The sequence below is a fragment of the Ursus americanus genome, chromosome 13 (genome assembly GCF_024610735.1).
Source record: "Ursus americanus isolate L20-20 chromosome 13, mUrsAme1.1.p, whole genome shotgun sequence".
Lineage (NCBI taxonomy): Eukaryota > Metazoa > Chordata > Mammalia > Carnivora > Ursidae > Ursus > Ursus americanus.
In genome coordinates, this window is record NC_142139.1 from 66,573,289 (window position 1) to 66,645,377 (window position 72,089).

Consider the following 72,089-nt stretch of genomic DNA (forward strand, 5'->3'; position numbering starts at 1 on the left):
ACCCTCTGGGGTTTCCAAATGGCCCATGAGGGCAAGCTGGGACCCAGGTAGACAATGTAAGGGCAGAGGGGAGTAGTTAGGGGTTCCTCCAGCCTGGGGCGGGTAGGGGAGGGCCTGACACTCCTGCCGAGGGCCCCAGCGGGACTTGGCTGGCTTGGCGGCATTCCTTTTGTCTTTTCTCCAAAAGATGCTCCTGGGAGCCAACCAGAAAGCTTTCTGTGCTCATTTTGTATCTGGGGAGCAAACACACAGCTTTGGCAAGGGAACATCAGACCTATAATAATAATTCAGATCTCTGACATTAAAGTGCAAAAAACATTTTCCATGACAGCTTAAAATTAATCACCACCACTTGCTGCTAGAGATCCCTCTCCTTTATACAGTGCCAGCTTTGGGACAACTGTTAAGACAGCCACATGGCTTCCAGGGAAAGAGCGTGAAGTCTGCGCAGACAATCGGCAAGCTGATTTTCTCCATTCTCTCTTTTGTCCTGGGGACGATGTGTTTTCCGCTAAGAGGGTAAGACGGGGCTGGTAATTGATCACAGAGAACAAGCCACAATTGACTCTTATGGGTGGGATTATAAATGCATCTGGAGCTCTTAGTGACATTGATAAACCACCAGAGACGCAAGCTTTGCAACCAAATGTTCCGGAAATTGTTCCTATGGTCTTTGAACTCATGTCAGGGGAAAAGAAAGGAGTCTCTGTGTATCACCTCTTTTATCCTGCTGATGAGAATTAATAATCAAACAAATTCTACCCAGACAAGGTCAAAGTAGAATTGTTCAACAGACTCTTGTTTACTATTTAAAAAAAATCTAAATTAGTTTCTGCTGATGGTAAAAACTTGAAATTGTTTTGGAGCGTAAACAGTGAGCATGAAAAATAGTTCTCTTTCTCCTAATTCCTTAGTCCCATTCTGTAGAGGTTACCGCTGTAAACAGTTTCCTCTCTATCCTTCAGGAAACTGTTCTCGTGCAAACAAGCCTATGTGTGTATGTGTGTATATATTTGCCCTATAGAGAAGCTTTTTTCATTTAATGATATACGTTGGACACCTTTTCCCACCAATGCCTAGAGATCTACACAGTTTTTAATGTTACATAGTGTTTCTTGGCGTGCTCGTGCATTATTTATTTAATTGGCCCTCTGATTCTGGACGTTTGAGGTGCTTTTTGTTTCTTTGTCTGTTTTCTTGGTTTGTTACTATGAACAGTACCACAAACCTCATTTTTGGAGATTAATGTGTTTACATCTGTGCAAGTTTGTTTGTTAAATAAATTCCTAGAAGTGGACTATTTAGGTCAAAAGGTACATGCATTTAATTTGTGAAAGATTGTGAAGTTGCTCTCTAACCAGCTGAGAACCGTACACCGAAAGCTCTCCCCACGCTCAGCATTGTGCCGGGTGCTAGGGATAAAAGGTCACAGTCCTTTTCCTTGACAAGCTCACAAGAGACACACAGCCAATAAATTATTATAATGTAATGTGGTAAGCACCCTAATCAGGGTTTTATGACGCTCATCACTTTCCCGTGCTAGCCACTCGTTTTATTCCCTCCCTGTGAATTCTAGAAGAGATTTTTGAAGTGTTTTTCATTCCAAAGTGAAATTTTGGACTGTGGTACGTTTCCCAGGTTAAAAAAAGAAAACACAAAAACAAAAAGTCAAGGTGGGATTGGCAGGGACTTCACTGATGAGGTCCAATCAATATTTGAGAGGCCCCCAGGCCTAAACCCTCCTGTGCGTGTTACACCATTTTAATCCTTGTGACATTATGATTATTCCTGTTTTACTGATGAGGAAGCTGTGGCCAGAGGTTAGGGAAGGAATTTGCTCAAAGCCGTACTATGAATGAATGGCATAGTTTGGTTTGAAATCTGGGCGCCTTTGATGGCGAACCCAGGGCCCTTTCTACAGAGCAGCTTGGCCACGCCACAGTGAGTCATACCGTCCCTGAGGATTCATACCATGGCCTTCGCAACAACCTTGAGTTTACTGAGCAGAGGCAGATTGCCAAGAATGGAGAAAAACAAGTAAGAGGAAGACCCACTACTTGCTCTTGGAAAGCAGAATGCTTAATGGGGAAGCAGGTCTCCATCTAAATATACATGAACCGTATGCCAGTCATCCTGACTGATGTCATTCCAGACCAATGCTGTGGCCCATAGGAGAGGTTGATTCTCTCAAGTTAAGAAGATAGCTTGTTTGTAGGAGCAGAGGGTGACTTGGGAGGAGAGGGGGAGCATGGAGCTGACGGAACAGCATGGGCAAGACATGGGGAAGGCCAGTGTGGTTAGGTGGCTAGAGCTTGAAGGGCACGGGGCTTATGTAGGAGATAGGCCCCGAGGCGAGGCTGTGAGCATATTACAAAGATTTTCAAGGCCACATCCACAAGTTTGAACTTTCTTTGTTAAGTATGAAAGTATTTCTGAACAGGAAAACTAATCTGTGTTGGAAAAGTGTGAAAGTCAACAGTATGCAGGAAAAATTGGACTAGGGCACATTTGGATATGGAGAAATCAGTTTGGGGGCCACTGTGGCAGTCTGTGCAAAAGTTTGCCTGGCTGGGGGAGATGGCCACAGAGAATGGATGGACCTGGAAGGGTTTGAGCTATGGTGGAGCTAGACCCTCCATGATTTGATTGAATAGGTTTGTTGAAAGGAGGAGGAAGAAAATGAGAGATTTCTAGCCCAGACTGAGTGGTTAGGCTATTAACGGAGATAGGTGGCACAAGAGAAGAGCTTTCAGTGGGTGAAGATTAGGAGTTCAGCTTTGGTGTGCAGAGCTTGAAACCAGGTGGGACATGCATGTGGAATGTCTAAAAGACAGTTGGAAAATACAGTCTGGAGTTTGGGAGAATACCAAAGCTGGAGATGCAGATTTAAATCATCTCTAGAGATATAGTTAATGCTAAGGAAGATTGTTTGGAAGAAGAGGACCAAGAGGCAGATCAATGGAGAGGCCTAAATTTAAGCAATAATTAGGGATAGAAACTAGAGAAGACAACTAGGGAAGAAATACGAGAGGTAGGCGAGGATGCAGGTAGTATGGAAACCAAGGAAAAGAGTTTTAAAAGACCGTGGTCAAAAGTTGGTGTATTATAGAAAATTTGAGAAGACGTGAGTTGAATGTCACTAATTAATATGTTGAGTGTCATACTTAGGAAACTTTTGAGATAATGGGTCTACTGGACTGGAAAGTGAAGTACATTGGAAGCAAATTTGCAAGTGTGAGGAAGAAGGAGGGAGAGGAGACTTAGGATATCTCTTTCCTAAGGGACAGTGGGAAATGGAGCAGAGCTGAAGTTGTCTAAACCACTTCTGCCCCGTCGTTATGACTGGCTCTGAAATTAGGGCAGGAATGGAATATATGGTTGGCGATGTCTGAGGATTTAGCTCCAATGACCTGAGTCCAAGGTACAGAGCTCAAAGCATATGGGCATGCTTCCCCTTCACTCCAACAGTGTTTCAAAGCATTTCTAACAGGAGGCAACTGAGTCATCATCTAGCAAGCCAAGTACAACTTGAGGGGAGAGTCTGGGGGATCTGGTTCTCAGAGTCCAGCAGGGGAGGTCACGATCATCCTGGACCAACACACATTTCTGTAAGAGAGTGGACCCACCATCATGCTGGGGTTATAAGTGAACACTCAAGGCTCTGGAAAAAAAACCCATCAAGAACAAGATAGAGAGCAGGGACAAAACAGAAGCCTCCTTTGCAGGAACTGGGCCAGGGATGTGGGAGAGATGAGGATAGTGGAGAGCTTGACTGTGGGTCCAGTTGGCAGCAAAAGAGCCTTTAGGGACACACAAGAACATCCTGACCTGGAGAAAGTACGGGCTCACGATCCATAACCACAGAGGAAGATTTACATTCAAGCCAATGAATCTGAAGCCTTGGGCCCCTCTCACTTGATTAGTCCCCTTCCAAGACCCTGTTGGGGGGCCTGGCAATGCGTTGACATGGAATTACATATTAATAAAACTTTCAGAATTAAGACATTTTAGCTCTAGTTCACTAAGGCTGCTGTCCATGGCCTTGGTCTTGCTCTCTGTCACATTTCCCTTATGATGGTGGTATTGGGATGACTGTGGGCATTTTGGGGATCCAGTTAAGGGAAAATTGATGTGTGAGTTTAATCTGGGCTTAATGGGATAGATTTATGTGGTTCGCAGTCATTTCCACTTCTACTCTGTTATTGCTGGCCGTCAGGTGTGGTGACACAAAGGTGCAGGGTTAGAAGGCTTATTGGGGTACAGATGTATCCTACCATACCCAGCCCCAGAAGCAGAAGGAGTGTGGAAGAGAAACAAGCCTTGAAATGTGGAGTCCAAGTTAAGTCTGTGGAAAATTCTTCCAAATTCTACAGCTCATATGAAAGGAATCTGATAAAGGACTTTTTAAACTTAACGACAGCTCTAGAAATTAGAACTATCAATAGTAAAAAAACAAATTTCAAAGACACATATTAGAAAAAAAGAGGGCTTTAACTTTCTCTTCTCTCTATAAGTTATATCACAAAATCATTTTTGGATTAAGAAATGATCGAAGATAATGCGGTAAAAAATACAGGAAAAATATATTTTAGAGGGATGTTAGGTAGCAAGTTGAGAAAAACATCCTATTATTCTCTCCGGATTTTTTAAGTCAGCTTTTCTAGATGTATCAGCTTTTAATAACTGCTGTTTGTTGTGATTTATTTTCTCATTTTTATTGAATTTTTGTTTTCATATCTAGCTTTAATTTTAACCTCTTTCAGTGAAAGTAGGCCCCCTAATTTGCACAAGCTTTAGACTTTATAAAACCTGGATTTGCCCTGTTTAGATCTTGCTTATTTATGGTACCAAAAGTATTATTGGATGTGAAAGGATCTTTGTGTGTCTAAATAAGGAAGAAAATCTGAATATTCAAACATGTGGTCTCTATTCTACCGTAACCTCTTTACTCGATACCACAGAGAGAGGCAGCTCTATGAGTCATCCTGCATAGTAATGAAGCCGACTGAGAATGAATTCTAAACATTTTAATAGGCAAATTTTTTGGAGGAAAGGTGTACTTAGCACAAGTGCACGATAAATATTTGCTGATTTGAGGAAGGATGGTATGTAAATATACAGTCTCTCCTGTAAAAAGATAGAACTTTTTTTTATCTAAGGGAAGCTAGGAGCTGGTAAATATAATCATCAGAGTTCCTAGTGACCTTCTCCTTCTTTCTCATCATCTAGCCCCTTCTCTAATTAGCCAGTACCCTCTAGGGTAAAATGTGGGCCCAGACAATGGGGCAGAAGAGATTACAACCTGCATCCATTCATCACACTTTTATTGAATATCTACTGAAGCTAGCATGGTCTCGTCAGCAGTTCGGGTGTGCAAATATGATCACATCTCTTCTATTTTTCCAATTAATCATGCAAGATCCCATATGCCTAACTTCATAGGAAGTACATCTTCTTCCTCTTGAAGTATCTCTGATTTGTCCAAGAGCATCAGATCCGTCCAAAATGCTAGGCTAGTCCTGGTTCTGCCAGCAGGGAGAACAGTAGTTAAATCATTGCTAACATGGCTTATGTTACTGCCTAACTGGTCCCGCTCATACCTGTGGACGCTCACCCATTATGTTGATGATGCATTGCTTGTCCAGCCCCCCATCAGTGGTAGTGGTGCCTTGACTTTGGACTCCAAGTTTAGAACTCTTTTAATTAACACTTACATACTTAGGCATTATTCCAAAGCAGGACCCTGTTACCAAGGAGGTTAACTTCATAGCATTAGCCACCCTTCTAGGAAGCTCTCCCCCAGCCCAGAATCCCCTCTCTGTGGCAGTCCAACTCTGAGAGTTTCCCTGCTAGCATCAACTTTATTAGACAGTTTCTAATAATGTTGAACTCCAGTAAGAAAAGCATTGGGGTCTCAATCCATTGGCTTGCTCCTTAAATGCTTTGTGGATTTATTCATTTCATCTCCTCTTAACCCCCTCCAAACAAGAGCAACCACCAAACAGCTTTGCAGACTGAGGGGCATTGAGTGGAGCTGAGTCTGCTCAGCCAACTGATTAGCAGCCTGTCACATACATAAAAACACTAGGCTCTGAATCCTGGGCACCCCATTACATCTACTATAGCTTAGGCTTTAGAGTTGAAGATAAAAGACACAATCTGACCTTCAGGGAGCACACAGACTATAAATAAATAGTTTTGATGAAGTGTAATACATGAATACGCAGCTTGCAAAGCGTACGTGGGGTGCTAGGGAACCACAAAGGAGGGGCGCTTAAGTTAACTGGGACAAGCAACAATCTGAGTGACAGACAGACGGACAGCCACTGCCTATCCTGAGCTCTCAAATGTTCCCCTTCCCTAAGGCTATCCCATTATCTTTGAACAAATACATGTACCTCTCTGCTCATTTCCTGGATGTTTTCTAGCAGTAGAGGGGTCTCCCCAGGGCTGGGACTAAGATGAAGCAAATTTTGAGGGGTCTACCAAAGCTTCAGTAATTGAGATTGATATATTTTTAAGATAATGAGATATTATGGCCTATAGGCCAGCTGCTTGGTTTTATAAATAGAGTTTTATCCAAACCAACATCAGGATTAGGGTAAGGTGAGTGAAGCAGGATCACAGAAGTACAGGTTTGGATCTTGTTTTCATTTAAAATTGTGATATTTTATCCATCATGGATTTTTGCATTAATTTTGACTTTTTACCATCTTAGAACGTTATTTATCTTGACTTCTGAGGTTTTGGTGCTCCTATAAATTACGTGCCCTGATGGAGGGGGTTGGGTGGGGGATGGGCTAGATGGGTGATGGGTGTTAAGGAGCACACTTGTTGTGATGAGCACTAGGTGTTGTATGTAAGTGATGAATCACTAAATTTTACTCCTGAAACCAATATTACACTACATGTTAACTAACTAGAATTTAAGTAAAAATTTGAAAAAAAAAAAAAAGAAAGAAAAACCACATGAACTAAATGCCCTTCAGTGAGTGAATGGATAAACACACTATGGTCCATCCATACAATGGAATAGTATTTAGAAATACAAAGGAACAAACTCTTGATATACCAAAAAAGTATGTGCCCAAGGCGAATGCCTCACTTGCCTCACCTTGTCTTGGCCCTGGGTCCATTCCCACCAGCCTTTCAGATGGATTTTGTCATGTCTGCATCATCAGTTAAACATAGCTGAGATAGCTATAGAATTAGGAGGTATGGTAGGTTCTACAAATGAAAAGAACAGCTTCCTAGGAGAGAAAATATTAGGTGACTTCTTTCGATTTGATAATTTGGAAAGACCTCTCCGAAGAAAGCATTTGAAAGAATCTCAAATTATAAGAAAAATTATGAGAATGGCACAAAACTCTACGATACCCTTTACCCAGATTTGATAACTTCTTCTGTGTATATATTTTAACAAAATGCTTATTTTAATAGTTGGTTTGTCAGCTTTGAGAAATGTTCTTTTTTTGTTTATTTTTTATTTTTTTTAGTAATCTCTGTGCTCATTGTGGGGCTTGAACTTAAGACCCCAAGATCAAGAGTCACATGCGCTTCCGACTGAGCCAGCCAGGTGACCCAAGGAATGTGTTTTGACTCTGCATTATTACAGATGTAGAAATCACTGAACTTATTCTACCTCTCAACCACTTTCTCTTTTCCTTTCCCAACTTTTGTTAATTACATAGTTAGTGTATCAACAGGACACATAATTTTACATCCTTTCCAATTATTCTAATGTGTAGAATTATTTTATTTTATTTATTTATATTTTTAATATGTTTTTAAGATTTTGTTTATTTATTTGAGAAAGGGAAAGAGAGCACAAGCAGGGGGAAGGGTAGAGGGAGAATCAGGCTCCCCACTGAGCAGGGAGCCTGACGCCTGATCCCAGGACCCTAAGATCACGACCTGAGCTGAAGGCAGCCGCTTAACCTACTGAGCCACCCAGGCCCCCTAGAATTATTTTAATCTAAGATGTGTTTACGTTGCTGCCGATCTTTTTTTTTTTCCCTCCACAATTTCCCCGATTATCTCTTAGTTGATCATCTTTTGGTAGTTTTCGCAAGAACAGGCTGCATATAAAATCTTTGGGTAACACTTTTTCCCCCTGGAAGATCTTTTAAATATTGCACCATAGTCTTCTGGCATTGACTACTGATGTAGGGAACTCTGAGACCAGCCTGATTTCTCTCCCTTACAAGTGACTCGATCATTTTTTTAAAAAGATTAAAAGATTTTATTTATTTATTTGACAGAGAGAGAGGGAGAGAGAGCACAAGCAGGCAGAGTGGCAGGCAGAGGGAGAGGGAGAAGCAGGCTCCCCATTGAGCAGAGAGCCCTACCTGGGGCTCAATCCCAGGACCCTAGGATCATGACCTGAGCTGAAGGCAGATGCTCAACCGACTGAGACACCCAGGAGCCCCATGACTTGATTTTTTTTTTTTTTACACATATTCACCAACTTTAAACATATTGACACATGTGCTTTCTCTCTTTCTATTCTTCCCTTCCTCCCTGGAAGATTAAGGAAAGAGAGGTGATAAACACTGGTTTGGAGTCTGTGAAAAAATGAGAGAAGTTGGGATTAAAGACCTACTTGGAGAAATTGGGTTCTGGGAGAAGGGACTCTACAAGAAGAGAGAAAAAAATGGATGTAATAGCAGGTAGGAATGTGGAGTTAGTCTTGGAAAAATGAGGAAAGTTTAGTTTGGTGACTTAAATGCTCTAAATTAGGAGTAGGGCAAGGCTAGTGCTATGAACTGATTGCTTGTGTCCCCCAGTCCAAATTCCCAAATTTGAAATGTAACCACCACTGTGGCAGTTTTTGGAGGTGGAGCCTTTGGGAGATAATTAGGTCATGAAGGCGGAGCTCTCATCAGGAGATTGGTGTCCTTAGAGGAAGAGACGTGAGAGTTTGCTTCCTCTCTCTTTCTCCACGATGTGAGGAGACAGCCAAGAGGCAGTGGTCTACAAACCAGAAAAAGGGCTCTCACCAGACACAGAACCTGCCAGTGCCTTGGCCTTAGACCTCCAGCTTCCAGAACTGTGAGAAATAAATGCCTGTTGTTTAAGTCAACCAGACTATGGTATTTTTGCTACTGCAGCCTGAACGAAGATAATTACCAGCTGAGGGTGAAGAACAGGAGATATGAAATTGTTTCTGTGGTGAGGAGGGTAAAACTCACATCAGAAAAGCATCGTAACCTGGTTGAGTGGATCCTGAAGGCCCATTCGATGTCAGTGATCAAGAATTTAAAGGATCACCGATGTGCCAAGTTGGGTGACTTTTCTCTCACCAGGCTCAAGGCACCAGTGTAAGTTGAAACAAAACAAATTGCTGGACTTGCCCAGGGTTGGAGTGTGACAGGAGAAGGACAGTGCTGGGGAGGTGAGAGGATTTGATTTGAGAGAGTGAATGTCACGCCCAATGGGACATGGTGTCCGAATGGGACATTTCCTCTACCCCCGCTAGATTTCTTCTGCTGGACCACCTGATATTCTGAACCACTGATTAGAGGCCAGATTAACCACAGTCTGGAGCAGGAATTCCTTTTGCAAATTTATGGTCTGGAGGAGGAGTACTCTGAGAGAAAAAGGCTTTCCTGACTACAGAAGTATTTAATAGGGATTTCTCTCCCTTTTGAGTTTTTCGAGGATGTTTATATTCATATCTGGAATAAAAATAAGATGATTCCATTTCTCATAAGCATATAATTGTTTATGTCTGTCTTTAAAAAAAGCTTGGAATAGTTCCCAAAGATGATATTGTTCATCTTTATCTACTAATGAGTGAAGAATGTGAGTTGGTAATTTTAAAGTGGGGAAATTGAGCATTGAGATAACTTGCCTGATGTTACCAAGCAAGCAGTTACAGAGATGGAAAAAGAACACAGACGTTCGGCTTTCTAGTTTCTATTTACCAGCTTGTGTTTCCATGGAGAAAAATCCGGAGAACTCCAATCAAACAGATGCTGAGCCCACATTTTATTCCTAAAGATACATGTGGACCATGTTCATCAAGGCTTGCAAAGCTTTCGGAGAGCTAGGAATGATTTTAGTGGGGGCGTGAAAGACAAGATAATTTTAGTTCGATTTTGGAAAGCATCCCATCCCACCTTGTGAGAAACTGAATTGGGTGTCCGTTTGGTGCTCACTCAATGCAGGTTTCCCTAACACCACGTCAGCCCAATGGGCATGCCTTGCTCCTGCAATCACCCCTTTTTACTCACTCTGCCCTCTCTTTCTTCTCCCTTACACAAACTTGACCTAGTTCCTCCCTTAAGAGGCCCTCTTCCAAAGAGCTCTTCCCTGAAACTTTGCTGTAGTGCTCTATCCCTGTAAGTGTTGCACTGAATTGCCCCCATGTTTACACTTATTATTAAGGGGCACGCACCTGCTCTTCTCCTGGGACGTAGGGTCCACTCAGTGGGATGCTAAGAAATGCTTAACAGTCAGCTCTTGTTTATTTATTTATTTTTGATAAAAAGCCCTGATCTGTGCAGTTCGCCAGTTTCCATGGTGTAAATACTCTCATCACGACGGATTGCAAGCTACCGCCATGACGACACTGAACACTGAGTTGGGAAGGAATGTGCATGATTGGTTCGAGCAACCTGGCACAAGCTGGCTTTGGCATATCACACTATTCAGATTTTCTTGGACTCCCTCATCTCTCAGACCCACAATTGCTCTCTCCACCTTAGCTGCCACCACCGTCTCAACTATGGGCTCTGTGGGCTTATCCGCTGAAGTGGGCAAGATGCCTACCCTGAGCACCCTATTTGAAACTGATAATCGTAGTTCACTCTACATTCCCTTTCCCCGTGCTCCCTTCTAGTTTTTCCATAGCATCCTCTTCTATATTGTATATTCACTAGATTTATTGGTTTTTATCTGCCTCTTCCAAATAGAATGTTCTCAGGAGGGCAGGAATTTTTTTTTCCTAAGCCTTTTTTTTTTTTTAAATGATGTACTCCAAATCCTTCAAACAGAGGTGGTATTCAGTAAATATTTGTCGAGTGAGTGAATGAGAGGCTATGGATTCTACACCCCCACTCCCTACCAAGCTCCTAGGATGGGACAGATCGCTTGGACTAAAGAAATCCTTGTGGCTTGACTGACTTCTGAGAAGTTGAAGAGCTAGTCCTTGACAGCAAAAGTGGAAACAGACAGTTTTTATCAGACCCTGAAACTGCTCTCACTGAACAAGCACACAATTCTTCAGTGGGGGAAATCCAGTGCCTTCTCCGAATCGGAGAGCTTGGCAAACAGTTCTTATTCACAGTGTGATTAAAGCATTATCTGAACCCTCCCCCTCCCCCAGGAACAGGGGAAAGAATTCATTAAGGTCTTATCAATTTAAATTTGTTTTCAGGAAGCAAAAATCAATCTGTCATCCTTAAAACTCACTTGGGCTTGCACACCGAACGGTTCAATCCTGCAGAACTCACTGGCTGCTGAACGGATTAGATGCGGTCGTGGGGAATGTTGAATTTGGTTCACACAGCCCCCGCAGAATATCTGAGGGCAGGCCTGGCTTGAAACAGGAGGGCCTTGCTTCCTGTGGATGAGAGGCATGGAAGCTGACGGATGCCCTCAGAACGGACGAATGATTTTTGTTGTCAGGTTGTGATACTTGTTCTGTTGCAACATTTATTGGAGATCTCCCGTTTGCTTAGTGGCTCAACATGCCTGTGGGGGGAAAAAAGATGATAATTCCAGTTTTACAGACGAGGAAACCAAGACTCAAATTGAAGCTCTACAGTGCTCGTATCTACATAATAACCGCAGTGTGAATCAGAGGGTTCAAACAACAACAGCTTTTTTTACTTCGCCGTTGCTTATCAGCAATTTCTGCCGGGCCCAGATGAGCGGCTCTTCTGTTCTCACCTGGAGTCTCTCACGCATCTTTGGTCAGCTGCAGGTGTTCTGGTCCCTGGCTGGGTTGATGCGGACAACTGGACTACGTGTTTGTCATTATCCAACAGGCTAGCACAGGCTTGTTCAGGTGGCAGCAAGAGGGTTCTAAGAGTGTGGGTCTGGAGCACCCGGGTGGCTCCATCAGTTAAGCATCTGCCTTGGGCTCAGGTCATGATCCCAGGGTCTGGGTATCAAGTCCCACGTCGGGCTCCTTGCTCAGTGGGGAGCCTGCTTCTCCATCTGCCTGCCCGTCCCCCTACTTGTGTGCACTCTCTCTCTCTCTCTCTCAAATAAATAAATAAATAAATCTTAAAAAATAAATAAGAGAATCGGTCTCTTGAAGTCTAGGCTCAGAACTGGCACAAAGTCACTCCTGCTTCCCTCTTTTTTTTTTTTTTTTTTTTTAAAGATTTTATTTATTTATTTGACAGAGATAGAGACAGCCAGCGAGAGAGGGAACACAAGCAGGGGGAGTGGGAGAGGAAGAAGCAGGCTCATAGCAGAGGAGCCTGATGTGGGGCTCGATCCCGGAACGCCAGGATCATGCCCTGAGCCGAAGGCAGGCGCTTAACCGCTGTGCCACCCAGGCGCCCCGTGCTTCCCTCTTTTGGTCAAAGGAGGTCACCAGTGAAGTCCAGATTTGAGAGGTGGGGAAACAGTTTGTATTTCTTGCTGGGCGTTGCTGCGAAGGTATGTGACAAGGCAGTTCACTCCAGAAGGAATGAAGAATTGACAAATTTGACCTGATGCTCGTCCAGCTGAAGGCTTTTGTGGTTATGCTGTCTTATATGAACTCCGCTTTTCTGAATTTCCAATGTATTTATGGTCTTGGATACCCCATTTGGTAGGTGGCATTGCGAGTCATACAGCAATGAATGAATGAGTTGCCGGCCACTGTCTCAGCGTTAGGCCACACTGGAAGACCCTTCTTTGTCTTCTTCTTTTTACCTGTCTACCCCCATCTTCTCACTGCGGGCTACCAGCTTCCTTGCTTCTTAGACACTACGTCACTATTTCTAAGAATAACGGAGTTATGGGGAGTAGCTATTGTTACAGAGAGCTGGTGATCTGTTCTCAGGCTTCCAGCTTCTTGGTGTGAGTTTGCTATAGCCCTTAGTCATCCAGCAGTTTAAGTAGGATATTTCTGTAGTGTATTCAAATTACGTAGGATTGGGATGGTTTAGGGCATGCAATAGAAGGAGGGAAAGTAGTTCTGAATTGCTGGCAAGGAGAAATTTAAGAGCAAATGAATGAAATACTTTTTTCTATTATAGAAAGCTCGGGAGAGAACTATGAACTAGATTTGAATTCACAATTTGCCTACCGCTTATTCTTGGGAAAGTTATTTAACTTCTCTGAAACATAGTTTCCCCATCTCTAAGAAGAGGGAAATAATAAGTTTCTCCACAGTTGTTGTAAAGAGTAAATGAAATAAAAACATGGAATGCTCCTGGCATCTATTAAATGTTTAAAAGCACTTATTTTGTTTTGCCTCAAACTGTTGTATTTACCTTAACAGAAATCCCCAAATTCCTAACTTTGTCATCATAAATGCTCCATTAGTTGTTGGGGAAGAACTAAACTCCGAGAAGGGAAAGGTCCTGTAGAGATCTCTGAATGATAATGATGTAGTGTGTTTATAATTGAGAAGCAATGTGCCACTCTAGGAATTCTATGTGCAATTTTTCCAGCACCTAAAGTGTGAGGGACACCGAGGCCTCCAGTGAAGAAGTGATGAGACAATGCTATTCAAGGAGTCAAAGGAGCTCCAACTCTGTGTCTTGACTGACCAGTTCTATGCTCTTCCATTCTTGCCCTCAATGGTTGGTAACTCTCTGACCCTGGGTATTCTGAGAACTACTGTCAGCAAGTTTTGGGCACCTCTTGTAGGAATGAGAAGGAGAGGGGAAAAAAAGAGAGAGTGAGCCTGAGGCAGGAAAGAGAGCAAACCAAGAGCCCCAAAAAGGAAAGAGTTGAAATTGGTACCATGTGGCAATCTGGAGTTTGCACGACACTTGCATATACATTACTTAAGCTTCCCAAGAATCCAGGAGAAAGGTATTATTGTCCCCATTTTTAAGATGCAGAAGATCTTTACCAAGGTCTTATAGTTAGTAAATGGCAGATGGGACTTAAACTCAGCTCTCCAATTTCCCACATGGACCCTCCATCGTACCTATGTTGTTATGGAGAGGTTGGAACGGGCCACCCACACTGGGGTGAGAGTCATCAACAGTGTCACAGGCCATTCAGGATAAAGGGCAGGTCTTCATTTCTTTTTTTTTTTTTTTTTAAGATTTTATTTTATTTATTTGACATAGAGACAGCCAGCGAGAGAGGGAACACAGGCAGGGGGAGTGCGAGAGGAAGAAGCAGGCTCCCAGCGGAGGAGCCTGATGTGGGGCTCGATCCCAGAACGCCGGGATCACGCCCTGAGCCGAAGGCAGATGCTTAACGACTGCGCCACCCAGGCGCCTCGGGTCTTCATTTCTTGCCCGTGTATGCATTCAACCATTATGTGATGATCTTTGTGATATAAATTGGGGAGAAAATAAACAGCTAGTTACAACAATATGATCACCGTAATTTTGGAGAGTCTACAGGATTCTAGGAGAGTAAATTGGGGGCTATACCTCATCTAGTTTGGGGACAGTCAGCTAAACTTCCTGGGGGAGATGTCCTCCAAGTCAAGAGCTAAAGGACCAGCACGAGGGGGTCGGCAAGGTGAGGAGGTTTTGGAAGAATATGCCAGAGGCTAGAGAAAGCAGAGAAGCTGCAAGTAGTGTGAGCTTGAGAGTTCGCTCTAGAAAAGAAATGAAAATTCATACAATAACTGGCTTTGTAATCCAATTAAGAGCATTGGACTTTAGCCTGAGGGCAATGCAAAGGCCTCAGGGAAATTACAAGATTCGATGCACATCTTGGATGGATTGCTCTGGCTGCAGTGTGAAGAATGGATTGGCCAGGGGCAGGTCTGGAGGCAGAGAGACCAGGTGGGAGGATTTGTGGTAATCCAGGGAAGTGACACTGTGGCATGCAACCAGGGATGGAAGGAGTGACTGATTAGAAAGAGAGTAATAAACTAGAATAGCCAGAACTTGGTGATTGCTTGGATACGGGGAGCAGGGGTGTGGGAGATAAAGGCCCCATTTGCTGAGTGACGGAATCCTGGAGGAGGAGCAGACTTGTCTGAGGGAGGCAGGGAGGCCCAGGGAGATTCACTCAGGTTGAGATGAAATCATACCAGATAATGCTTAGTCCACACTTACCATGGGCCATGTGCTGTACGTGTATTGTCTTATTTAATCCTCATAGCGTTCACATTTCTGAGCCGTATTATTACCACATACCAGGCACCATGCAAAAAACTTTACGTGAATTGACTTATTCACAGTGACCCTATGAGGTGAGCTATTATTATCCTCTATTTTACAGTTGAGGAGACTGAGGTTCAGAGAGATTGAGTAATTTATTCCAAACCTCACACTCACGAAGTGCCATAGTTAACACCGGAACCAGTTTATGGCAGAGCCCTTGCTTGTAATCACGTATTATATTGCTTACATGTGGAGTGTTTGGGGTCTATGAGGTGTCCAAGAGATTATGTCTTGTGGGTAGTTGGAGTCCCAAAATTGAAGCCCAGGCAAGAAATATGAGTTGGGAATATGGACTTGTGATTTATCAGCCTATCGATGGTATTTAAAGCCATGGAGTGAATAGCTGTGCAGGTTAAAAAGAAAAAAAGGGCTGTGGGCAAAACTCTGAGGAACCCCAACGTTCACAGGTCATGGAAATGGAGCCTGCCTGCAGTGGCTGGAAAATAGGAAGACATGGAAATCTAGGGAGGGGAGCCTTTTGAGGGCGGTATGGTCGCATGTGTCAATGCTGTGACAACCTTGAAGAAGATGAGGAGTGAGCAAATGATGTCAGCACCATGGAGGTGACCTTAGCAAAAGCCATTTTAGTGGATGGCTGAGTGTGTTCCAGAAGTGAGAAGTAAGGAATGGAGAGGGTAAGCTTAAATCACTCTGTCCCCCTTTGAACAATTCGAAGAAGTATGAAGAGAAACAGCATGTTAACTTGAGGAGGGTTGGGCTAGAAGGGGAACCTTTTTCTGTAAGATGGGGAGATTTGAGCCGTGTAATGCTGGCGGGGAGTCTAGACAGGGAAGTTGAAGACATAGGAGGACAGAAGATTAGAGGAGCCATGAGGTTTCTGAGCTGTGAGTGGTTTCTGACCCAAAGTTCATGTCCTTCTCTTTTTAAAGACATATCCCTTGAGTGTCTACTCCATAGAGGGTTGGGTCTCATAGGTAACTCTTTATCACTCCCACTGTGACTGAGGGGGAAGAGGGCTGTGCGGGGAGGATAAGGAGCACTGTTCAGAGTCTGGGGAGGAGGGAAGATGATGAACCTGATTCATGGTGTTGAGGGAAGTTTGGGGGAATGGGAAAGGAAGGAAATAGCTGCTCTGGTGACTGGGGAACAGAAGAGCTGTGTTGTGTTGAGGCCCTGCTGAACGCGGGACGCCATGGAGTAGCTCCAGTCGCTCATGTATGGTGATAACCTCCAGGGGCACCCAACCGTCTGGGGATGGCGTCAGGTGGACGCTTGGTGGAAGCAATAGAAGGATGACAGGTCAAAAGAATGAGGATATTGGCGAGAAACTTGATGAACTGATGGACCAAATGGGATCTAGAATATAAGTGGAAGCAAGTGAAATGGAATGGGCCTGAGAAACTAGAATCTACAAATTGTTTGGCACTCCCTTCAAAGGGCAGATCCTAATTCCCCTCTCCTTGAGCATGGCCTGGGCCTAATGCTTCCCATCTAACATACAGGAAAAAACAGAAGATGCTAGGTTATAAGAGGCACTGTGTGGGTCACCTGGGTGGCTCAGTCAGTTAAGTGTCTGCCTTCAGGTCAGGTCATGATCTTGAGGTCCTGAGATCGAGCCCCACGTTGGACTCCCTGCTCAGTGGGGAGTCTGCTTTTCCTTCTGCCTCTGCCCCCCCCACTCGTGTGCACATGTGCATGCTCTGTCTCAAATAAATAAATAAATAAATAAAATCCTTTTAAAAAAGGGACCGTGTGGGGTGCCTGGGTGGCTCAGTCTGTTAAGCGTCTGCATTTGGCTCAGGTCATGATCCCAGGGTCCTGGTATTGAGCCCCACATCGGGACTCTCGGCTCAGCAGGGAGTCTGCTTCTCTCTCTCCCTCTGCCTGCTGCTCCCCCTGCTTGTACTCTCTCTCTCTCTGTGTCAAATAAATAAATTCTTTTTTTTTTTTTAAAGATTTATTTATTTATTTATTTGACAGAGATAGAGACAGCCAGCGAGAGAGGGAACACAAGCGGGGGAGTGGGAGAGGAAGAAGCAGGCCCATAGCGGAGGAGCCTGATGTGGGGCTTGATCCCATAACGCCGGGATCACGCCCTGACCCGAAGGCAGACGCTTTAACCGCTGTGCCACCCAGGCGCCCCCAAATAAATAAATTCTTAAAAAAAAAAAAAAAAGAAAAGAAAAGAAAAGGCACTGTGGCTTCCTGCTAGCTCTCTCTCGGATGGCTTGCTCTGGGGAACTTAGCTGGCATGTCTTGAGTCCCCATGGTGAGGAACTGAGGCCTCTGGCAACAACCAACATGAACTTGCTGGGTGTGTGAGTGAACGACCTTGGAAGGAAGCGCATGCCTCCAGCTCTGCGGGGTATCTTGGCCACAACCTCCCAAGAGACCTTGAGCCAGAACCCCCCAGCTAAGCTGCTCCTGGATTCCTGACGCTCAGAAACAGGGTGAATCAATAAAGTTTTATTGTTTCAAGCAGCTCAGTTTTGCCACAGTAAGTAATAATACGGGCCCTGAAAAATACCGGAATGGGAAAGGATGGTAGAATATTAGAATTCCAGATTTCAGAGGTTGAACGGTGGTGGGTTCATGGCAAGGGCTGTCTGAGGTTGGGCAGGGAGTGATGGACACTGACTACAAATTTCAAGAAACTAAGATGTTGGTCAGGTTATGTCAATAGGCAGTGAAATTATCCAAATAGAGGCAGAAGTCTGGTTTAAAGAAGAAGCCTATGAGCTGCGGGCTAGGTCTTGAATGAACAGGGAATTAGGCTCTGCCCTTTGAAGGGACGTGGGCACATGATGTCAGTGAGGCGGCAGATGGCACAAACAGGAATTTTACACAGGAGAGAAGAAATAAGGATTTGAAAGCAACACAAGCTAGCGAGAGGGACCGCGGTCTGTCCCCGGATTCCAGGTCCTCATGGTGCAGGTTGAGCAGCCGCACTTGGACTAATCTGGAGATGGCTAAGTTTTACTTGAAGCCGGAAGCTGGAAATCCACTCAGACAAGAGGCTAAGAGTGGAAATGTAGGAAAACTTGTTAACGGTGAAGTGGGGATGCTCACTGGTATAATGAATGGTTTGGAAAGAAAGGGAGTGGAGGGGTGTGTGTGTGTGTGTGTGTGTGCGTGTGTGTGTGTGTGTGTGTGTGTGTGTGTGTGTGCAGGACTGGGGGAGGAAGTGTGGTAGTAAATTAAAGCGGAAGCACATCAAAGAGGATCCAGGCGAGGTTAATTGACTGGCCTGTGCGTTTTCCAGGCTACCCTTCCAGTCCCTGTCAGCAGCACTAATTCAATTTAGCAGGAGCGCATGCCTGTAATATGCGCATTACTGGAGTCTCTCAAACACAGACGCCCTGCGTGCTGGACACGGCATTCAGGTCACACGCGTTCGAGACGCTGAGATTATTTTCTTAGCTAAGTTTAAACTAGAAGTTTATTTTGCTCATAGAAAATATTGCTCTTGGAAAAGTACAATTTATCCTTTCCATTGTTTGAAAGAATATAGCTAGAAAAAGACCTCTAAACGCATTTTCCCCCCAATTCTAGATAGGTAGGTATTGAATATTGGTTGCTGCGTGGTGGGTGTCTTTTTTGTTGTTGTGGGTTGAAGAGATTATTTTTTTAATTTCTTGTTGCAAAAAATGAAAAAAAAACCATATTTCCTATGCCTGAGGGTATCCTATAGAAAATAATTCAGTGTTTGGGACTTACTCAGGTTTTGTAGAACAAGTAAATATTGCTTAAATATGCAAATGGATAGCTATGTAACAGAAATATTCTGAGTTGGAGTTACAAAGATGGTAACTTGAAGTCCTATAAAGGTTGGAGATGGTTATATGCACATACAATATAGAAAAATACATATTATTTGAGGACAGAAAGAAATATAAACTCGCAAAAGTTTTCCTAGGTTTCAAGTGACAGTTCTGAAAATGGGTAAAAAGATACGCGTTGAGGAGGGGAGGTTACTTACTGTTCACTTAATATGTAAAAACAGCTAGAACTAAAGAATCCATTGAGTGTTTTCTGCAACAGAACAATGTAGCATTCTAGACGCTGTGACATCATTTTTTAAAAATAGCTGCTTTCACCAACAGATAGCAGTTTATAATGAAAACGTTTTTTCATTTCTTTTGGGAAGAGGGAGAGGAGAGTCGGGGGAAAGGGGGACTAGTGACTAAGTGAGATAAATGTGCTAATTGTCCCTGGTCTCCATGTAAATAGCAATGTAACTGGCACCGGGTCACGTGCACGTTCTCTCATGAAAATATGAAACCAATAGTTCATTCGATTGTTTGGTTTTATGACTAGTAAGCTGTTAACGTAATGCATTTTATTATTAGCCTACTTTTAACAGATTAGAAGCAATCCACAGTAACAAGAATCTCCACGGATGCCTCCATGATGACTCTGACGAGGATGCTGAAGCTGTGACCCCCAGAGATGTGACTGGGGCTAGGGCTGTGGTGTGCGGGGGCACAGAGGGCTGGCACCAACTCCCCCCCCCCCCCCGCCCCGGGGTCAGCCTCAGCCTGGGCAGATGGTGACTCTGCTTTCAGGGTCCCTCTGCACCTCACACACTCCGTGTCACTTGGTATGTCAGATTTCATTGCGTTCTGAGTCACAGAGAAATCTTGTTGCCAGTGGTGTGCTGGGAATGTTGGCTCTTGAGAAAGGTTTGGTGATATGAATGCTTGCCTGCCAAGGCCAGTGTCAAGCTTCCCAACTTGGAATGAGGATAATTGGCTCTTGGGAGCCAGGGTGAGCAGGCTTCCGCTGCACCACCAGACAGCCCCTTCCTGCCATATGCTGTTAATAGTCCACCATCAATAAGCTGGGACTCCCTTCAAGATAGAGATCTCTCTAGAAAGGCTGGGGTGTGGGAGTTCCTCCTTCTCCCTTCTAGGTCCTTCCTTCCTCCTCTGTCTTCTCCTCCTTCTCCTCCTTCTCTTTACTTCCCCTCCTCCAACCCTCTTCTTCTTCCTCTTCCCTTTCAGAATTTACCAATGGCAACTCCATGTTGGACATGGTGCCAGACACTGGGCTGCAAAGACGGGTCAGTATTTACCTCTGATGGTAGGAACTTACAGTCTAGCTGGTGGAGACCCACTAGGAAGGTAGCAGACATTTCCATATTCGTCGCTGGAGGACTGCATGGGGGCACAAGTGGACTCAGAGGAGAGTGGTTAATTCTGTGCAACACAGGAGTAAGTACATAGGAAGGGTTTCAGGAATGTGCTCGTGCTTAAGCTGAATCATCAGAAGTGTCCCTCTTTGGACTTGTGTTTAAGATTGAATTCATGTCAAGTGAAAGCTGAACAGTGAGAATAAAAACAGTAGCAGCAAGCGTTTACTGAATACATCCTGTGCGCTAGGTGCTCTTCTGAGCCCGCGTATTATCTCATGTACCCTGACAGCAACTTTATGAAGATTATACTCTCAATGTCCCTATTTTATTTTTTAATTTTTAATTTTTTTTAGAGAGATTGGGTGGGGGGAGGAGAGGGAAAGAAAGAATCTTAAGCAGGTGCCATGCTCAGCACGGAGTCCAAAACACCCGATATGGGGCTTGATCCCCTGACCCTGAGATCATGACCCGAGCCACGATCAAGAGTCTGATGCTCGAGTGCCTGGGTGGTTCAGTCAGATAAGTGTCCAGGGTCTTAGGATCGAGTCCTGCCTCTGGCTCAGCTCCCGGCTCAGCAGGGAGTCTGCTTCTCCCTCTGCCCTCCCTCCAACACCTCCCCCACTCATGTGATCATGCTCTCTCTCTCTCTCAAAAATAAATAAATAAAATCTTAAAAAAAAATCAAAAAAAGAGTCGGATGCTCGAGCAACTGAACCACTCAGTTACCTCCTTAGTGCCCCTATTTTAGATGAGAAGATCGAGGCGCAGGGAGGTTAGGAACCTGCCAAAGACCCCGGAGCTAGTAAAATACAGAGCCAGGGATGAACTCAGGCACTTTGACTCTGGGGCTGCAACCTCAACCAGTTAGGATATACTGCTTCAAATAACGTCACAGTATAGAATATAACCTGAAGTTTTTCAGGAGTTCAAAGAGAACAAATAGGAATGGTTTAAACCGCCACACATGCCCTCAAAAGCCCTGGGCCAGGACATCAGTCCCATATCAGCAGAGCAATCAGACGTTCTGCGTGGAGCCCATCACCGAGCACGCCAGCTTGGCAACAGTTCATTATCTGTAAGTGTCGTGGTAAATGTACCATGAAGAAATTTTCTGTAACCAATTCCAGTAATAATTGGATTAGACACTTATTTAGTACAGATTTCAATAAACCTGCAATGTTAACTTCACGTTCAAATGAACAAAACTGCTTTGCAGAGATCAAATGACAGCACATTAAATTGGCATTGAAAATCGCCCACTGGCAGAGTTTTGGTGAAGCATGGGGTCATCCTATCTTGAACTAGCAAACAAAGCTTTGAAATTATTAATGCCGTTTTGTACAACATACTGTGTAAATAGAGGGTCTCTGCCTCACTATTATGGAAGTCAAATTACAGAGAAGTTTCAATCAAGAGATGGCCCTGGGGCTATAGGGTCTTATTTTTAAGCACAACATGTGAGTTAATTTAACACAACATGACCTAGCATATTACATCAATAATGTTCATTTAGATGTTATTGGTTCTGTATTTGGGGTTGAGGAGTGAGTGCGTTTGCCTTGGTTTTATGGGTGCGTAAGCGGCATAAGAAATTTGTCTCTTTTGAATTAATGTTGCAAATTCCAATTTCCTGTCTCATCCTTCATTTAAAATATTTTGGTATTTCTAGTTTTTCCAATTCTTGAAACTGAGATTTTGACCCTTGGCTGAGATGATCTGTGGGCATCCAGAGCATGACTTCTCTGTCCCTGGCGTTTCTCTGTTACCCCCAGGGCTCTCAGTTTCATGGTGCAAGTGTGCAGATAAAGCTCTTAGAAATACATGCAGGCTGCAGGCAGCAGAGAATCCAACTCCACCTACCAGGGAGTCTGGGAGGGCAAGTACTTGTAGTCGAGGATGATACTCCCCTAAAAAAGGTGGGGTATTGCTGGTAAGGAAGAAACAGAGATGGGCATTGGGTAGGAAACTAGCAGGGTCTGCGGAAGAGACTGAGTCAAGGGAAGAAAAGACAAAACCATTCTCTGAGTTCTCTCTATACAGTCCCACTGTCCCTCCCACTGTCCTTTATTTGGTACCTTAAAAGCAGTGGGGTGCTGATAAATGTTTCACACGTGGCTTTCTGTGGGGAAAAGCTCTTATAATGTTTGCCAGTTTCTGCGGTGGAAGTATTTCCATCATGGCGGGTTTCAAGCTACTAACATGGTGTCCCCCACTGCGCACGTTGCAGGGGAGAGATGCCCAATGGTGTGCACTGTCACATAGCGTTTCCCCCAGACAGATACAGTAGGAGTCAGTCACCTCAAGATTATGGAACATAGTAAAATGTTCTATCAGTCAGCTTGGGCTACCAGAACAAAAGATCACAGGCCGGTGGCTTACACAGCAGACATTAATTTTCTCACAGTTCTGAAGGCTGGAAGTCTGAGACCAAGGAATGGGCAAGGTTGGGGTCCTCTGAGGTCTCTCTCCTCAGCCTGCAGGCAGCCTTCCATTTGCTGCCTCTTCACATGGCTGTCCTGGCTTTCTGTGCATGCGTGCATCTCCCGTGTCTCCTTGTGTGTCCAAATGTCCTCTTCTTACTAGGACCCCTGGTCAGAGTGGGTTAGGGCTCACTCTCATGGCCTCATGTTAACTTCACCGCATCTTTATTTTTTTAATTTTTTAAAAAGATTTTATTTATTTGACAGCAGGGGAGCGGAGGAGTGCATGTTAGAGATCACGTGCAGAGGGAGGGGCAGAGGGAGAAGCAGATTCCCCGATGAGCAAGGTGACTGATGCGGGGCTCATGACCTGAGCTGAAGGCAGATGCTTAACCGACTGAGCCACCCAGGCACCCCAACTTTATCACATCTTTAAAGGCCCTGTCTCCAAATACTGTCACATCTGAGGTTCTGGGGTTAGGACTTCAACATATGAGTGTTGGGGAGAGTGGGGGACACAAGTTAGTCCATAACAAATGTAGTAAAATCACTAGGAAGTGATGAATTATATTTCCTTTGTTTTCAATAACATTTAGTGAATCATAAGTTCACAGAATTTAGGTTTAAATAATGGCTGTGTTTAGCAGCTGAATTGAAAAATTCCTGAAGATCTAAAAATCAGCTCTCATGCGCTGGTGTGAACTGGTTTAAAATAAAACAAAAGCTTAAGCAAACACCCCCTACCCAACCAGAGAAAGACAAAACACGATGTGCTGGGGTGTCAATTTTCTTAAGGATCTTTTCCTGGCAATGATCTCATTATTGTGAGGAAACAGATAATTCCTAGGATCATTCAGGCTCTAATATTCTTTCATTTTGTGAAAGATCTTAATAGTAACTAGAAATCTCATGATGCTTTATAATTTAAAAAAATATTTTACCTTATTCCACACTGTATTTAAAAAGTCTTTGTTGAGTACATGCTACCGACTGAATGTTTGTGTCCCTCCCAAATTCATATGTTGAAATCCTAATCCCCAGTGTGATGGTATCTGGAGGTAATTAGGTTTGATGAGAACAGGAGGGTGGAGCCTGGTGAGTAGCATTAGTGCCTTTATACGAAAAGACCTGGGACAGCTTGCTTCCTCTCTCTCTCTCCCTCTCCCTCTTCCTCTCCTGACTTGGCCATGGGAGGATACAGTCGGAAGGTGGCCATCTGCCAAGCAGGAATAAGGTCCTCGAAAGAATGCTGATCTTGGACTTCCCAGCCTCCAGAACTGTGAGAAATCAACATCTGTTGTTTAAGCCATAATATTCTGTTACAGCGGCCTGAACAGACTAAGACAATACTTTCCAGGTACGAGGCACTGTGCTGGGAAATGGGGCCCAGAGAAGACAAGAGAGACATGATCCCTCCCCCGATGGTGCCTACATCTAGAGGGGAGATAGACGGAGAGCAACTAATTATTTAGTAACTAATTATAGTAGTTGTAACTGCTGGTAGGAACATGTATAGGGCACCATGGGAGCATTTATCCTAAGAGGAACTAACCTTACCTCGGAGATCACATAAGACTTATCTGGGGAACTGACATCTAACCCTGGGTTATAGAATGAATTCTCTATTACCCCGCCCCCCCCCCATTCAGTTACTGAAGCCTTAATCCCTGGAATCTCAGAATGGGACTGGGTTCAGAGATAGGATCTTTATTTATTTTTTTAAAAGATTTTATTTATTTATTTGAGAAAGAGAGAGTGGGAGAGAGTACAAGAGCCGAGTGAGGGGCAGAGGGAGAAGCAGCCTCCCCACTGAGCAGGGAGCCCATGTGGGGCTTGATCCTGGGACTCTGGCATCATGACCTGAGCCGATGGCAGATGCTTAGCCGACTGAGCCACCCAGGCGCCCCTGGAGATAGGATCTTTAAAGAGATGAGTAAGTTAAAATGAGTCTTTAATGTGAGTCTAATCCAATCTGACCCGTGTCCTTATAGGAAGAGGAAATTTGACCACACAGAGAGAAACCAGGGATGCAGGGATATACGCACAGAGGACACAGTGAGAAGGCAGCTATCTAGAAACCAAGGAGAGAGCCCTCAGGGGAAAGTAGACCTGCCAACACTTCGATTTTGGATTTCCAGCCTCCAGAACTGTGAGAACATAAACTTCTGTTGCTTAACCCATGGTCTGTGGTATTTTGTTACAGTAACCCCAGCAGATTAATGGAACCTGGGGCCCGGGAATAAATAGGGGCTGGTAAGACGAGGGGAGGCAGGAAGGCTTTCTAACCAGAGGAGGGAACATCTGGCTGGATCCTTAAAGCAACAGATAAAAGGCCCATAATCTAATCTAGAAGAGCAGTTAGGGATATGGGCCCTGGAGTAAACGGGCCGGACTCCACCCTGGAAAACTTATAGGACTTGGCACCTCTGTTTTCTCATCTGTACAGCGCAGCTCATGCTAGGTTCTCCTGCGAGGTTGTTGGGGAGAGGGTTAAGGGACTGAGCTGTGAAGCAGTTAGCGCAGTGCCTGGCACACACTACTGGAAATGCTCAGAAATGTGAGATGTCACTTATTATCTGAGAATAGCTCACCATCCTCAAAGTGTAGTTGGAATGTTCCCTACAGTGGCAAGTCTTTACTGGTACCACTCCAACCTGAGTAAAATCATTTTCTCTCCCTTATTGGGAAGGAAGACCATCTGTTTCTAAAATCTGGATTCTCCATTTTATGTTCCTGAGGGTTTGGATTTTGTCCCAATGTCTTTTGCTATGGGCCATAGAAACCTATCATTTAGGAAAAAAAAAAAAAGAAGTAAAATTAGGTCTTTGGGGAGTGAGGACTGACCAGGCTGTGACTAGAACCCATGATGGTTTGGGGACAGTACCAGCAGAGGGGACTCTAGCTCTAACAGGTGTTTGGACCTCTATCCCTGAGCTCTCAGGGCCTGAGAAGTGCCAGGAGGCCAGGAGAAGAGCCACTCTGAGGGCACCATTAAGTGCCATGAGTATTGGGGCACTTTGAGAGGACACAGCCCTAAAACACCAGGAGAGTTGTAAGCCCCTTGATGACTGGAAATTCAGCAGGATGGTGGTGATGGAGAGAAGCACTTGCACCCCTACTTTCATGCACCCCAAATTAGGGACATCAGACTTCAGGGATAGGACAGCATGTTTGGCTTTAACGACACCATTATCACTAAATTCCCCCACTGGGACCCGGTCCTTAAAGATAAGTATTCTATCTTTCTCGCTGCATCCTCCACACTCAGTGTAGTGCCGAACACCTGTATTTGCTGCATAAAATTTGTATTTATAAATTCGGCACAGGAGGCTGAGCGATTGAGTGACTTGCTCGAGGGTGTATATCCTATTGTAAAACCGTATCGGAAAGCTGAAGCATCCATCGGTCGAGGCTTGGCTCTTGCCAGCCACGACAAAGGCAAGGGATGTGTCCTATGCTTTTCCCATGGTGCCTGGTACCCTGCTGAGCCCTCAGTAGAGTACAGGAAGAACCGGAGGAGCAGGAGTGCCATCTAGAAGGTGGGTGAGTGAAATGATTGATAGAGCTGTTTGTGTGGAGGCCAGAACAGATAAGCGTTCTCATCCCATTCTGGCTCTAGGGAAGCACCACAGCCATTCATACTCATTTATTCCAAAGACATTTGGGAATGGGGATGTCACACATCAGCTTTTTGTCCTCTATGTTTATGCTCCACGAGCTAGTGAACAAAGCATGGACTTTTAGTCATTCATTCAGCATATATTTATTGAGCAGTGTCCCAAATATTTACTGTCTGGCTGCGCAAGGGACAGCTGGTCTACCTCTACGTTTTGGTATCCACGTATATAAGTTGAGGACAATAACACCTATTGTGTAAAGGTTGGCTTAGTTCAAAAGAGGGTGAACACATAAAGGCTGCGCATGCGTTCATGTCCCCTAGCCCTCCCACCTGGGCCAGTGACAGCTGATTATTCCACTTCTCTTTTGTAGCTCTGGGGAGCCCACGGGGGCTTCTGAAGTGTGGTGGAGTTGATTCTTGTGCCCTGATTTGGTTCATCACTTATGGTAAAACAAGAAGAACAGGACTTCCCTGGGCAGAGTCTCTCCTGTGCCAGGCACATTAATAATGCACAGTAAGTATACATTCAGTCAATCAGTTATTCTGACCTCTGGAATGAGTGGGACATTTTAATAACACAGGACGCTGAGATTCACTATACAGCTTTCCTTGTTCTGGCCAAGGTCTCTTCCTATATATCAAGAAAAGAAAGTTCCCAGCAAAATTAGATTATGCTGTTTCAACATATATTCTTTATCAGTTTGGATTAGGTCCATCTGCATAAGGTAGAAACACTCTTCCCCACATATCCTTGCTTTCCCAATTTAGCCTTCGATAAGATAAAATCCCCCTGTCTTGTTCACGTGAAAGACTAGAGTTGGGCATTCCAGGACTTGTGTGACAGCTCCACAAAGCCATCAAAGACCCATGTCCCTTCCAACTCCACCCCTAGGGTGGTCTCTTGGTCCATGGTGACGGCTAAGGCTCCCGCCAGCCATCTCATCTCTGTTCCACGAAGCAAGATGGAAGAATGGGGAGAAGAAAAGAGCATTCTCTCCCTTTAAAAAAGACTTCCCTAAATCCCACACAGTACTTCTTCTATCTCTTCAGTGAGAGATTAGGCACATGGCCAGACCTCTGCAAGCAAGGCTGGAAAATGAAGTCTTTCAGCTGGGCAGTAATGTGCTCAGCCAAAAACTGGAATTCTAACACAAAGGGAGAAAAGGATGCTGGGGTCTAAGGTAGGCAAACTGCAATCTCTCTCACCTCCTCTATTCTGGAGAAGACACATAGCCATTTTTCCCTTCTAGGTTTCTGCCACCCCGTGCACAGACCGTCATTAAGGTCTTGACATCTTACATTGCGGGAGACAGATGAGGTGATGTTGAGGTTTTTCATCCTGGGCCAGAAGGAAAGAAGAAATGATATCATTCATCCACATTCACACTCATGCTCTTTCTCTCACATGTGGCATCATCCTCTTTCTGTCTCTCTCTCTTGTCTCTCGCCACCTGTGTGCACAGAGCTCAAGTTAAAACTGCCCTCGGAACTGTAAATGATGATTGCCCTGAAAGTGGACACTGGGCTTCGTGCACATGGCCCTGGGACCTCCACCACCAGCTGCAGGCCAGAGCCCTTCCTCTCATTCAGGAGGAGCAGCTTTAAGAGTGGGTAGCCGCTCCACACATTAGCATTCCCTCGGTGAAGAGTGGGATTCTGTTGGAATTTGGACCTGTAGCCATTCATTTAATGATTACTGAGAGTTCTCCCCAGATACTTCTGCCCTTTCATTTTGAACATAGAGAATTAGTGTCCACCTCTTACCTTTCATATAATAAAATGAAGATTAATAAAATCATTTTGGAAGACACCCATTGTCTATGAATCTAATTGTTGGTTATGGCCGAAGTGAAGTCAGAATTTAACGTGGTGGTTGGGGGGAGGGTGGGAGGTGCTGGAATGAGAAGGCCTGGCTAAGCCCCAGTGTAGCCGTTGGATTCCTAGTGGACCTGGGTGGTATCTCTATCCTTAAAAATGTCAATAAGAACGTCTACTTCACTGCAGCATTTTAGCATTTGATTAGATAACATACCCCCAACACTGGGCCTGACAAGGGCAAGGACTCACTCTTTGTTTCCTTTTGCCTGAGGGGAGGAATAGAGAATTAAGGATCAGGAAAGAAAGGGAGAGGAGTGGAGGAGTTGAAGTGGAAGTTGCTTTAAACAGATTCTTAGCAGCTCAGGGGTTGAAGTCCATGGAGACTCTCAACAAGCCTACCGTCCTTTCCACTTTATTCCATTCTACTTTGAGACCAACTCTGTCCGGCAGACATAGCTTGTTCATAAGACAACGGACAAGTTATTTTTTTAAACCGATAAACTCTAAATATTTTTTTTCAAGGTTAGAAATAATACTGGAGCTTTAAAAAAAAATCTGGAACCTAAATAACAGTAGTTTACTTTCCAAAAAGGAAACAAAGGTAAAGAACTTGAGTGACTATATCCCGCTGCCCGTGTTTCCCTTCTCTCTCATCCCACCCTCCCTCCTACCCGCCCCCCTCCAGGACAGCGGGGGACCACAGTCTGAAAGTATTTGGATCCCAAAGGTGCTAGCACAGGGCCCACAGTGGGCTCTGTGAATCCCCTGCGCGCTGTGTCACACACAAAAGGGGCAGCTGCAGCAAGCACTGAAATGCCTCAGAGCAAATGCATTATCGCTCCCGGGCCTGCAGACTGGGCTGGGGAGAACCAGGGAGCGGCTGGTTCCTACACATGTTCTGTGTTCTTGAATTTTTGTCTGAAGATGGGAGTCATTAACCCTCAACTGAATTGTGGGTTTTAAACAAGAGACTGTATGCGGGATGCCTGGGTGGCTCAGTTGGTTGGGCATCTGCCTTCGGCTCAGGTCATGATCCCAGGGTCCTGGGATCGAGTTCCGCATTGGGCTCCTTGCTCATCAGGGAGCCTGCTTCTCCCCTGCCTCTGCTTCCCCTGCTTGTGCTCTCTTTCTCTGACAAATAAATAAAATCTTAAAAAAAGAAATAAACAAGAGACTGTGTGAAAGTGCCAATGCAGGGTTCATCCTGGAGAGCGGGTTCACATGGCCTTCAGCCCCGAATTCTCTATGCAGTCCCTCAGCAAACATTATGAAAAGTCTATGAGGTGCTCGGTATGTTTAGATATATTATTTTATCTAATCTTCAGAGTTTTGACTAGGGTGAGGTGGTGAGGTGCTTGCCTCTTGTGCAAAATATAAGAGGATGTCCCAAAACCCACCCAACTCCGTGATCGAGATAAATAAGATTTCAATGCAATATTTAAAAACGAAAAACTAATGCAAAATAATCACTGATGAGAAAAACATCAAGGTTTTAAATAGAGTATGTCCATGTTTGTGATTTCTTTCTTTGGCTCGGCTCCTAAATGGCGCTGCCAATCCTTTTATTCTGTTCTTGAGGTAGGGCCATTTTGTAGATTGGGGTTCAAGAGAGCTGCGTACACTTGACTCTGGTAGATGGTGGAGAGGGAACTTGAACCCAGGACTCCCTTGTCTGTATTCTTTTCCTAAGACTGTAGCCACCTGCCTGGTTTTGTAGGACGGATGTCTGCCTCCTTCAAAGGATTTGCTAATATGTGTTCCAGGCAGCTGGTACCCTTAGCTTCTGAAATAACTGCTTCTCAGAGGTGCCAGAAGGAGATAATTCGCGGAGCTCCCTGAGGGATAAATCACCCTGTAAGCCTAAAATCATCTCGTTGGGGGAGGGGGTGGAGTGAGCAAAACATTTACTTCAATGTGAATGACAAACATGCTGGCAAGAATTAGCCTGACTTTGAGTTCTTAACGCCATGTAATCCTTCCTTTTAACCTCTCCCTGGTCGAATGGGTTTCTCAGACCCAAAGGCTGCCCGTGGAATCAGCTAAAGGAGAAACGAGTTTCAAAATCCATTTTGAAAGCCAGGGTTAGGTAATGGTGTTTACAAACTCAGCTGAGGCTTTTTCGCGCTGTATTTGTCTCGTTGCAAAGGTGCCTCTAGGCATCCCCGACTTGTTTCCAGCACAGCAGGCTGGCCGGGGGGAGGAGGGGCGGCCGGAGGAAGGGCGGCTGGAAGGCGCTAGGGATTGCTGTGTTTTGCTGGGCGCCGGGTGTGGCGCGGGGCCGGGGTCGGGGCGGGGCTCCGGGGTGGCCACGCCCGCCTCCCGCCTCCAGCGCCGCGCGCACACTGCCACCTACGGAGCTCGGGAGGCAGGTCAGCGTCGCGGCCGGGCCTTGTGCTCCCGCGGAGGAGCCTGGGGCCGGGAACCGAGGCAGCTCCGGCCCCGCGCAGGATTACGGCCGGGGCTGCCATATTGCCCTAACCGAAGCTGAAGCTTTCCTGGGGCAGCGACAGACCTTCTCAGAAGCACGTCTCGTTTTACCGACCCTGTCTGGCTGACCTTGGGTCCTCGCGCGCGACGGGCCCTGCCCTTTCAGCGGCTGCGGAGACTCCTTCCCCAAAAGTACCTTTAGGGCCCACGAAGCTCACCCTACCGCACCGAGCTACGGTCCTCTTTGGCCCCCTCCCCACTGTTCATATTGATTGAACCCCCCGCAGCTACCGGGCTCTCAGTGCTATGTGCTTTACGTGCGTCATCTTATTTAACTTTCTCCAAACCCCTTATACGAGGTACTAGAATTGCCTAGGCTGTAGATGACTTAGCCAGGACGCAGTGGTGCCAGGTTTTAAATCTGAGATTTTAAATCCGGGGCGCTCATCCTGACTCCCTTCAATGAGATCCCCTAGGAGACTCTGAAGGGACCTCGTTCAGTCTTCAAGTACTGAGCGTCAGGATAGGCCCTGTGCTCTGCTTAGGGCTTGGACGCATTTTATCCTGTTTAATGCTTACTGTTCCATAAACTGCATACAGATGATAAGACTATTTTACAAATAAAGAAGTGAGGCTCAAAGAAATGAATGGCCTTTTTCTCAAAATCAGAGAGGGAGACAAACCATAAGAGACTTTTAATCATAGAAAACAAGCTGAGGGTTGCTGGAGGGGAGAGGGTGGAGGGATGGGGTAACTGGGGGACGGATATTAAGGAGGGGGGGTGATGTAAGGAGCACTGGGTGTTATATAGGACTGATGAATCACTGAACTCTACCTCTGAAACTAATAATACACTATATGTTAATTAATTGAATTTAAATAAAAAAGATGAAAAAAAAGAAATTAATAGTCGTTTTCCGTTGGCCATTGTGTCTGGGTATAAGGCCTGGAGTAGGGTAGGGCAGAAAGCTGGAAAGAATTTGGGTTATTCCCAACCAGCCACCTGGAGCCACCCTGTCCAGCTACTTCTGGATTCATTGTCGTGAAAAATGCCAGATATATTCTAAGGATTTGACTTGGGGGTTTTGTTATTTGTGGATGAAAGCAAAGAAGCTGACGTAACAAGGATTCAAACACAGGTCTATCAGACCCAAGAGCTACTGGACATGTTTTCCAGGCTACCTTCCTGCCTTGTATTATAAAATTATTAAAAAGTTACAGGTTCCTCAGGGATAAGGAGACTTTCACATGTGCAATCATGTGGTAGAAAGAATTGGGAGGCCTAGAGTTTCATCCTGACTCTGCCTTAGGTTGCTTGCTGACTCACCGGGCAAATAAGACACAAATGAAATACTAAGAAAGGTGGAATACTAGAATGGAAGAGTCAAGGCAATGAATGTTTTCTTAGAAAGTCTTAGAGGGGCTCCTGGGTGGCTCAGTTGGTTAGGCGTCTACCTTTAGCTCAGGTCATGATCCCCGGGTCCTGGGGTCCCGGGGTCCTGCTCAGTGGGGAACCTGCTTCTCCCTCTCCCTCTGCCCTTCTCTCTTCCCCCCTTACCCCGCTCATGCTCTCTCCCACCTGCACTCTCTCCTTCTCTCAAGTAAATAAATAAATAAAATCTTAGTAAAAAAGTCTTAGAACAGAAATTAAATAAGTCTGGCTATCGGGCATTCCGCAAAGGTAAAAGATCCAGATAAACAAAGAAATGGCCTATCCTTCTTCACGGAAACTTATTTTCCAAACTCTGCTCAAGCGTTCCACCTTGTATCCAGCCCCATCTGGAGCCCAGCAAAATGAACGTCACTTAGTAACAGAGAAGGGCAATTGGACCACGACCCACCATGCTTGGCGAATGGCATACTCAGGTTTATAAAATAAATATCCTCTTGAATAATACCCTGTTACTTACTATATGTGCGTTACCAGTTTTCAAGAAAGTAAGATTCAGTAAAGTTTAGATCCTGGCATAACCATATAGAACAGAGGAGTCGTCCTTTGATGGCTGAGCAGGGTTAATGACTTATGAACCATGCAGAGAGTCACTGGGCAGTCACTGGGGTCCTCACTGTAACGTACTATTGGAAAAGAATGGTTTCAGGTTGATGGAGTGCTAAATACAGCAGCTCTGAGCTAATAATAATTGCTGGGAATACATTTTGATAGCTTGCTAATAAGCTGGAATATGTTACCTGTGCACGCCTCTAAGTTAAGTGTTTTTGACAGACTTGCTTCTAGGGATATAGGCCCTGGACCTGATCTGCTACGTAGAAGGGGGGTTGAGAGCCATATTTCATGACAAGCGCCCATCTTTTAAATAACTCGTATCACTGCCTTGTGCCTGCCTTCATTTATCTATTTATAGAATGGGCATTAAACTCTGTTTCCCTGCTTCCCAGAGAGGTATAGAGTCTGTGAAGTAGCTTGGGATATGGGCACCATGGAAATGCACGGACTTTCCTCTACTCTTTGTTTTGTTTTCTTTGGATAGCCAGGCCATTCTGAGATAAATGGTTGCAGTTCCTAACCGTTGCCTGGCAAATTAATGCTAACGATGGTCTAACCTGGAGTTTTAGACTTATCAAATAAGCAGAGATCCAGTATCTCATAGAAGTGTGATCTCCTGGTGGCCTTTCGAGTGACTTAGAGGTGCGGGTTATTTAAAATATATTATTTAAAATACATCTTTAAATTTTATTTGAAAGACATTATTTCAAATACATATGTCTGGGCCCTATGCCAAACCCCTGAATCAGTATGTGGGGGGGTTAGGGTCTAGGAGTCTGCCTTTCACAAGCTCCTCTGATACGTCTGGTGTATATTGAAGTCTGAGAGTCAGCGGTGTAGTGCTTGGAAAACACAATAGCGTGAAGCCTGAAGGTAATCCGTGTATCACTGGCCATGATCATTGGATATTATAGTGGAAAGCTCCTTTACCCCCTTCTGTACATGGTTCTTCAATCTGAGTGGAGAGGGCCGCTGAAGGAGCCTGGAGTTCTGTGCAATCGGAGAACCCCAGCGGTGGGCAAGGGTGGAGGCGCCACTATCCCCATAGCCCTCCCTCATCCTGCAAAGCTTGGCTTGGCCGTCGTGTCCTCGGGGCAGCCTTGCTGCTCTTCTCTGTGGTGTAATTTTTTTGTTTGTTATTTTAAAATTATTTTTAATGATGCTAGAATACACATAAAGTTTATCATCTTAGCCATTTTTAAGTGTACAGCTCAGTGGTATTAAGTACGTTCACCTCGTTGTGTAGCCATCACCACGATCCGTCTCCAGAACTATTTCATTGTCCCTAACTGAAACTCTGTCCCCCTTAAACACTAAAGCTCCATTCCCTCCTTACCCCGGGTCCCTGGCAACCTCCATTCTACTTTCTGTCTCTATGAATTGACTACTCTTAAGTACCTCGCAGAAGAGGAATCATGCACCATTTGTCCTTTCGTGACTGGCTTATTTCACTTAGCATCTGTCTTCAGCCTTCATTCATGCTGAGCAAATGTCAGAATTTCCTTCCTTTTTAAGGCTGAATAACATTCCATTGTATGGCTAGACTGCATTTTGGTTATCCATCTATCCTTTGATGGACACCTGGGTTGCTTCCCCATTTTGGCAACTGTGAATAAGGCTGCTCGGAACATGGGTGTACAGGTAACTTTTTGAGACAGTGCTTTCCATTCTTTTTTTTCCCCCAAAGATTTTGTTTATTTATTTGAGAGGGAGCGAAAGCAAGCGAGAGCACAAGAGCAGGGTGAGGGAGAAGCAGAATCCCCGCTGTGCGGGGAGCCCGACGCTGGGCTTGATCCCAGGACTGGGACCATGACCCAAGCCAAAGGCAGCTGCCCAACCGACTGAGCCACCCAGGTGCCCCATTCTTCTGACTACCTACCCAGAAGGGCAATTGCTGGATGGAAGGGCAATTCTATTATTAACTTTTTTAGGAACTGCACCCATAGTGTTTTCAATAGTAGCTCTCTGGTATGATTTTACGTTGATTTGTGTGATTATTTGATTGTCTATCCGCCCACCACGAGAGCAAGGATCCTGTTTATTTTTGTGGCCTAGCCTCCTGTATCTCAGTATCTTGAACAACAATGTCTGGGATGGAGTAGTCACCGAAATATCTGATGAATTAATGAACAAGTCAGCCTGATGGGAACATGGCATTGTAGAGAGACTCAGTCTCTGCACTTAATGAGTTTATAAATTAGTTGGTGAGACGTGACCCACACAAGGCAGTGAGCAAATAAAGGAAGGATATAATTATGTACTTCCCACCAACAGTGCACGAGAGGAGGAAACAGTTTTCGCTTGTGATTCTTTCTTGGGGGCCTACATTGGAGCTCTGGGTGCAGGGTAAGCTAAGGCGTCTGGAGACACCAGCCTGGGGACAGCAGTATGCAACGTGGACTAGGAGTGGGCACAAGAGGTCCAAAGCAAGCTGTTCTGTAGGTCTTTGCAGCGGGGGATCCAGAAGTAGGGGGGCAGTGCGGGGTGATCTCTCATGTCTCCCTCAGGGAGGCACAGCGAGAGTCCACACCCGTGCTGAGGGCCTGGCAAAACCAACCAAAGTGTGGCCCAGTCTAAGCGCTGGGAGCTTAGGCAAGAACTGGGGATGAGGGTGGGGAACACAGCTTGAGCCTAAGAACTCAGATGAAAACCAGGCTGAAAGGTAGGAGCTGGGCCTTCTTTAGCCACAAACACCATAAACCCTGAAATTGGAAGGATTCTTCATGCTAAGGGGCTACAGCCCTGAAGTTTTTTTTTTTTTTTTCCTTTTTATCTCCCAGTGGGGATGGGCTCCAGAGCGGGGCAGGGCTGGGTTTGCAAGGAGGGAGAGTGGCCAGCCAGCTGTGGGAAAGTAGGGGAAGGAGGCAGAGGGAGAGGAATTGGTGATAAGAGAGATATGGAAAGGGGGAGGGGGTGGTAAACAAGTGTGTAGAGAGGAAGATGGAAAAGTGTCCTGCCTGGCCAAGATGGCAGGGGCAGGCTGTAATGGGAGCCACAGCTAGAGCTGGTCTGGTATTAAGGCGGGGTGGGGAGGCCTGGGAGTCAAGTGGAGACAAGCTCCTATTTCACTTTCCTTCTCCTTCAGAGAGGAGAAAAAAAAAAATATCATTGCTTTAATATTTGAACTTGGCATTCCTAGGGGAGAGAACAGTCTATTTACCCTTGATGGACCAGCCTGGTTGTGAAAAAATAGAACCCAGAGCCTCTGTGACCAGGGCCAGGTATGAATCGGAGTCAGTTAATCGGTTCTGCCAAAGAAATGAACAGAAATGCTTGGTTTGAGGAGTGTGGATGCTCCGGACGAACTCTGAGGGGAAGGGATGTTGCAGTTCGGGTTTTCCGTGAAGCAGATGCTCAGATAGGGACTTAGGGAGTTCAGGATGTGTGTCAAGGAGGCTCTCGGGCTCAGGACTGAGACGCAGGAGGATTAGCAGACGGAGAGACTGACCTGCACAAGGGACCTGGTGGCAGTCTGGGCCTGTCCTGGCCTGTCAGGTTGTCCACAGTTGGGCTGAGTGGCCGGGCCTTCCAATGCCCTCCTCCATCAGCCACTGGATGTGGGCTACCTCAGAAGGTGTGGCCTTGGGCGAGGTGCGGCAGGAACAGCCTGGAGGAGATGAGAGCTGGAGGTCGTCACACAGCATTCTCAGCAGCGGGGCCAACAGGTCCTTCCCTAAAGGGGATCCGGGCTAAGCCTCTCTGTGTCCAACACAGGGCCGGCCCTAGGGCTTTGGAACTAGATGCAGATGTTGCATGGTCATCGGGCTTTCCATCATATGCAGGATGCACGTTGAAGCAGAGTTTTAATTCTATTTCGAAGGGCAAGGAAACTCCAGCAATGCAGAAGACTTGAAGCATGGAGGGGCCGGCATCTGTCGGGGTCATTGTGGTAGCCAGACTTGGAGAAGGCCCCCAGTGATCCTTGGCACCTGATATTCAAGCCTCTCCCACACTGAATAGTCCACCTGGGTGATCAGTAGGATATTACAGAAATGAGGGTGTGTGACTTCCGAGGCTAGGGAAGAATGAGACATTGCGACTTCCATGTGGTTCTTTCTTGGATCATTCCGACCGGGGAAACCAGTTGTCATGCTCTGAGGACACAAGCAGTCCTCTGGGGAGGTCCATGGGGCAAGGAACTGACATCTGCCAGCAGCCAGCACCAACTTGCCAACTGTGACGTCAGATCTTCCAGTTCCCGTCTAGCCTTCTGTGACTGCAGGCCTGCCCTTCACCTCTTGACTGTAACCTCGTGAAAGACCCAGGACCCATGAGCTGGAAACAGCCACCTAGGGTGCTCCTGGGTTTTGGACCCACAGAAATGGAGAGACGATACAGGGTACGACACTGTTTATTATTGATTTAAGTCATCAAATGTTGGGGTAATTTGTTATTGAAGAAAAGATAACTAATATGTTGTACTCTTAGTCAAAACTCTTTTATTTTGGCTGATTATCTCAATCCTCTGCCCCCACCCCCAAACACACTCAGAGTAACATGTCCCTTTTCTCCCAGACGCTTTGAAGCACTACTTCAAGGATACTTTCAAAGGTTGCTGTGCACTAAAGCAACCTGAAAACTGAATTCCAAATCCTTCTGCTGTATGTATTTCTAACGTAGACCAAACACAGGAAGGAAACAAAAACATCTGCTTGTAAGCATAAGGTTTTTGTTCAATTCCCATCCAATTTTTTTTTAACTTTTGACTTTATTTTATTAAGAATCTACAAAGAAAACCCCCCACATTGACAAAAGAAACACCAATACAATACTCCAATACACTGACAACAGAATGAAAAAAAAATACTATCAGATGTAATGTAAACTGTACGCTCTGTGCACCGTGACTTGATCTTCTAAGTGAATATCGTGCTCAATTGTGCATCACTGATGGACGTGTAGACCAACGGGACCACAGATCGATTCGACTGGTGAAAATGGCCAAGCTGGTCCCATGCAGGGGTGTTGACACCAGCAGTTGGTAACTAAGCTACGGTGAGAGCAGATGACAGGCTGCTGCTGCCGCAACAATAGAAAAACGAATGATCCACGGCTAGTAATTGCTAATAAAGTAATAAGGTTACATACATTCTCAAAATATCTATGAATAAGAAGGAGGATAAAAAGGGCGGAAAATAGGAATCAAGTTATGTCAAAGGACCTCAGCAGATTATTTTGGAAAAGCAACACTTGCCACGTGTATCGCTTTACCCAGGACTGTGTTAACTCCTGAGCAGCTTCAAATGCTAAGTTTGGACAGTGGGAACGAATCCAAAGTCGGAGCAGGCTGTTGGAGAAAGGGTGACTTAGGACGAAGCAGTATTATTGAAGGGCTGAGAAGTGTTAAGAATCCCATGAGTTGGCATTGACGAGTCCACAGTCCGGTCAGGGACCAGCATCAAGGCCAACCAAGAGGACCTCCGGCAGGAGGCTGGGATTCAGAGGCAGGAAATCCCACCCCCAAGGGTGGAACTGCCAGCATATTTTGCGGGGACTTGACCAGCGCTCTGTCTACTCCCTGGTCCCCAGACACTACTTCTCATCCCGAGGCGTGCTGCATAGCCATATCCCTCCAAGGCCCTGCTGTTCTCTGGTCCCCGAACTCTCTGAGAGCTCCTCTCATCCAAGCAGGGGAGGCTCCTCCTGCTGGGACTTCCTCCCTGATGGCTGTGGGCAGTCAAGCCCCTGAGCTCTCTGAGAGCTCATGGTTCCTTTCCAATTCCCAGAGGTAGTCTCTATCTTTCAGACATCCAGAACTCTTTGTCACTGCCTTAGACCAAGTTCCCATGACCTGGGAAGGAGGCTCCTTGGGGAAATACTTCTCTGTGCTACACCACTTCTCCTCCACTCGCCCGACTCCCATAATGAGGATGTAGCTTCTTCCTCTCTCAAAGCCGGCTCCGTTTACCTTCCTTTCAGGGGACTCAGGGCCTGCATTTTTCTCCTCTCTTTTGTACGGGAATCTTAATACTTAATGCCCAGGGTGTGACCTCTGACCTTTAAGTCCCTTTGCAGTTTCTCCCCAGGGTCACCCGTGAGGAGAGATATCCCAGAGTTCGGAAGTGGGAGTGAAGATTACATTAGCTCGTTGCCAGGCTACACTTATTTTAAGGGATAGAGTCCTCTTTTATTTTTTTCTTCCTTAAGCTCCTTTCCAAAGCATTGTTTATAGCTATTGTGTCTTAAAAAAATGGAAATTACTGCCTTTGAGTTTGACCTTTGCAAAAGGTCTAAATCTGTCCTGGGAACTAGGGGTTACAAGATAGAACAAGCCTGGACAAATAATTTATAGTCTCACATGGTCCAAAGACAAGCAAGGAAATGTACAGTCCTAATGCAGATCTGAATGAGGCATTCTTTCCTTGGAAAGCATCTAGAGGTGCCAGGATCAAGATCAAGGTCCCCAGCACAGTGCACAGGGGTTTTCAAGATCTGACTCCAACCAGTCTTCCCAAACGCATCTCTCCATCCACAAGTAAGTTGTCCCCAGGTTTGCTTATGACTTTGTGTTATGCCTTTCACCTTGTATGATAGTTAATTTTATGTATCGACTTGACTGAGCTAAAGGATGCCAAGGTAGCTGGTAAAACCTTATTTCTGGGCGTGTCTGTGGAGGGTGTTTCAGGAAGAGAATAGCATTTGAATTGGTAGACTGAGTAAAGCAGATAGCCTTCCTCAATGGGGTAGGCCTCATCCAATCCACTGAGGGCCCAAATAGAACAAAAAAGCGAGGAAGGGCAAATTCACTCTTTCTGCTTGATTTGGGACCTCCTTCTTCTTCTGTCTGGGTTCTCAGATTTTGGACTTAGACTGAATGATACCACCGGCTTCCATAATTCTCCAGCTTGCATATGGCAGATCGTGGGATGTGACCTCCATAAGTGCATGAACAAATTCCTGTAGTAAATCTCCTCTTCCATGTATCTCTGTGTATACTACTGGCTCTGTTTCTCTGGAGAACTCTGACTAATACACCTTGAATGCCTTTCTCCACCTCTGAGCTCTTATTTATCTTTCATGAGGCAGGTTAAATGTCACTGTCCTGGTGACACTTCACCAGATCCTCCTACAGAGTTAGTAACTCTTGCTCTGCTCCCACTTTGTCCACACCTCATGTAGTTGTGTTGTAATGATTTATTTAGATTTCCTGCTGCCCCAGTAGCTTATGAGCTCCTACAGGATGAGCTTTACTCATATCTGTATTCCTAGCACAGAATAGACACTCAATGTTTTTTTTTTGTAAAATGAATGAATAAATGAATGAATGAATGAAATCTTGATTGGCAGGATAATTTTGGGTGTTCAGATCTAGCATGGGTTAATTAGGAGCATGGAAGAGGGAACAGGAGAGGCAGAAGACCATATTCTTGAATAGGAAGATGGCAGGACACCAGAGGTAAATGTAATTTTCTTAGTAATTTTGCCTTAGATTTGCTCTACCTGAGGGAATGTTTTGCATGGGAAAGGGTTCCATTTGACTCAACCTTTGACCATTGACCCTTTATGGACATTTCTTAGGAAGCTTATGATCTGCATGACCCAAATCTCAAACTAGGTGGTGATCATATTTGGATTTCCAAATTTACTGTGTAATTTATTTAATTCTAATATAGTAATAATACCTTACAATTATATGGTATCTTTCATCTTCAAACCTCAAAGCATTTTCTAAATACTAATTGACAGGAACAGCTCAGAGCGTTTGATGCTACTGGATCCATTTCTCTGCTGGGTAAGTGTATGATGGAGAGTTACTAACTTGCCAAGAGGATGTTATTATTTTTCAAAACACTTTTCATTGTGGAATATTTTAAGCACACAGAAGCAGAGAGGAGAGTATAATGAACATCTGTGTACCTACCACTCAACTGTGAGGTTGTGGCCAATCTCGTTTTACCTATTTCTACCTTCTTGTGTTACTTTGATGCAAATCTCAGGTATCATACATTTTCATCCATAAATTTTTCAGTATCTATAAAAGATAAGAACTCTTAAAAAAAAAAACATGACTGTGGGGTGACTGGGTGGCTCAGTTGGGTGAGTGTTTGACTATTGGGTTGTAATCAGGATCAGGTTGTGATCTCAGGGTCTTGAGATCAAGCCCTGCATCAGGCTCCCCACTCAGTGCAGAGTCTGCTTGAGATCCTATGTCTCTCTCTCCCTCCGCCCCGCCACTCTCTCACTCTCTCTCTTTCACACACACAAAAAGAAAAAGACCATGATAACAGTATCACACCATCGACAATAGACAATAACTTTTTAATATCAGGTATTCAATCTATTTTTAATTTCCAATTGTTATATAAATTTTAGAATTTTGTAGTTTTGAATCAAGGTCTAGATATGGGTCACATATTGTGTTGGTTGATATCTATTATGTTTCCTTTTTTTAAAGATTTTATTTATTTATTTGAGAGAGAACAGCAGAGGGGAGAGGCAGAGCAAGAGGGAGAAGCAGGCTCCCCACTGAGCAGGGAGCCCAATGCAAGGTTCAATCCCAGGACCCTGAGGTCATGACCTGATCCGGAGGCAGACGCTTAACTGACTGAACCACCCAGGCACCCCTCTTTTATGTTTCCTTTAAACGTGTAGGTTTTTCTCTCTCTTTTGTAATCTATTTGGTGAAGAAATCAGGTTTTGTCCTGCAGAGTTCTCACTGTCTGGATTTTTTTGATCACACGTTCATAATTAATAATAGAAAAAGGACAGTTAACATGTCCTTTCCTCCTATTTCTTGCAAACTGGAGCTTGATCCAGAATTGGGTTTAATTTTTTTGGCAAGACAACTTTATAGGATGGTGGTGCTTTCTTCCATCAGGAGGCAGATAATATCTGGTTGTATGTTTCTTTTAGTGATGTTTGGAGTTGTTGATAATCTACAGTCATTAATTTATTAAGGATTCCTTCATTATTTATTAATGAGAATATATCTATAAAGAGAAACTTCATCTACTATTTGGTTATTCTAAGGCCGTTTGGGCAATCCTAAAATTTGTATGGAAGCACAAAAGACCCTGAATAGCCAAAGCAATTCTGAAAAAGAAAAACAAAATTGGAGGCATCATAATTCCAGATTTCAAGCTATTATTACAAAGCTGTAGTCATCAAGACAATATGGTACTGGCACAAAAACAGACAAATAGATCAATGGAACAGAACAGAGACTCCAGAAATGGACCTACAACTATATGTTCAACTAATTTTCAACAAAGCAGGAAAGACTATCCAATGGAGAAAAGTCTCTTCAACAAATCATGCTGGGAAAACTGGACAGCAACATGAAAAATAATGGAACTGACCACTTTCTTACACCATACACAAAAATAAATTCAAAATGGAAGAAAGACCTAAATGTGAGACAGGAAACCATTAAAATCCTAGAAGAGAACACAGGCAGGAACTTCTTTGACCTCAGCCATAGCAACTTCTCACTAGACACGTCGCCAGAGGCAAGGGAAACAAGAGTAAAAATGAGCTATTGGGACTTCATCAAGATAAAAAGCTTCTGCACAGCAAAGGAAACAATCAACAAAACTAAAAGGCGGCCTACAGAATGGGAGAAGATATTTGCAAACGCCGTATCAGATAAAGGGTTAGTATCTAAAATCTAGGAAGAATTTACCGAACTCAACACCCAAAAACAAATAATCCAGTTAAGAAATGTGCAAAAGACATGAACAGACATCTTTCGAAAGAAGACATACAGATGGCTAATGGACACATGAAAAGATGCTTAACATCATTCATCATCATGGAAATACAAATCAAAACCTCAGTGAGACACCACCTCACACTGGTCAGAACGGCTAAAATTAACGCTATGAGAAACAATACATGTTGGCGAGGATGTGGAGAAAGAGGAAAACTCTTGCACTGTTGGTGCGAATGCACACTGGTGAAGCCACTCCGGAGAATAATTTGGAGTTTCCTCAAAAAGTTAAAAATAGAACTACCCTATGATCCAGCAATTGCACTACTAGGTATTTACCCAAAGGATATAAAAATACAGATTTGAAGGGGTACATGCTGTTTATAGCAGCATTATCAACAATAGCCAAAATATGGAGAGAGCCCAAATGTCCTTCGAATGATGAATGGACAAAGAAGATGTGATACACACAAACACACACACACACACACACACACACACACACACACATGATGGAATATTATTCAGCCATCAAAAAATAAAATCTTGCCATTAGCAACAATGTGGATGGAGCTAGAGTGTGTTATGCTAAGTGAAATAAGTCAGTCAGAGAAGGATAAATACCATGTGATTTCACTCATATGTGGAATGTGAGAAAGAAAACAGATGAACATATGGGAAGGGGGAAAAGAAAAAAAGGAGAGAGGGAAGCAAACCATAAGAGACTCTTAATGATAGAGAACGAACTGAGGGTTGATGGAGGAGGTGGGTGGGGGATGGACTAGATGGGTGATGGGTATTAAGGAGGGCACTTGCTGTGATGAGCACTGGGTGCTGTATGTAAGTGATGAATCACTGAGGTCTACTCCAGAAACCAATATTGCACTGTATGTTAGCTAACAAAATTTAAGTGGAAAAAAAAAAAGTACAATTTGGGTTAGAAAGAAAAAATGCTTAATTCTCTTTACTAATTATTCAAAATAATGAGTTCATTTTTAGCATTACCCAATACTAAATGATTTGATTATTTAATCTATTTATATATTAACATGAATATTGAGGTATAATGGACAAGAATTACACATATTTAAAGTGTATAATTGGATGAGTTTTGATAAATGTATACATCTGTGAAACTGTCACCATAATTATGAAAATGAACATATTGCTCATGAATTAGAATTTTTAAGTATTTTATAAGCTAATAAATTTAAACATGTTGATATTTTCAACCATCTCAGTTGTTACTCCTTTTGAAGACCCAATGGTCTCATTTTTGCACAATGGGAGCTTATTTAGGTTATCCCATGGTCCTTTGGAAATGACTCTCCTAGGCTTTGTTAATTTCCTTGCCATCTTGTCACGACAGGATGCTCTAGATCTGACATCAGCCCTTTCTCCACGCAGCCCTGGTCCTTTCAGTGGGAAACAGGATGTGTCACATATTATATGGTGGTTAAACAGAGCAGCAAAATCCAATAAAATTTTTGGTCTGAGTTCACTGTAGTCAGAATGCAATAGTGCTTTACCAAGCAGCCCTATAATTAAGGCTTTTGTTTCTGTAGTTCCTTTCACTGAAGTGTTCAAAGTGATTTTACAGCATCAAATTTATCTTTGGGGCAATCTAAGGATGGAAGAAAAGGTTAGAGATACCATTATCCCATTTTATAGTTGGGGAAACAGATGCAATTGTTGTGACTTGTCCATTAGTTTGTAGAAAATTGGGTACGAGTTTGAATCCAGTCTACCTCCCTAGCCCAGAAAACAGGGATTCTCTTCTTTCTGCTAGGGTCATCCTGGCTTGACAACCTCAGAAAAACTTTCTTTCTTTCTTTCTTTTCTTTCTTTCTTTCTTTCTTTCTTTCTTTCTTTCTTTCTTTCTTTCTTTCTTTCTTTCTTTCTTTCTTTCTCTTTCTTTCTCTCTCTCTTTCTTTCTTTCTCTTTCTTTCTTTCTTTCTTTCTTTCTTTCTTTCTTTCTTTCTTTCTTTCTTTCATAAATAGGGGTAGGAATCATTAAGCAATGGAAAAGAAGGGAAATAAGAGTTTTTTCCTTTCTTTTCTGTTTCCTTCCTTCCTATCTTTTTTTTTTTTAATTCAAAAATTTTCAATGGCTCTCCTAAGGAGTTGGAAATCTATGAGAAGTGGGATGAGAAATCAGGGAACCACAGGATCCTGGGCTTTGAAGAGTCTCTGCAAACCTTGCAAGCCCAGCCTCTTTCATCTAGACAGCACTGCACTCAGGCTAAATCCAGATAAATGGGCAGCTCTCCTTTTAGAAAGATGCAATGAAGTGTAGTCCACTGTGAACTAAATCAATTTAGACTTACAAAAGCAAATCCCAAAATAGCAGCCTGGAGTTTATGAAAATGAATCCAAGTCTGAGTGCTCTGGGAAAAATAGATGACCAGGAATAGACCGCGCTGCGAAACTAGGAGAGTGCTTTGCACAAAGCTGCGGCTTCCCTTTCGCTCTGGCCCTCGCTGAGGAAATGGGAAGGTAGCCTGCTTGGTGCTAACTAGAGAATTAATGATTCCATTAATTAGCTTCACGGCTTTTCTCTGCAGCTTCAGTGTAGGCCACCGAGAAACATTATGGATTCATCCTCCCTAGAGGTCTTTAAAACTGTGGTATCAGAGGAGGGAGAATCAGAGGTTTTGGAGTCTGGGCGCTGGTTGGAGAAGCTGGAAGCACTTTGTGTAGCATCCAAGACAGTGTTTCCCAAACTGGTTCCGGGGAGCACTAGTGTTCTGGGGAAAACGGAATTCCATGGTAAAATAGGGGAAATAAGGCTATATCGCTGTCTCAAAGATTTCCAAAGCATATCATCTTCAAGGCTTTTAAAAGTCCTGCAATAAATATCTTGCTCTCTGTTTGAATGCGTTTTCTCAGATGTATTTGACTGTGGAATCTTCCACTACCTTTTCTTCCTACGCTGTTAACTTGTGGACACGAGCGTATCAAAAGACAGTAATTTTATAAATGCTGATATAGCTCCTTCCTTTTACAGTTGAGGAGAATAAGGACCAGAGAGGTGGGGCAATTTATTCAGGAGTCACAGCATGAGTCACTGGGAGCCAAGATGAACTAGAGGAGAAAGCAGGGCATTTGAAATGAGACAGACGTGGGTTCAAATCCGTGCTCCGTAGCTGTCTAACCATGGGCTCTTGGGCCATATCTTAGTTTCTTCTGAACCTTGATATCTTTGTTGTAAGACAGGTGATATAACACGGCTATCCTGGAGCTGTTACCTGTGAAATGTGTTGTGAGTCAGTGGCTCCAGTAGAGAATAAGTCCGAAGCCGAGGTATCAGAACAAGCTAACTGGGAGCTGGATGGACTCTCATGGCTGGGTGCCTGGCTGAGTCGTGGGGTTGAGTCCAGCCTGGGATCCGGGCAGTGAGAGCTACTGTAGAAGGAGCAGGAGGAGGTAGAGGCTGGGAGCCAGACAGCGCTAATTGTAGTTCCCCACGAGGAAGAATGATTAGAAGGTAGAGACAATGCCTCAGTTTCAGACGACACAACACCCCCTTGCTCTTCTACCCCGCGTTACAAACTGAAGCAGCTGCAGCGGAGAATGGGGATGTGGGGTAGGGAGTAGCCTAACCGGACAGCAACAGATGATCATTGTTTATCTTTGTTCTTTGTTTCCGTGCTGGTGAAAACTTGCGCTGTTTTACAGTATCACCCACTAAATAGAATGGTGACTTAGGCTTTATTAATGATAAATTAGTAGCAATTTGCATGGCTTATTATGTTTCATGCTCTACTAGGCTTTGGATAAATTATATATAGCCTTTCTGGGGGTGTTGGGATATTTTAGACTGGGATGAGGGTGTTGCAGCGTGTTTGCCCCTAAAGCAAACTGGTGCTCATATTTACGTGGTGGGTTTTCCCATCCTGCTTATCCCTGGCACGTTCCCCCACACAACAGGCTCTATGTGGGTCAGCTCCCCTCCTATACACTCTAACAGCTCCTCTGTAGCACGCCGCCTCGAAAGCACTCAAATAGCATGGCGATGATCTATGTGTCTCTCCCCCCATCCAGTGTCTGAATACTTTAAGAGAGCAAGAACTGAGTCTCATACATCTGTGTCCTCCCTCAGCCCCTGGGGCAGCACGTGGGAACTGAGTGAATGAATGAGTGAACAAATGATGCTCTGCTCTTTTTCACATTCTCCTTCTTATTTAACTTCCACAGATCATTGTTTTTCATTCTAAAAATAATCTCCACTTCTTTATTTTTTCCAGCTTTTCTGAGATACAATTGGCATGTAACTTCGTGTAAGGTAATGCGTACAGCGTGATGATTTGTAACATGTATGTGTACATTGCAAAATGACCACCACGATAAAGTTAGTTATCACTTCCATCACCTTGCAAAATGACCATTTATTTTCTTCCTGTAGATCATTGGTCTTTTACAGATAGAATCCTCAATCCTGTTTTACAGATGAAGTTAAGGAGCCTGCCCTTTAAATAAACATGCCAGAATTGGGTCTATCTGAATGAGTATCGTCTCTCCTACAGGATCCTCTTGGCACTCTCAGTGCTTGCGGCAGAAGTGACCGCTGCTGCGGGGGTCGGTGTCGGAGGCACCTCCTCTTACCTATTCTCAGTGCTCACAGCTCTTTTACAGCAGATTTCATTTTTGAAATCAGTTCCAAGTCATTTGGAGCGATATCTGGTAAAAGAAGGTGAGTGACCCAACTTGAGAATGCCATTTCCGTTTCAAAAGAAAGCCTTAGCCAACACAAATCAGAGGCAATCCCAAGGAGACATTCTAAATACCTTGTGAGCAATGATAATGTCAATGGAATAAGTACATAGACTTTGGAGAGGAGAGTAGTCATTAAGATTCATAAATGCTAGAGTTTTGGTGTGAAAAATCTCTTTAATACGGAACCAAACCTTTCAGAGCCGGGTTCAAATAACAAATGAGAGTGATAAATTCAGTCCTTCGAAATGTACTTTCTTTTCTGGCCAGGCCCCAGTTCAGGCTCCCAAGTTGGTTCCCCTGCAGCCACTGATAATATCATGGGCACCTCCAGAGCCTTTCCTGGCATTGTTCTGGGTGTCATTGATGTTAAGCAAATGGGGAAGGAAACGTAATTCAGAGCTCACAAAGCTAAGGCATACTGATTTTCAAGTTCATGACTTTCAAATCCATGGCACAAAAGCATATGCACGTTAGCTAACTAGGTATGTGAAGATGAAGTTATTGCTCTTGGATCTATTCTTCCCTTTTAATGGGAAATGCTTGTTAATTAATGTTTTCAAAACTTATTTTACTGCACCAAGAGGCTTGTTCCCATGCATTTTTGGCTTAATGCCTTCCTACGTGCTTGTGTGAAAAGAACGTGTAAATAAGGCTCTGGAAAATCGAAGGTCTCATGAACTCAGAGCCTGTTTATTTCAGCAAACGCTTATTAAACACTTGTGTGTTCCAGGCAGTGTAGTAGCAGCTGAGTGCGGAAGAGGAACGAGACGTTAAAGTAATTCACAGCTGATAACGGGATTGATAGGAACACAAACGGCAGAAAAAAGGGCTACAAGAGCAGTATGAACAAGAGATAGGGAAGTAGGTGGGAGGATGGGAGATGAGTCGAGGGCACAAGTGATATTTTAGTTGAGTCTTAAAGGACAGATTAAATCCTAAGTGTGGTGGAGATTGTGGGCAGGATGGGAAATCCAGGTGGAAGAACAAGAGTAAGTTAGGACCTGGAAAATGCAGAGGATCCTGGTGACATAGTGCCCGATCCAGTCTCCCTGACCACTGGGGAGGGGGTGGGGGAGTAGAGGCGTATAGACTCTGAGAGAGAGAGAATGCCAAAGAATGGATGCCTGTACTGGTCTCTCATGCTCTCCTTCCGCTTTCTCTCAGACCCGAGGATTTCAGCTGCTGTCCTTTTACATACCAATTCATGCTAGCGGGACTTGACTCTTCCTGCATCCATCATCTCAAAAGGAAAAAGTTTAATAACACAATGATGGAGCCGATGGAGTTACTTTTTTACAGGGGAATTTTAAAGATTGGATTGATTGATTGATTTGAGAGAGAGAGAGAGAGAGCATGTGTGGTCTGGGAGGAGGGGGCAGAGGCAGAGAGGGAGAGAGAATCCCAAGCAGACTCCTTGCTGAGCCTGGAGCCCAACATGGGGCTCAATCTCACCATCCTGAGATCATGACCTGAGCCAAAACCAAGAGTCAACTGAGTCACCCAGGTGTCCCTACAGGGGAGTTTTACACCTTGAGCAAGGGGCCCATAAGGAACGTACTAGCCACAGGGGGTCGGGGGTGGGGCATCACTGCAGCACATAATCACTTCATCACAGTTGGTAAGCGAGGACTGAAGAAAGAGGGTCTCTGTTCAGGGGTGTGCATTTGGGGACGCAGAGGAGGGAGGTGGTAGACGAAGGCCCAGGTTGGGATTGACGGTCCTATGTCTTATCTTGGTATCTACCAGTGAGCTCACCAATAAGCCTTATTTCTCCCTGGTGCTTATTTATGTGCCAGTCTCCCATTTTTATCCTTTCTCATCTTCTTCCTTTAACTCCACCCGGTTTTTCCAGATCCAACACCGTCATACATCTACCATATGGCATGATGTTATAATTTGGCAAACACCAGTAAAATGAAATCAAACTCCCCTTACATTGCCCTTTTCTTCCTTTTCCTTCTGTTGCTAGTTGTGTTTCTGTGGGAGGTTCATGCAGCTGGTAGCCTGTTGAAGGAGCCATAAAATGATGTAAGATGCCGCTTCGGAAATAAACACATCGATCCTGCAAAATGCCTGAGCATATAACCAACAGCTTAACGGTGGAAGGGAAATCCAGTAGAGACCTGAGACAGATGAGTTCACTGTGATTGTGTTCTTTGGCATTAAAGCATATCGGTTACACCATATGTCACATACCCACTATCTCGAAGGCATGAAGTATTCCACCGAAATGCATTTTCAAAATCACTGAAGTTATCATGTCAGGGGTAAAATTAACACTTTTTCCTTTGAATCTTTATAGAACACAATTACTCTCTTGCCTTCCTTTTGTTTTCGAGTATTTTAGAAAGAATGTAAAAATAACCTTCAGTACATTTTATCCTTTGTTTTAAACAGGAGCAAATTTACAGAAAAATCAGAAATACTGTACAAAAACACTCATTTTCCCTGAACCATTTGAGAGTAAGTTGGTGAAATAATGCCCCATCACTCCCCTTAATATTTGTTATGGGCTGAATGGTGTCCCCTTGAAATTCTTATGAGCCCCTAATTCCTGGGACTTCAGAATGTGACTGAATTTGGAGGTAGAGCCTTTAAAGAGGCAATTAAGTTAAAATGAGGGGACTGGGATGGGCCTAATCCAATGTGACTGGTGTCCCAATAGGAAGAGGAAACTTGGACACAGGCATGATACAGAGGAAAGAGGATGTGAAGACACGGAGAAGACGGCCATCTACAATGAAGGCCTGGAACTGACTCTTCCCTTGGAGCCCTCAGGAGGAACCAACCCTGCCAACATCTTGCCCTTGGACCTTCAGCCTCCAGCGCTGTGAGAGAGCACACTTCTGTTGTTTAAACCACCTAGTCTGTAGTACGTTGTTATGGCAGGCACAGCGAATGAATATAATACTGTAGCGGACATTTCCTACAAACAAGGACATTTTCCCATATAACCAACAGTACAACCATCAGAACCAGAAAATTAATACATTACTCCCATCTAATCCTTAGCTCTCATTCAAGTTGCATGAGTCGCCCCTTTATAGTAAAAGGATCCAGTTGAGAAGCATGTCTTGCATTCAGTAGGTCCTTAGTCCAGAGTGGTTCCTCCACTTTCCCTTGACTTCTGTGACACTAATGCTTTTCAAGGTTGCAGGCCAGTCATTTTGTAGAATGTCCTTCATTTTCTTTTGTCTCATGTGTTTTCACTATGGTATTCAGATTATGGTCTTTTACAGTAAAGATGGTGGATGATTTCCATTTGTCCTTTTCCAGGTGATGTTCACTGTCACTTGACTAATGTGGTAGCTGGCAGGCTTGTCCTCTATAAATATTTTCCCTTTACAAATATCAAGTATTTTGTGAAGAGTTATTTTGAAAATCAAAGTATGTTGCTCCTTCTCAAACTTTCTATTTATTTATTTATTTGTTTGTTTGTTTGTTTTGTTTTCTGCTTTATTTAATGGCTTATAATATATTACTATCATTTCTTTTGATGCTTAAATTGCTCTCGATTTAGAAAATGGGAGCTTCTTCAAGATATCCTCTGTGTTCTTTTGACATGTCCCAATATGCTTTGAACACTTTCTTGCTTTTTAACACAAAGAGATATTCCAGGCCCATATTGCAATTTTCCTGCTTTAGGCCTGGAATTGGCTATTTCTCCAAGGAGTGTGGTTGCTTTTAGTGGGCAGTGGTATTTAGAATCCAAAATTGGGAAGGTATGGGGCGCCTGGGTGGCTCAGTCATTAAGCGTCTGCCTTCGGCTCAGGGCGTGATCCTGGCATTCTGGGATCAAGCCCCGCATTGGGCTCCCTGCTCTGCTGGGAGCCTGCTTCTTCCTCTCCCACTCCCCCTGCTCATGGTCCCTCTCTCGCTGGCTGTCTCTCTCTCTGTCAAATAAATAAATAAAGTCTTTAAAACAAACAAACAAACGAAAAACCCAAAAAACAAAATTGGGAAGGTAAGTACGCTCATGCTTATGGGAGTATCACTGCTCCTGTGTCCTCTCAGGACAAAACTAGAGAACATGTGTGTATACATATTCACGCATATACACACACCTTTATTTATTTCTTTATCTATGTGTGTATCTATCTATATATCTACCCATGTCTGTCTGTCTGTCTATCTACCTTAAAAATAATGATTTCACACTGATACCTTCAATTTCGATTCACCATTACAGGGCTCTGACTTCCCACACTAGGCTGCCCACTCTCCTCACCTTGCTCAGGGTCTGATCCCCACACTGGGCAGCCCATACTATGGGGATATCTTCCTCCCTTCGTTTCTGTCCCAAGCTCTAACACCTCGCATAAAGGACCTTCCTATGCCGATGCCCTCTTTACACTGCTTGGACTCTGGCACCTGCGCTGAGCAGCCCTCTCCATGTATGCACTTCTCGGACTGCTTGGACTCTGAATTCTGCTCAGGGGCTCCTCTACCCCCACCCCTACCTTATCCTACAGCCATCCCTGCCCCATCTAATGGCTTTAGAATTGAGTTGTTCAGGATGGGAAGGGGAAGGGAAGAAGAAGAGAAAAAAAAATCATACACAAGCTCACTTATTTTAAGTAACTATTTTCATTTTAGTTTACTTTCAATCTTGACCTTGTATATGTACATATATATTTTCTACAGTTATCATACAGTAAAGCAATTGTTTTATATTTAAGGTTAATATTGGAATTCTTTTATAATTCTTATTATAATTCTTTTATAGCTGGCTGTCTCTCTCTCTGTCAAATAAATAAATAAAATCTTTAAAACAAACAAACAAACGAAAAACCCAGAAAACAAAATGCAGAGGATGCATAGAAAATGCTTTAAGAAAATAAGCCTTAATTTACTCAACCATTTCTGTCTTATTGGTCATTTATGCTGTTCCTCATTGTCCCATACAGATAATGCTGTATGGAATCTCCTCATGCATATGACCTCCCTGGTCTGTTAGATTAATTTCCTTGGCTGATGCCCAGGGGTGGGCTTATGTGCTGGGAGGACATGAATGCTCTTGAATATGTGCAAAGCATTGAGTTAAGGGTTTATCACCTAGTAAGTCCTCAACACATGTTTGTTGAATCTGAATAAGGATATCGCGTTCCAGAAGGGTCTTCCAAATTACTGTGCTGACAACAGCATTTGAGGGGTGTTTGTTTTCTTCTTAAAGAATTTGATTGCTTTGGACAAGTTGCTTAACTTTTCTAACCCTCAGTTTCCTCATCTCTAAGTAGAGTAATCCACAGTCTAATTGTACTGTTAACTCCCCACCCCTTCTCACAGAAGACCCTGTGAAGTCCCTTATCTGTAGGTGGCTGAGGGAAACCAGTGTCTGTCCAGTCTGGCTCAGACCCTGTCCGGTGCGCCTTGGTTCTATATCACCCACGTAGCAGGTCCTTCGTCCTTCACAGGCACTTCCTGGTGTCACAGCCTCTAGTCCTCACTGTAAAGCTCTCAGAACACCGACCGTTCCCTGCTTTCTGCTTCTGTCTGCACCGCAGCCACAGCTGAGGTGGGCCCATCTCGCCATTCTGCTCAGTGGTGAATGAGGAGTGATGGACATGGCTCTGGATGATTAGAGTGGAAAGGAAGCCTCATTCCAGAGCAAGTGGAATCTAAAAAGAATTTCTTGACTATGTAGACATCAGGAATGTATGATATTTGCCGTGTTCCATTATAAAACGTCATCCTCTGCATTTAGTAGCTTGAGGATTTTTTGTTATTGTTGTTGATAATGATGTGTTCGTGGTTCCCTTAAGCCTTTTTGACTTTAAAAAAAAAAAGTTAAAAACATCAAAGCAATGTATAAATGAAATAAAACGTGATCTAGCGCTATCATTTTTTTAATAAAAAATGGCATCTCTTCTCCATCCCTTCTTATCTTGATTGCTTCTCTGAGGCAACTACTTTTAACTCTTTTAGCCATTGTTTTCCTAATATTTGCCTCCGTTTCCTAAAAAAACATTTTAAAATACAAGTTGCGTTGGCTCTGGTTCTTAGTAAAAGAACTAGAGTGAATTTTGTTATTCGTTATGAAGAAAACAAATGTATTAAAGGATTTAGGTGGGGGCGCCTGGGTGGCTCAGTCATTAAGCGTCTGCCTTCGGCTCAGGGCGTGATCCCAGCGTTCTGGGATCGAGCCCCATGTCGGGCTCCTCCGCTGGAAGCCTGCTTCTTCCTCTCCCATTCCCCCTGCTTGTGTTCCCTCTCTCACTGGCTGTCTTTATCTCTGTCAAACAAATAAATAAAATCTTAAAAAAAAAAATAAAGGATTTAGGTGGCTTACTGAATTTGGGGGCATTCTGGAGAAAATGGATTGAAGCTGAACTTCTAGAAATAATGTTCCAGACCACACCACAGATTAGCCTGCTGAGGAAACTGTGGCTACTGACCACAAAACCACACTGCCGGGTCCATCCTTAGGAAGCATGCCAGCCAGAGGTCTCTCAATCAGTGTGTATGTGCAAGCCCATCAAGCTGCATGTCTATATATAGATAAACGTGTAAAGTAAAACACATTGTGCAGCTCCCCTTCGGCTCACTTTGGCCACCACCCACGCCAGCCCCTCACCAATTGTTTCCTTTCTTTCTCACTTTTTTCAAGTATGTATGTGTGATCGGTAGACTCTAGCTTCAAGCTTAAATGTGAAAAGTGAAGTGTGTCATTTCCTCACAGAGAGCTTGGTGACCCAGTGTGTGGGTTGCATGCTGTCTACTTTTTTCATTAGAATACTAATACTATAGTATATTAGTTACAGTGTATTAATATGTTAATCATAGTTATTTTTTGATGGTCTGATAATTCCAACATCATTGCCATATCTGAGTCTGGTTCTGATGCTTGCTTTGTCTCTTCAAACTGTGCTTTTTGCCTTTAAGGATGTCTTGTAATTTTAGGTTGAAAGCCAGACATGATGTACTGGGTAAAAGATGCTGCAGTAAATAGGCCATTAGTAGTGTGGTGGTGAGGTGGGTGTGGGGAGTGTTCTAGAGTCCTGTGATCGGGTCCTAATCTTTTAGTGAGCCCAGGCATGGGACTGTGAACTTCACTTGTGGTTCTCAGTTCTTCTCTCCCCTCTTAGGTGGGATAGGGTGGCTAGAGTCAGCTGGAGTTGGCTATTTCCCTTCCCCAAGGTCAGTTAGGCTCTGATAAAACCCCAGCAGATTAGGTTCCAACTAAACAGTTTCTTCTAAAGGCAGGCCTTGTTAAGAACGGAACGTTCCTCTTCTCCTTCTGCTGATTTTTTTCTGATCTTCACAGGGAGAACCTGGTAGAGCTCCAGGAGGCAAAATTCACAAAAGTGTGGGGTTCTCTCATGACTGAGTCCCCTTAAGTTTTAACTCTCGGACTTGTCTACCCTGAGCCTCCCCCAATCCATCAATTACAGTTCAGGTTTTCTATCCTCCAGGCACTGGTTCCTGCTGTGGTTTCTACCCTGGTGTGTTGTGATTCTCTGGATCTACTTACCTATCTCTCCAATTTTGGGAGAAGCACTTTGCCCTGTGACCTTAATTCTCTGATGTATCTAAGAAGACTTGTTGATTTTTAGTTTGTTCACTTTTTACTTGTTGTGAGGACAGAGCAATGACTTCCAAGCAACTCACACGCTGGACCAGAAACTGGAAGTCTCCTCCTGATCAGGTGTTCTAAAATATTTCTCTGCCAGAAGATGACCAGTACAATTAGAAAACCCCCATTCAACATGGCAGATTAATTTCATATGTGTTTAGTAGGTTTTATTTGAGACAGCCTGAAAGACAAGCAATGACATCGGCTTTGGAGTTGGACCTGGTTTGGAAACCTGATGTGACTGATGTCTGCCTGTGTGACTTTGGACATGTTACTTACTCTCTCTGAGTGTCAGTTTTTGAACACATAAAATGGAGGTTGGATTATACTCCTTATAGAATTGCATTGCTGCTGTTATTTTTATTCCTAATTCAGAGAATAGGGGACAACTGGGCAGGATGGTGAGGAAATCTCTTCCTTCCTTTACTGTGTCCTTAATTTCTTTTTTGCCCTGCTCTACTAATTCACTTCTTTTTTTTTTTTTTTAAGATTTTATTTATTTATTTGACAGAGAGAGAGACAGCCAGCGAGAGAGGGAACACAAGCAGGGGGAGTGGGAGAGGAAGAAGCAGGCTCCCAGCGGAGGAGCCTGATGTGGGGCTCGATCCGAGAACGCTGGGATCATGCCCTGAACCGGAGGCAGACGCTTAACGACTGAGCCACCCAGGCGCCCCTACTAATTCACTTCTAACAGTAACTCTTTTACTACCTCTTCTATCTTTCCTGTTAAGCCTTCAATGTCATCCTTGTCTCTATATAAAGATAGAATCTATAGGGCTATACTATAGTATTACATTCTTCCATGAGCATCAAGGAAACCCTGACATAGGCATCTGGCTGAAGTTTATAAATTGGTGATTTCTGTTTCCAGCCAATTTTCTTTTCTGAGTCATCAGACTAATTTGAAACTCCCTATGTGTTCCATTGGTACTATGTTAAGTAGCATTTGGATTTCAATGACCATGTTAGTAGTCAGGACATCACTGAGGACAGAGTTAGGTTTGACTGTAGGAATTCCACAGCTTCTTTCCCCACATCTTGCTCAGTGAAATAGTTAGACTCTCAGTTCCTCATTATAAAGATTCTAGGACACACCCTGATGAGTACATTCAATTTGTCTCTAGCAACCTTTCCTCTGCAGATGAGCTAAAGGTCAACTGTTAATTAAGGTGGAGCAAAAATGAGGTGAGTGCTGGCTGAGTCATGGGTTGGGAGTTGGAACACTTCAAAGCTGGATATGGCTGGGTCCAAGTCGGTTGGATCTGTTTCCTCTAGTTGCTATTTCCAAAGGCCTTTATGGAGGAGGGGAGGAAATGAGAACCAAGAGGAGAAAGAGCAAAGGATGAGGAGAGGAGAGGGCAAGAGATAAGGAGGAAAGAGAGGTAAGAAGGAAACTGAACTTTATTGGGTGTTCCTCACATATCAGTAACCATCTTATTCATTTCGTGCTACTGCTTCTTAGAGCTGTCCTTTAGCGTAGCAATCACTCCTGTTTGTCCAGTATCTGCTTTGTGCCACATACTGTGTGATGGGCCTGGTGATGTAATGTTGAATAGTTCATTCACATCTGCCTGAACAGGAGGTGTTGACAGTCTAGTAGGGGACTCTGACACTGAGAGAGTTTCCATACAGGGCACTAAGTGCCTTGGGTATGTATAAAGACGATGAAGAGTTTTCAGGCAAGAATAATTAGTATTGCCTAGGGAAAGTAGGTCTGGAAAGAATAAGGTGCTTGGAAAGAGGGTCCTCTAAGTGGAGGGAGAGGTATATGCAAACTCATGAGGGCATAGAACATCATCATAAAATTTGTTGTGGCTGGAACACAGGGAGTAGAATACGGTAGTGGCCTGATCATAGTGGGTCCTCTGGGCCAGCCCAAGTTTGGGCTTCATGATGAGGGGGGAAATACCGCAGTAGAGAAACAGCTTGGTAGCACCCGTCTTTTAGACAGGCTCCACGGGCAGCACCGTGCAGGAAGGGTTGGAATTTGTTGAGAGTGAAGTGCAGGTGATTCCAGAGAAAAGTCTGTTTAAACAGTCTAGACACAGACTAATACATGTCTGAGTAAGACATGGAAGGTGAGAAAATTCATGGACTCCAGTGACTATTATAAAATAATAGAACTTAATGACTGATTGGATGGTGGTGGGAAGGATGAGGGAAATCTAATATAACACTCAAACTTCTGGGTAGAGAAATTAGGATCAGAGTAGCCCACTGCCTTGTGTTAGAAATTGGTCCTGGCAATCACTCCTTGCTGCCTCTCTACTGCAGTCTCCAAGGAAGCAGTAGTGACAAAATTGTTCCTATTGGAACCAGTACTCGGGCTGGAGCATGTAGATAAGGGTCTATCTCCTCTTCCTCTGAGTCTCAATGTTGGAACATCCTACCTAGATGTAGGATAGAAGGGGAAAGCCAGCCAAGTCAACTTGCCTGTCCAACCACATTCACAAATGAGATTGAAAAGCAAGAGAGTGGAGGATACACAGAATTTAGTTTACAGTGTCTCATGTCACCAGTCAAGTGCTTCAGTCTATGTCTTGGATTAGGACCAATCTGTTTTGTAACTTTTCCACTTTGAGTGGGGTGGATGGAAAAGTAGGAGGCAAATGAAAAAAAGGAGCAAGAATTTCCTCTTCTATATCCTGGGAGAAGAAATATACAAGAAACAGGCTTGAGATGGGGAGATGATAATTGTTTCATTTTTTTTTTTTTAATTTCATTTATTTGACAGAGAGAGAGGGAGACAGAGAGCAAGGAGGGGGAACAGCAGGCAGAGAGAGAGGGAGAAGAAAATTCTGGCAGGGAGCCTGATGTGGGGCTCGATCCTGGGACTATGACCCAAGCCAAACGCAAATGCTCAACTGACTGAGCCACGTAGGTGCCACAAACGTTTCATTTTTGACATGCAGAGTCTGAGATGATAGTAGAACACCCAGGTAGTAAAGTCCATTACAAAGTTGAAAGTAGAATTCTAGAGCTCAGGAGGGAAGTCTAGAAAAATGGGTTATGGTATTATTATGGTAGGTGATAGTGGAAGTCTTGTCTGTGGTTGACAACAGGGGATGAAGAACAAACAACGGGAGCATGAAATTTAAGGGACGGTTGAAGAAGATCGCTTATGAAGGTGAGTGCTTAGAAATTAATGGGTAGGAGAAAAACCTGGACAATCTGAGGTCTGGGAAGCTACAGGAAGGAAGTCCTCAAGAAGAGGTGTTGGTAAGGTGTAAGAACAGTAAGGAGTAACAGGAGAATGGCTTGGAACAGCTACAAAGAAAAGGTAGAGAGAGCAAAAAGATGAGTAAAAGGCATTTTCAAGCTGCCACGAGAGCGCACCTGAAAATGGAACCGTATCCATCATGGTGCCAGTCCCCATGAACATACCACTTCAGCAACAGTCAAATGTCAGATTGCTAGGGTTGGGGATTTGGTGGGTAAATGTGGTGGAAGGACAAAAGGACTGGGAGCCGAAAATGTTGGGTTCCTATTCAAAAAGAAAGGAAGACATTTCAAGGGATTGGGAGACTCTTAATAGGCTGCAAAGTTCGAGTGACTGCCTTGGGGTCTCTGTGAAATAAGAGTAGTGTGAAGGCAGGAAGATGAGGAGGCAGTGGTTTATAGACTGAAATGTTGAGGTTTAAGGTTTCAGAGGCAAAACTGCTCCTCATGATGACAAGGGCCACTGTAGACATGGGAGTAGATTGTAGAGGGGGGACGGAGTTGAGGTTTATTGTCACTGAGGCTCGGGACTAAGAGGCTACGGTGTGGAGATCTAAGGTGGAGAGGAAGACAACCAGGTATTAAAGTACTCGATGAACATAGAAGTGTGATGCTCACCTTGGTGGATTGTTAACTAGAAGGGTCGAAGGAGGAATAACAAAATGGCTGGACCTTAAGAAAAAGGGATTTGGTACAGGAGGAAAAATAGCATCTTGAGAGCATTACTAGAGACTTAAGAGAATGCTGATACTACCTTTGGTGTCCCTGTAAGGGAATGAGCAGCCTCCATGAAAAAGGGAATTAATATCCTCCGGAAAGAGACAGGATTCAAACAGTCAGGGAAGTAGAGAGAGCACTATAGAAAGAGAATGTCATCCCAGAGGTGGCTTATATTGCATATGGTGTTTTCTGTTTCATTGAGTTTTTTCTATTAAGTGTTATTAACGTATTGTTTAAAGTATTATGGCTCTAGAATAAAATTTACTTTGAAGTCCAACTTTGTTGTTCTTTTTTTCCCTTCAAAGTTTCTTAGTTATTCTCACTTAATGAAATTATTTCACTGTTTTTCGAACAGATGTTGCAATAGATGTATATGGTGGACCTTTGAACAACCCAGATTTGAAGGGCACAGCTCCACTTATGTGTGGATTTTTTTCTTTTCCTGTGAAAAGCTTTATTGTTTTCATTGGCTCCATGGCTTGGGCGATGCCTCCAGGGTAGTTAAAAAGCTGCCTGCAGGGAGAGCCTCAGGCAGAAGCCCTGGCATCAGGGGGATGCCAGGGGGCCTCTCAAAGACTGCTAAGCTCCTGAGGCTCCTAGGTGTGCTTGAGGGTGAGGCTTTCCAAGAGATACTCATCCAGCCCAGCCTGGGGGCCAAAGCCTGCGGAGTTAGCCAGGTGGCCACCATCTTCTCGATGCGTTTCATCTGCTCACGCAGGAAGCCATTCTCCAGAAAGCTACAGGGATGAGGGTCTGAGTGGGCAGAAACCAGGGCACGCAGATCCAAGAGGACCTGCTTCAGCTTCTTCTCTAGGACCATGAGGATTCTGTGAAATCCAGAGCTCTATCCCACTCATCTTGGAAAAGCTTCTGCACATCCTGGGAATGGGCGCAGCCCTGGGCTGGTTTTGCATCTTCAAAGGATGCTGGCTGTCCTCATTTTTCTCCTCTGCCAATTCTCGGAAGAAGTGGTCCACACCCTTCAGAGCCAGATCTTGTGGTCAAAATAGAAACCCAGAGAGAGAAAAGTGTAGGAGGCCTGCAGATGCATGTTGACCAGGCGGTTGATGGCAGCTTCCACGTCGGCGGAATAATTCTGATGGAGCTCATGGTTGACCAGCAATAAGGAGCTAAGCTCCGAAGGTGGTGTTGGCTGGTTCCGGAGGCAGAGGATGGCTGAGAAGATGCCTCTAAAGGTCATAACTGGGAAAGAGATTGGAGGGTGGTCAGAGGCTGAAAGAAGGGGTATCCCTGGGTCTGTTCTGTCCAAGCACTTTTGAAGCAACAGACAGATCTGGAGGCCCATCAGGACCACTGCCTATACAAGGATTTTTTACAGTGCAGTGCTGTAAATGCAATTTCTCTTCCTTGTGGTTTTCTTAATAACATTTTCTCCTCTCTACCTCACTTTATTGTAAGAATACGGTATGTAGTACATATAACATAAAAACAGTGTTAATTGACTGTGTTCTCAGTAAAGCATCAGTCAACAGTAGGCTATTAGTAGTTAAATTTTGGGGGAAGTCAAAAGTTATGATTTTTGATTGTGTGGAGGAGTCAGTGCTCCTAACCCCCAGGTTGTACAGGGTCAAGTGTACTTTAATTTGGGTCTGATTGATACCCTCACCTTTTGTTGTAGGTCGAGTTCTCTGGGAAGCAGGCTCTGAGAGGAAGATTTGCATGTAGTAAATTTATTAAGAAGTACCCTTGCGGGGGGGAGGGGGTGGTGGCACTTGGCTGGCTTAGTCGGAAGAGCATAAGACTCTTGATCTAGGGGTTGTGAGTTCGAGCCCCACATGGGGTGTAGAGATTCCTTAAGTAAATAAAACTTAAAAAAACAAAAACAAAAACAAAACACCTCTCTGAGCATGAAAGAAGTGGAACCAGGCAGAGTAAGGGGTTGAACTGTAATGAAGTCACGGACAGGGGCCTCAGCTGACCCCAGGGGAATTCTGGGAATAGGACAGAACTTCATAGTTGTCCCAAAGTGAGGCAAAGGGGACTAAGACTTTGTAAAATTTCCTCCCCCGTGACTGAGCAGTTACTTGAGAACTACCCGGGAGAGAAAGTGGCTTTCTTCAGATAAGGGAGGTTCCCGGAGAGCAAGCAGGCAGGAGCTGTGAGCAGCTAAGGAATGAGCGTCTTGGTTCTGAGGTGGGAAATCCGGATGGCACCTCACAGCTTCCACTTCAACAGAATGCGAGCGTATTGTGTCTTCTCTTTTATTCAAATCTTTTTTCCAGAGATTTTCAAAGATTCAAATAATCACAAAGACTTAACAATTTTTTTTCATATGTGCCTACCACAGTGCTTGTTAAATGTATTACAGGTTATTTTGTATTTTTTGTTGGAATGTTGAATAAGAACTTTCCCCATAAGATTTTTCCAGCTGGGTATTCCTTGTATGCAAAAACAATGCGTATGGATTACTATATTTATTTATCGCAGTTTTTCAGCTTTATTAAGGTATAATTGACACAATAAACAACACATTTAAAGTGTATACTTAGATGAGTTTTTAAAATTTAAGTTCAATTAATTAACATACAGTGTATTATTTGTTTCGGGGGTACAGGTCTGTGATTCATACTCACATGAGTTTTGACATATATATTTCCTTATAAAAACATCATCAGTCCCAGAAGCTTCCTTATGTTCCTTCGTCAGCCATTCCTCCGTAGTGCCAGCTCCTGGCCCAAGGCAACCACTTGTTTGCTTTCTGGCCCTAGAGATTAGTTTACATTTTTGAGAATTTCTTATGAATGGAATCACAGAGTACTTATACTTTTTTGCTTGTCTTCTCAGCATAATTACGTGGAAATGCATCCATGTTGTTTTGTGTATCAATAATTCGTTTCTTCTCATTGCTGTGTAGTATTCTAACATATGGACAGACCACACTGTTTATCCATTCACCAGCTGATGGATGTTTGCTTGTTTCCAGTTTGGGCCAATTATAAATAAAGCTGCTGTGAACATCTGTGTACAAGTTTTTGTGTGGCCATATGATTTCTTTTCTCTTGAGTAAATGTTTACAAGCGGAATGGCTGGGTCATAGGGGAGGTATGTGTTTAACTCTTTTTTCTTTAGCAGATTGCCTGTTTTCCAAAATATTTTCAAAATGATCCTATCCTTTTACATTCTCAACAGCAGTAAATGAGAGTTTCAGTTCTTACATATCCTTTGCCAGTACTCAGCGTGGTAAGACTTTTTAGTGACCAATGATGTTGAGCATCTTTTCATGTGCTTATTGTATTTATTTTTACAGATCTAACTTACTTCTGATTACCTCGAAAAGATATTTATTTATTTAGTTGGATTTTCTAGGTACACAAATAAATCATATGTAAGTTACACTATTTCCTTTCAAAGATGCTGTCTTAGTTCTGTTTTTTGTGGAGAACTTAAATAATAGTGCTATCTTTGGCTTTACCCTAACATAGTTTAATGTCACATGATATTGGCATTAGAATATTTAATTCTTTAAATGTACTTGTTTCCATCCAAATTTGCTAAGATTTTTGTTAAGCAGTTTGCTCTTGGGGGCGCCTGGGTGGCTCAGTCAGTTAAGCACCGACTCTTGATCTCTCAGCTCAGGTCTTGATCTGGGGGTCGTGAGTTCTTTACAAAAACAAAACAAAACAAAAATTTCCCTTTAAGTTACATTTTTTTCACAATTTTAAGATAATTACGTTTCTCCTTTTTCCTTTTTAGATATGAAAAGGGAAAAAAGCTATACGCTATTTTCTAACGTTTTGTGGATGTAAACTTTTATGAGGGGCATCTTCCTATGCACTGACTGTCACTCTATAACCTTATGATTAGAGGCTGCATAGTATTTTATAGCGGTACTGTAATTTAGTTGGCCAGTCTTCTATTATGAAACATATAGGTTATTTACACTTTCTCTTTTGCTATTATAAATTTTCTTGAGATAAATATTGTTACAAATTAAATCTTGGTGTACCTGTAGGCTTATCCAGCTAAAATTTCTAGATGTGCAATGCTAGGTCAGAATCTGAATATTTTTACGGCTTTAATATTTACTATAACATTTCTCTCAAGAAAGTTAGTAGCCACTTCACCAAAATTTTAATCTGTTCTTGTAATTTGATGGATGACCAGTGCTGGCTCATGTGCTGTGAACATTTGCTTTAGTAATTTTCATTTGCCATTGATTACACTGATCATTTTACTTATTTTTTTAAAAGACATTTATTTATTTATTTATTTATTTATTTATTTATTTATTTATTTATTTAAGAGAGACAGAGACAGAGAACGGGGGGAGGAATAGAGGGAGAGGGACAAGCAGATTTCCGTGCTGAGTGCGGAGTCCAATGTGGAACTTGATCCCAGGACCCTGAGATCATGACCTGAGCTGAAATCCAGAGTCAGATGCTCAACTGACTAAGCCACCCAGGCGCCCCTGATTACACTGATCATTTTAAAAGTGTGTTTTACTTTTTGTTTACTATTTTACTTCTTTGTTTCCTTTCTGTTTTGTTGTATGTACAGTTGATCCTTATCATTTGTGGATTCTGTATATGCAAACTCATCTACTAACGAAATTGGTTTGTAACCTCAAGGTCCACATGCATGGCATTTTTGCAGTCATATGCAGACATACACAGAGCAGTGAAAATTTTGAGTTGCCTGGCATACGTGTTTCCGGCTGAGGTCAAGGAAGAGGACTTTCCTTTTGTCTCAGCTCTCATTTTGTAAACAAGAGGACTTTATGTGGTCTATGAAGCGCCACGGTTTTGCATTGCTGTGCCTTTCGGATGGTTTCGCTGTGTGAAACGCCCTCCAGGCACAGTGCTGAAATGCTGTCTGGTGTTCCTAAGTGCACTTAGGCTGTGATGCGCCTCACCAAGAAAATACTGAGTTAGTCCAGCTTCGTTCAGGCATCAGTGATAGTACTACTGGTTGTGAGTTCAATGTTAACGAATCAACAATATATATTTAAAAGGCCTCTTTAAACAGAAACAAATAAAGTTATGTGCTGATCAATGGATGTAAACACTGTGACCAGAAGCTTGTAGGATCCTAACCCTGTATTTGCCCTAGGAGCAGTAGCTCGGTATTTGCTTATTCAGTGTTTTTTGGATGACTTTAAAAACATAACCACTGCCAGTAATGAGAATTGGCTGTACCATGTTTTCTATGAATTTTCCCTCCATGAGTTAGACGGTCTGCTCTCAGCTTATTATCATCTTTGCCCCCTTCTGAGCACTTATTTCCCAGAGTCACCTGCCATCAGGGTTCCAGTTCAGGTTCTACTGGTGAAAAGTAGTCATGTGAGATTAGGAAGGTGGAAGAGGAGGAGAAGACATGTCTTCCCCACCACCAGCAGCCGACCATTATGGGGGCAGATGGTGGCATCCTGGTTTCTGTGTTACATGAAGCCTGCAGCGGCTTCCCAGCGAGATCTCGCTTGCTGCCTGCTTTGATGCTTCAGTGGGCTGAATCACTAAGAACTCATCCTTTCCCAGCAGCCTCCCACAATAGTCCTGACCTCTGCTTCCTTCAGTCTTCTTGTTCCGCAAGCACCTAGTTCTCTCTTACATTCCTTATTTTGAATACTAGACTAGTATTTGTTTTCTTGACTGAAGCCTGACTAATACAGTTTTGATACTGGAAGAGAGTGCCTTCTCTCTGAAGGATGAAGGGAGCACAGATATTGGATGACCAGACTGCTAGCTTCATCAAGGTCCATGTCCTTTTCTTCATGTTAGGCATACAACTAAGCAACATTTCTTGCTTTCCTTACGTCTAGGGGGGCCTTGTGAGCAGAACTCTTCCCTATGCTCTCTCCAACACTGTGGACTATGCCATCAGCAAGAAATAAATTTTACTGTGACTCATCACTGATATCGTGGGACTCTTTGTTTTAGCAGTTTGCCTGCCCTAATACAAATGGTATTTTAAAATGGTACTAGTGCCTACTTTTTATATTTCTAAAAATATCCTTTGTTCTATTACCACCAATGATAAGAATGAAACAATATTTATTAATTCCCTCCTTAGTAAGATGAAAAACTTACTGTGTGTTTACTTCCATTTACTTTTACTCCTATCTTTTTGGTATGATCTGAAATTATGTCAAGGTTATACTTAATTTTTTGACATTTGCATTCTATCTTATAATCATATTTCCAATAATTATTTAGGTTATAGTCAACGTATAACAGGTGTTAATGCTCACCACTCATCCTTTTACAGCATAAATTAGCCTTTGTTCAGTTCTTTCTTTGTTGTATGTCTTGGTTTCTTTAAGAAACCTTCTGGAACTTGTCTTAGGAAAGATATAGAGAGAAGATAATGTTTTCAGAGTCCTTGAACAGCTGAGACTGCTTCTTTGTTGTTTTTATACAGGATCTGGCTGAGTCCATAATCTTGATCGACTACCTTAATCCCTCAAAACTGTAATAGTTGACATATCTTCTTTGGGCATTTAATATGGTTTTAGAGGAAAAGATTGAAGTTAGAGGGATTTTCTTACTTTTTAGGTTACCTTTTCCTCTCCCCCAAATGCTTATAAGATTTTTCCCCCAAAATCTTAGTATTTACAAATACTATCATGTGTATCTATGGTTTGGTTCCTGTCATTAACTTTCCTTGGTACTCAGTGAGCCCCTTAGAAATGTTGACACTTCTGCCAGATACAGTGCTAAGTGCTCTGTATGTATTACCTTATGACAACCCTATGAGATGACACTATTATCCCTCCCAATGTACAGATGATGAAATTGAGGTCCAAGGACTCATAGAAGATCATCAACAAAGTTGGGAGAGGAACTCAGGTCTACCTCACTGCAGAGTCTGAGCTTTTAGTCACTGTACCACACAATTTTTTCAAAGGAAAGAAAGATCTCTTTTTCCTGTATAATCTCTACAATTTTGCTTTTGCTTCCTTGGTTCCTGATTCTCCCTCAGAGACAAGACAATTGCCCATATGGCAGGTCTCTCTTGTGTAGTTCTTATATGTTAGTTTTTATTTTGTCATTCTTTTCTTTTATATTATCATAGAGTTTGGCAAACTTACCCTTCATATTTGGATTATGTTTTCTGCAGCTTTGTGCTCGTTCTTTTCTGATACTAATGCATTTAAATTTTTTAAATAGGATTTTTCGCTTTTCATTTTCCCTGCCTCATCAATTTCCTTTTCCATTTCTCTGCCCTTTAACCAGATTCACTGACATCTCAGTCCTTCCTCAGTTTTGTTAAAATCTTGTTTATAGTCTGTTTTCTAACATTTTCTTCTGTCTCACGTATTAAACAGTGCTCAAGCGTATGCTCTTCCTCTATATTGAGTACCGTACTCTCCAACCATTACGTCTCAGGATATTTTCATAGGCCCCATGGTGTTTTGTTGCCTTTAATGACCCCCTGGTTGGTGGGAGGTCTGCTCAGTGCCTGTGGTTTCCCATAAACAATGGAAGTGGATACTGTTTGAATCCTCCTCGCAAATCGTAAGAAGAAGGGATTGTCAACATAAATGTACATTACCTGTCCAGCAGAATATCATTCTGGGAAGAACATGGAAACAGTTGATGCAGAGGTGGGTCTGGGGAGAGGAAGGGAAGATTTCACTTTTGTATCATTTCTTTTGTCACAGAGTCATCTTTTGGACCTGCCTCTCTGTTTGGGCCAGCCTCTATGCCTGCAGTTTTAGCTGGTAAGGTCATGATATTGCTGTCTTAGAAGGAGAACTTGAGACTTTGGTGTGTATAATGGTGATGGTGGGACAGACCATTTGTGGTAGGTCTGGTGGGTAAGTGGTGGTGGTTGTTGAGGTCCTGTTTCACACTATTACTGAGGATTGGGGCTATGCCTGCCATATACAGAAGAACAGCACTAGAGCCCTAAGCATCACAGAATCTTTCTCCCTTCAGCAGTGGTTCAGCCAAGATAAGCCAACACAGGCTCAGAACAGTCAGTAATGGCTCTGTGGCCACCCACCTACCAGCAGATAACAAGATGGTACTATGACCTCTAAGACCTTGAGCTTGTGCCACATGGTATATTAAGTCCTGGCTCCACCCCTGAGACTCCGGTTTCCAGTAAATCACTCCACCTTCCTCCACTGGACCTATGTCTAGCTGGCCACAGGACACTGTTGAGCTATCAGATGAAGTTAATTGGAGCTAGGGAAGTAGAACTTCCCACCTCCACTTCTTTGTATCTTTATTAGCAACATAGTTATCTGTGGGGAATGCAGACACTTCCCAGACTAGAATGGAACCTATACCTCCCTTTCTCTCTCTCTTTCATTCTCTGTTTCATTCCCTCTCTCATCTATGTTACTGACCTGCTAGATGCTTACTGGATTTAACGGTTCTGTTTTAGCTTTGCAGATGGCAGTTATGTTGATGGTGAAGATGGAGGCACCAATGCCCTTGCTCCAGGTGTCAGAACACTTGGTCTGATGCTGGCAGCTGCAGCATGGGCAGCAACACCAGCACTGGACACCTTTTGTTTGTCTTTCCAGGTCCACCCTCCATCCTTTCCCGACCTGCTCTGTGTTCTGGGAGGCTGAACCATATGGTCTACTTCAGTACTGTGCTGGAGCCTGCAAGAGCTGATTATGTGCTCTTCCTAACTCCATGCTTGGTGACCATCGTGGGAATATTTACACCTTGGAGATTGGTGAACACTACAAACAGGCATACACACACCTACCTCAGCGCTTGTTATTAAATATTTATTTACCAGCACACCGCTGGGGCTGTGTCAATATATCAATAGGCTCCCTTGCCCCCTGACTTGTTGTTAGGTTTGGCCTTTGGGAGCCCCTGAAGGGATGAAAGGGCAGGAAGAAAATGTGGTCAGAATATTCATTCTTCTGGCTCCATCCCTAACATGTTCCCACAGGTTGGCTGCCTCCCTCTACAAACACTTCAGCTGCTGTCAGGCACCCTCTCTAAACATCCATCCTGTCTGGAAACCTTCCTCTCTGGAAATCCTCCCCTCCCATTTTTGGGCCTGTGGTGTGTTCTGATTGGGTGGGAGCTGGTGGTGCAGCTGGTGAAAGAATTCACCTGAAGTAGAACGAAGGAGATAGAAGCTTATTGAATACACTGCAAGGGAGCAGTGGCCAGGACAGCAAAAGAGAGACCATGGGCCATGAGGCAGTGGTGAGGGGCTACATCTGTAGGGTAGAGTGAGGAAGTATGGGGAAGTATGGAATTTTCTCTTTTTTGGTAACTGTTTGTGCCTGGTGGTAAGCATCCCATTGCTTAGTTAGGGCCTATGGCTATTTTGAGGTGGGTCATTTCATGATCCTGTTTGCATTCAGCTGGGTGGTCACTGTAGGCCCTTTTGCCTTGCTCAAGTTTCCATTGCTCAAGCCTATTGCCTAAAATTGGTCTCCACAAGGCCTATGAGTGGTAATGTCTCCCCCAAACCCTACCTACACCAGTAGTCCCTTCATGATGCCCTTCTCTAACAACGCCTTTGAGTGCGTGCCATTCTTTCCTTCCACGACCCTGACCAACACAAAACCTACTCACATTCAGTCAGGTAGGACTACTTACTTGCTTCCTGGGTGCATTTCCTTGGTCTTGCTTGGTTCCAACACCAGTGGTTTTCGAACTCTTTATAGGCTTTCATGCGGTGTTTCCTTCAAATGAAATCTTATCTGAAAACTCGATGTATGCATTAGAAAAACTAAAGATTCTTGTCTTAAGTGGGGTAGGAGCTGAAGGCTGCCTGCTCCCTATCCTCCACCCCTCACCTTTCTCGAACGTCATGAATATACATCACTGGAATCTCCAAGGATCCAAGAAGCACAATTTTAATACCATATTCCTAGAAGACAGAGACCATGACTTGAATTTCCCAGGGCACCTGGAAAGATGTGGGTAAGCTACAAGCAGGTTTCAAGCTACCATTTACAGAGTACTTACTTCATGCCAGCTCTTTTCTGAGTGCTTTTCATTGGTTTGTCCACGTAATTCTCCAGCAGCCCTGGTGAGGTGAGGGCCTCCATTACTTACATTGTCCGAACGAAGCAACTAAAGCACAGTGTGGTGAAACTCACTCAGGAGCTCATTGCTGGCGTAGCTAGAGAGTTTAGCTGCAGGGCTGTGCTCTCAGGCACCCCGTATGCTCCCCTAAATATGCTTCTGAGTGATTAAATGAGAAGCATGTGAGCTCAGGTGTTAGAAAAACCTCACAGCATCAGAATCCAGCTGAGAAATGCTCACTGCCCTGTGGGTTTCCTGGGTGGCTTCACACAACCTCCATCTCTCACAGCTCAGTCATGGGTAGACCGTCCCTGATGCAGGAACACAGCGCTGCTGCCCTGGAAATTGGGCTGATGAGGGATTTTATCCTCTGGCAGGCAACCCGCTTTTGTGTTGAAGTAATCAATGAAACAAGACAATGGCTTTTTTCTAAGCTTTTAAAACTCTAATTGTGGGGTTAATTGCTGCAGTCTGGGCTCTGGCTGTCTTGCCATTGGTCTTTTGCTCCAATCCAGATGCAGAAAGACAGGCACGAGTTTCCTAGGCTGCTGTGGGCCTGGGGCCAGGTCTTCCTGACAGTGGTATGAGTTTGAGGCCTTTGAACCACACCTTTTGGGGACTGAACTCTCAATACCTGAAGTTTTGTTTCTGGGAGTTTGATAGCACTTCTAATCAGAAATGTTAAAAAAACCAAGATGATAAAAGCCAAGCAAACCTCGCACAACGTGGGAATGGTGTAGAAGTTTCAATTTTCTGGTCGGCCATGTATTCGGGAGTGACGTCAGATATCGTTTTGAAGAACTTTATCCATTTCTCAATTAGGAGTTCTCAAAGATGTGACGACATCAAGAATATCTGGAGAGGACACAACCACCTATTTGTCCTTTCCTCAGGTAGAAAAATAAACTGTTATTAGAATTTTGGGGAGAAGTCAGTGGGGTGAGACTTGACTTTTAGTCAAGAGCAGAAGTGAATTACTACTTGGTGTGAGGAATGAACACATTCTCATACCCTAAATATTTGGAATTCTAGAGCCCAGCCTGTGCACTTCCTAGCAGCAGGCCTGGCTATGTGAAATGGAAATGAGGGGCCCCTTGCTTAAAATTGTTCAGATTTCCGGAGAGCAACAGCAGAATTTTGAGGTGAGTGCAGACCTGTCAGAGTGGGGAGCCCTGTGTGGATGGCCATGGAGCTGGCCCTGCCTGGGAGCAGCCGCCCACATTCGAGTCCTGGGAGGATGAGGATAAGCCTCCCATTCTACCAACGGGATGCCCAAGAAAGCAGCAATCGTGCGTGGAGTCACCCGAAAGATGGCTGAAGTCAAGCCACCGCTCCCAATATTCTCTTCCTTCATGCTTGTGTTTAGAGCAAGAATCCCATGCTCTACCCTCCGATCCCATGTTCGTGTCACTATTAGATGAGACCCACTTTCCGGAATAAAGAGGAAAGGATTGGTCTGTGCCACAGGACCGTCGCTTTTTTTTTTAATACACTTTATTTTTTAGAGCAGTTTTAGGTTCATAGCAGAATTGAGAGGAAGGTGCAGAGATTGCCCATTCACCCCAGCCCCACACACGCAGAGCCTTCTGGACTATCGATATCCCTCAGCAGAGTTGTACATGTGCTATAACTGATGACCCTGCCCTGACACATCATTGTCACCCAGAGTCCATAGTATATTAGTGTCGTACATTCTATGGGTTTGGACAAATGAATAATGTCATGTGGCCACCACACAGAATGGTTTCACTGCCCTAAAAATCCTCTGTGCTCTCTACTCATCCCTCCTTCCTTCTAATGATCCTTCACCTTTTCTTGGTGCCATGAACCCCTTCATTGGTCTGGTGTAGTCTTTGGGCATCTTCCCCAGATAAGAATTTTTATACATAAAATATAATAATAATTGAAGTACAAAGAGAGTCCTACAATAAATCAACTTATGAAAACATTACAAAACAAAGTCATGTTGGCGTTATTTTGCTTCTTTATTAGCTCATGAAATTACTAGGTCTAGCAGCAAGTCTAACACCTATAATTTTAAAGTAGTGATGATAAGCATAAGTGGTATTTTGAAATATCTGCCTCAACTCTAATGTGCAATGAAAACATTGGTGATGGAATTACAGATACTGCTTATACTACTGTGGTTTTAACCATTTATTTTTGGTCTGTATTCATAAGGGAAGGAAATGCTGGATCTCAGAGAGAGGACAATGAAAATAAAGCCGTGACTGTGTTTTCCACCCAAGCTTCCGTGCCCCATGCTGGTTGTTAAGCTCTTGTCTCTCAGCTCCCCATCCACCCACCAGAGTCAGCTCTGGGATGCTGGGGTTCAGCACACCACGTTTCTCCCTGACAGCTGGCCCCCTATTACGCGGACATTGGCCAAGGAGCAATGAAAAGGGAGACTGGAAGGCTGGAGGAGAGAGAACGTGATTAGGGTTTGCACGTTGTCTCTGTCAGCCTCATGCCAAAAATGGCATCCCAGCCCCACAGGAGCAGGTGGTTGTCCCAGCCTCTAGTTGTTTCCATACCCTCAGAATCAGCCTCAGGGTCTCCCCTCAGAGATACTGCCTTCCGGCACTCTCTTCTTGGCTACCCAAACAAAGCACCAGCAGCTGAGTGGTTGAAAACAAGAGAAATTCATTCTCTTCCAGCTCTGGGGGCCAGAAGTCTGAGATCAACTTGTCCACAGGGCTGTGCTCTCTCCGACAGCTCGAGGGGGAGAATCCTTCCTTGCCTCCTCTGATGTTGCCAGCAGTCTTTGGTTTTTCTTGGCTCGTAGAGACATCACTCCAGTCACACGGCTGTCTTCTCCTTGTGTGTCTTCTTCACATTGTCTTCCATCTGCACATCTGTCTCTGTGTCCACATCTCCCTTTTCTGTAATAACGCTGCCATATTAGATTAGGGCCATCCTCATGACCTCTTTTTGACTTGATTACCTCAGGAAGGACTCTGTTTCCAAAGAAGGCCATACTCAGAGGTCCTGGAGGTCAGGACTTCACTATATTTTTTTGGAGGGGCTCAATTAAATCTATCACACTTCCCAGAGGTCTGGGTCCCAGTTCTGTGGAAAACTTCCCCAAGCTTCCATGTTCCCCAGCCCTAGGTTGGGAGCTGTCTCCTGCAGTTATTATTTCTGTGCTATGTAGTGTCTCCCTTCTGTCTGTCCTCCAATACCTGATTAATCAGTTCCTTACATGATCTTCTCTCTGTTAAAATAACTGGTGTGGTTTCATTTTCTTGACTGTGCCCTGGCTGGCCTAGACCCCTGAATCTTCAATGTGGTCCCCAGATGAAGAGGGTCTGATGTCTTAAATGGATATCTGGTAATCATTTTAAGAGAGAAGCGGGGATTCTAAGTAAGGATTTATAACTAACAAAACTTAGTAAGACTTCTCAAGTTTTTGCCCCCCTTGTTTTAAACGTCTCAGTTATTCTGTTATTGTGTTCTTGCAAGGGATGCTTGAAAATGAAGTGGACCCATGAGTTTGTTTGTAGAGACAATGAGAAAGGAGAGGGCTGGCAGGAGGTGGGTGGTCTTGGATGGGGA

General features: G+C 43.9%; 1 long non-coding RNA gene and 1 pseudogene across 2 annotated transcripts; one reads left to right on the plus strand and one right to left on the minus strand.

Annotated features, from left to right (window-relative positions):
• The first annotated feature begins 397 nt into the window (after nt 1-397).
• Nucleotides 398-28,187, plus strand: LOC123777408 (uncharacterized). 2 transcript variants are annotated; one of them, XR_015726441.1, is made up of 5 exons: nt 398-519; nt 20,267-20,325; nt 24,809-24,966; nt 26,808-26,950; nt 27,687-28,187. It is a non-coding gene; the product is annotated as an uncharacterized LOC123777408 (long non-coding RNA). The 2 variants fall into 2 exon arrangements; XR_006775645.2 differs by lacking the exon at nt 24,809-24,966.
• Nucleotides 28,188-59,159: 30,972 nt separating this feature from the next.
• On the minus strand, nt 59,160-60,245 carry LOC123777416 (ferritin light chain pseudogene; annotated as a pseudogene).
• Nucleotides 60,246-72,089: the final 11,844 nt, after the last annotated feature.